The sequence below is a fragment of the Peromyscus leucopus genome, chromosome 10 (genome assembly GCF_004664715.2).
Source record: "Peromyscus leucopus breed LL Stock chromosome 10, UCI_PerLeu_2.1, whole genome shotgun sequence".
Lineage (NCBI taxonomy): Eukaryota > Metazoa > Chordata > Mammalia > Rodentia > Cricetidae > Peromyscus > Peromyscus leucopus.
Window position 1 is genome coordinate 56,563,080 of NC_051071.1, and position 72,089 is coordinate 56,635,168.

The window sequence follows — 72,089 nt, forward strand, 5'->3', positions numbered from 1 at the left end:
CATCCACGTATATTCACACAAACCCACCTTTCTTAAAAAATTTAACATTGTTTATTTTTATCTTAAATATGTAAAAATTTCAAGAATTTTTCAGAAATCTTGAAATGCTCTGCATTCTTTCTAAATTATCAACAAAACAGGAAGCTCCATGATCTATAAGAGGAAAAAAAAAAGCCTCCTAGAAATCTCTTCCAGTTGCAGTTCAAAATTTCAAGTTTTAGATTTAAGCTGTAGTTAAAGAAATCTAAAATTTAGAAACAGAATGTATTCTTTGGGATAGTTTATTTTCTTTGCACAAACATGTAGTTTAAAGGCTGTTTCAGAGGTAGAATGGTGGCTTTTGAACTGCCAAGCTGAAAAGGTCAAAGTCTGTCCAAATGTCTTCACACTCCTTCCTGGCCCTTCTATTCATCTGTTGTGTTACCCCTTGCTGGGATAGAACACATTGTGAGCTGGTGGTCAGTAGGGATGGAACAGCGTTAATATTCAACTTTCTTCACCAGAATTTTATGAGTTATACCTGCTGTCTTTCCCTTGTTCTCTCCCCATAAAGATTACAAGATTGAAGTATCATCCACCTTAAAACCATCTGGGTTCTTGTCATTCACAGAATTCATTGGTGTGAGATAGTCTCTGTACATTTTCTGTTATTGCTTCCCTGTTCTGTTTTAATCTATAAACAAAGGTTGGACTAGAGCATACAACTATTCAAAAAATGAGAGCATTGTTTCTAATGTAATATGCAAGGCTATTTATTTATTTATTAACTCTCTGAATGTAAGTGTCCTTTTGTGTCGAAAATTAGTGTTTTTTATAATTGTTATAAATTTGAGTTTCGTGTGTGTGTGTGTGTGTGTGTGTGAATTGTGTCCCAAGAATTTATCATGACCTTTAAAAGTCCTCTTCAAGTTTTTCAGTGTTGACACATCTCTTCACAACACACATATTTCTTCTTCAGTTAGGACAAAATGCTCTCTTCACTTATGAACAGAAAAGAGTTCATTTTCATGTCTTTTTCTTCATTGTCTTCATAGCATTTATGACCAAATAATGAGATGTATATGTAGCTTGAATGCTCCTTCCTACTAAGTGCACTTTTTTCCTGCTTTAAACATTACCAAGAGATTTCCTTCTTCTGTCATGGTAAGAAGCTCTTCCTCTCTATTGTTATATAATTAGTTATCTAAAATCATTGTATGGTTAGATATTGAGTAGGAATATCACCTCAAAATTAACTATACCTTGTAAGTAAATGAGCAATCATTTCCAGTGGGTGAGTTGAAACCTTGAGCACATATTAATGAAGCAAGACAAGATGAACCTGTGATGGCAGTATGTCTAGTTATAAACTTCCCTGGATCTCTACAGGAAAGTATAATTAGAAAATAAAATCTTTCAATAAAGCATGGATATTATTCAAAGACAAAAAAGAGAGAAAATAAAGCAAAAAAAAAATGATCATTTTGCAGCTAGAAGATAAGTCAAATACTACAAACAAAACAAAACAATAAGCCCAGAAATGAAGTGTTGATGGCCTTGGGCCCAGGACTGTTTTTGAATCTTTATGAAATCTGCCATTAAAAAAAATGCAGCAATTGGGATAATAAAATAAAAATATAACAACATTTAAAAAGAAGAAATTGATCTGTCAGCTACAATGTAAAGCAACTAATTAAGGTTGAAATTTTGTTTTCCATTTTAAGAATGTGCTGCAGGGAGCATGCCTTCAATTCCAGCACTTGGGAGGCAGAAGGAGGAGGATCTCAGTAAGTTTGAAGCCAGCCTGGTGTATAAAGTGAGTTCCAGAATAACCAGGGCTGTTACACACAGAAATCCTGTCTCAAAACAAAAACAAAAACAAACAATCAAAACGAATACCCTACATTATTGTTATGGGACACAGTTTTAAAGGATACATTATTTGGGGGCTGTAAAGACGACTTAGTAGTTAAGAGCACTGGTTGCTTTACAAGAAGACTCTGGTTCAATTTCCAACAGATGCTGCCAACCAAAAGCAGAACCATGGAAACTGAGCAGGCTTTCTACATTCTCCATTGCTTACTGAGTGAAGGAGTTTGCAGTGAGATCTATGTCATCTTACTGATATGGACTTTGTCACCAACTCTAGGTCCCTTAAGAGTGAAAGGAAAATCCAATGAGTCCATAGAAAAAATAAAGATGAGCATGAAAAAGAAGAGGCAAACAAAAGAAAATTAGGTTAGGGGATCTCTACCTTACTATCTTATTTTAATGCCAGGAAGATTTATCCTAATGCATTTCTCCTTTCCAAGTATCCATTATCTGGGGAGTTGTTGAACAAACTACAGCACATTAGTGCAATAGATTATGATGTTCCCCTACAAAGGAGGAAGATAATCTCCATGTTAAATAACTACACTGAGATTCTTCCAGGATACATTATCCCATGGGGAAAAAATGTCTGTAATACAATAAACCAGGTTAAGAAATGTTTATGTTCATATTAAAATGTAAAAATTGCAATAGAATAAAAGAATCCAATGGAGTTTTTGTTTGTTTGTTTGTTTGGTTTGGTTTTTGGTTTTGGTTTAGTTTTTTTGTTTTTTGTTTTTTGTTTTTTGTTTTGCTTTCTCCTACTGTGGGAATAAAATGGTAGAACCAGCACAATGAAGAACTCTTTAGCACTGTAATCTTTTGCTTATAAAGAAGAAGCTGCACGGTAATGATAAGTTAATAATAGCTTTGAATCTAAGAATAATTTTGAATCTGACAAGTTTCAGAGAGAAGTGAAATGAAAAGGGAGTGTAAGTTCACTTTTCAGCAGTGTCTCCAGAAACTGTTTGCAGAGGTATTCTTCACAGACAAGCATACCATAAATACTGCCACAGTACACTTTAAAAGGCAATCACAAATTAGAAAGTGAAGGAAAGCACAATAATGGGATTTGTTCTGGTTTTAATTTGCTGACTTTGGTATGTAAGATGCAAATTTTAAAACACAAAGCCAGCAACATTGAATGACACCACTGTGAAAATGTGACTAATGAAAGCTTCAGAAAAGCAACTATACGACGCATTTTTCATGATAGTATGTTGAAACTATTGAGAAAACCCCTAAATTTGTTTTAGGCTATCAGTTCATGTTCTTCAACTGAGCCCACCATAGTATTCTTAAAGTTTAGAAGTATTTGTGGAAATTAAATGAGTTATCATAATCATTAAAATTAGCATTGCTCTTTCAATATCTAGACTAAAAGCAAATAGTTTTTTTTTTTCTATATTCATCTGTGTCAGGTATAAGTATAAAGTTTGGCTGGTTTGTGTCCTTTTACTGAGGTCTTCCTATGGGATATTTTTACCCTTAGGGAATGAGAGGAGCTTACCCTTCAGTCTACAGAACACCAACAGATTATGTTCTGCGGGTTTTGTTTTTTTTTTTAAATTTTACTTTTTGTTGATTCTTTGTGGATTTCACATCCTGCATCTCAATTGCAGTATTCTCCTTTTCCTTTCCCATCCTCCTTTTACCCTTGCAACCTCCTGCCACCCCAGGATAAAGCAATATAAATTTTAAAAGAAAAAAATCTTGTTATGGAAGCTGTGTGTGAGAGTCACACAGTCCTTTAGTCCATATATTATTACTTGCAAAAGTTCATTTCAATGAGTCATTGGCCTGCTTTGAATTCTCTTGTTTTTGCTATATCATCAATACTGAGCCCTCATTGGGGATCCTCATGGAGAGCCTGTAACTTGTGACTACGAGACCAGTCCCTTCACATGCTCAGCAGATCATAGATAGGATGTATGATGGGCTGGACAAACTCATAGCTCTTTCGGTCTGGGTGATTGCTGGGTTGGTTATTCTGCCAACCCTCCCTCATCCTCAACACCAGAGTGAGCTCTCTAGCACTACCCTAGTTAGCTCACCCTATGTAGTAAGCAGCAAGGAGCAGGGCCAGTTTTCCTGGTCTCATGTCCTGGGGGCTGACTCATCCATGCGTACACCACCAGAATCAGCTCTACTGTATTGCCCAGGCAAGGTATAGGGGCCACTCTGCCCAGTGCTGCAGTGTGAGAGGCAGGGCCAGTTCTCTTGCTCTAGTGGCCTACAGGGACAGTTCTCCCACCTGCCACAGGCCGAGAAGGGTTTGGAGGTGGAGGGACTTTTCTCCCTTGTCCACACCACCATATGGTAGATGAGGGGCAGGGTGGGCCCAATCTCGAACACTCACTTTCTCAGGTGGCTTATCTATGCCTCTGTCAATGGGGTCAGCACTACTGTGTTGCCCAGGGTAGTCGTAGGGCCCATTCTCCCTAGTGTTGCATCTGGTGAGGCGCAGAAAGATCAGACTCAAACCAGTTGCCAAGGCATGCACATAACATACTTCCTTATGAGCCAACCTGGAGTCTACCTGAGGGACTAGCAACAGGCACTGTCTGATCCTGATCCTGCCCAACCAACGAATGGTGACCACACAATGTCACCAGATCACTGTCAGAGGTCCTGACTGTACCCAACCAATGAGAGTTGACCACAGTGTCACTGCAATGGGACACAGTCTGGGGGCTGGAAGAAGGGTATATAATGCTTTCTCCATTACTGAATAAATGAGTCTGCTCTTTGCCTTTCACCTGACTCCCAGTGTCTGTGTCATTGATGCCATGCCTTCTCACTCCCTCCCCTGAGGAAGCTGTTTGGACCCAGCGACATCTGGCACCTGAAGATGGGACTTCTGGCATAGGTTTTGAGCTCGTTTGGGTCAGGGTCCCCTTTTTTCATTGCAGCTATACTTTTCGGGTTTTGATTCTTGTCTGTTTTTGTCATGGCTGCTTATGGTGCAAATAGTTACTCTCACTTTCCTGGCGCCAGTTCTGATTGTCTCCCTCCCTTCTCTCGCAGCACTGGACAGCGCCCCCCAAGACAGATTGTTTCGGTGAGAAGGCCCCAACAATGATGTGTGCTTTTGGTCCCGTTGGCAGGTAAGTGTGTTGGGACCCCCTTTCTTTTTGTCTTTTGTGTTGTGTGTCACGTTTGTCTGCCTGTACAGTTAGGAAGACAAACTCTTTCAGTTCACCCAGCACCTCCACATAAGGGCTGACCCCCCAGGAAGCAGAACCAAGGTTCAGCTCCCAAACGTCATCTCTCATCTGGAGGCACCAATGGGCATATGGATGTGTCCTAAAAATCGTCCTTATTCAACAGTCAGGAGAACTTTTTACTGATTTTCTCGTACATATCAACGAGGCAACGGAGCACAGAGTAAACTAAGGCCCCACTAGGGAAATATTAGTCAAATTTTTGGTATGGGAAAGGCTTAATGCTCCTACCTACTATGTGGTGGTAGCGGTCTGCAATGAGGACATTTACAAGTGGGTACTGGCCACAAGAGATTTTGACCCCAGTAATGGTCCCATTGCTGCCCTCATCACTTCCCTGGATGCCCTACTTGTAGACAGGCAGCATTCCAACTATACACCCAAGGGCTCCCATGTAGACAGATTTTGCTAGGGATGTAGCAAACCAGGCCATCTGCTACACGACTGCTCCAGACAAAACCTATGACCCGATGCCCCAGCTTCAATAAGGAATTTCACTGTGCCAAAGATTGCCGATCACAGCCTGCCAAAGCATCAGCCCCTTTAAACTACAGGTGGGGCACTCCTCAGCCCTGCCAGTAAGAAGAGGCTCTGGTAATCCAAAAATCTACTGACAATGCCCATTTTTCTGTACTCCCCAATGTTGACTGTCTATCTTGATGGACAGGCTGTTAAAAGCTTGGTGGACATGGGTGTGGATATTACATATGTTATCCCTAACCCTGGTTCCATTCAACTGGGTGAGCTATTGGCTCTCCTCAAGGTTCTGGTGGAGTGCCAGACCAAGCCTGTTAATATTTTTTCTGACAGACAGTATGATGGGCTGGCAGCTCATGTGCTGGCCTTTTCTTGAGTCAAAGACTCACTGACCTCCATTGCTAGTTCTATGCTGCTCATACAAGATATCCTAAATCAGAGGACTGAGCCCTTGTACCTGTCACATATTAGATCTCATTCCAAATTATCCAGAATATTGGCTCAAGGAAATGAGGTCACAGATACCATCATATTAATGGTGAGTATGGATTTCCTAGAGCAAGTCAGGGCTCTTCACCAGTAGTTCCATCGGTGGCCACACAATTTGAATAGACTTCTTCCAGAATGACCAGTTTCCCAGTGTAAACATTTGTCCTGGGCATGTGTTATTTGCACTCCTATTGCCCCCTTAGGACCACTTCAGCATGCAGGGGTTAATCCCCAGGACTTGTTGCCTAATGCCATATATTGTTGCATAATATCACATATTATATCCCCTTTTGCAATCTTAAATATGTTCATGTGATAATAGATATATGTTCCTCCTTTGTTTATGCCCTTGTCCTTTCTGGAGAGAAGGCTATCAATGCTTTCAAGGCCCTTAAATCGGCCATGGTAGTCATGGGGATACCTTGGGCACTTAAGACTGACAATGGCCCTGCCTATGCCTCTCAACAATTCAATGACTTTCTGGGGTTCTGGAAGACTTTCCATGCCACTGGCATTCCCTAAAATCTGTAAGGACAAGCCATTATGGAGAGGACCAACAGAGCTCTTAAGGAGCTCTTGGCCAGGACTATCTTGCCAGAGGCTAGGAGAAATCCTCATTTGGCCTTAACAGAGGTCCTTTTCTATATGAACTTTCTCAGTTTTGATGACAAAGGGCACAGCCCAGCCTACAAGCAGTGGGCATCTCTGCCAAGGAACATGCCATTCCCCCTGGTGAGATGGAAAGATCCTATCTCCCTCCAATGGCAGCCACCAGCCCCCTTGCTGACCTGTGGGAGAGGGTATGCTTGTGTTTTCCTTAGAATACCACTATGCCAATATGGGCATCCAGCCATGGACCATCCTGCCTCCACAAAAAAAGAATTGTCCATAGATGGCATATTTAACAGCAGTGGGCAGCAACTTAAGGTGACTCTTCAGATGTTATTGGCTCTTAGGTATCCTGCCCATAGCCCTCCACAGCAGGTTATGTGTGCCTGGTCCTCTGAAATTCAAAAGGCTACTGCCTGATCCTCTCCATCTGGGCTGCTCTCCAGGAATGGATGTTCTTTGAGGGCTGGTAGTCAGTGACCAGTAAGAGCTTGTTAGACAAGCCAACCTAATAGAGGTACATTCCAGTTGCTGAGCCCTCCTGAGGTGGGGTCAATAAAGTCAGGCCAAAGAATCTGATTCCCACTGAGCACCCACACAATAAATAAAAAAGGGTGGCTATGTAGGAAGATACAGGTCAAATCAGTTGCTAAGACATGCACATAAAGTACTTCTTTATGAGTCAATCAGGAGTCTGCCTGAGGGCCTAGCAACAGATGCTGTCTGAGGTACTGATCATGCCCAACTAATGAGGGGCAACCATGTAAGGTTACCAGATCACTCTCAGAGGTCCTGATCACACCTAGCCAATGAGAGGTGATCATGCAATGTCATTGGATTGGGATGTAGCCTGGGTACTGGGAGGAGGGTATATAGGACTTTCCCCATTACTGAATTATCCAGTATGCTATTCACCTTTTACCTGACTCCTGGTGTCTATGTCATTGAAGCTGTGCATTCTCACCCCTCCCCCGAGGGAGCCATTAGGACCCAGCAACAATGAGGTGCACAGTCAGCTCTCTAGCCTGCCCCAGGTGGCAAAGGGTGAAGGGGTGAGTACATTCTGCATTTTGAAGTCTTCTAATTTATATTTGCCTTTTGTAGTCATTTTCTATCCTTGTTTGCTGTGGGATGATTTGTATGTCCTGTGGGAGCCCTTCTTGGGTTCTTTGTGGCGTTGCCCAGCAGGTCCGTATAGAGGATGATTGGGACCATGGGCCTGAGTGCAGGTGTTTGAGATGGTCTGCACTTGGCTGTGCTGGGGGATGGTCTGTATGTCAAGTTGTTCTGATTGGTCAATAAATAAAACCTGATCGGCCGTGGCTAGGCAGAAAAGATAGGCGGGACTAACAGAGAGGAGAAATAAAAGGACAGAAAGGCAGAAGGAGACGCTGCAGCCGCCGCAATGACCAGAGACGCTGCAGCCGCCGCCATGACCAGCAGCATGTGAAGATGCCGGTATGCCACCAGCCACGTGGCAAGGTATAGATTTATGGAAATGGATTAATTTAAGCTATAAGCACAGTTAGCAAGAAGCCTGCCACGGCCATACAGTTTGTAAGCTATATAAGTCTCTGTGTTTACTTGGTTGGGTCTGAGCGGCTGTGGGACTGGCGGGTGACAGAGATTTGTCCTGACTGTGGGCAAGGCAGGAAAACTCAGGCGACACTTGTTTATTTCACACCTTGAGTGGCACCATTTGTTTTTACTGTACATTCTTAGATCATTCTGTATACATAAAATTGCCATTGCTTTATACTTGTATTTTAGCACTATATAAATGGCATGGTCATATGAACTTCATCCTAATTTTTACTTTCTCATTAAGTTTATCTTGGTGTGTATAACACATTGCTATTCACACACAGTAGGGTTGTTTTCATCTATGTACATTGTCAGGGACCAGCCTGACGTGATAAACAGTCCTTGAAGGGAGGAGTGAGTATTAACAAATAATAGATATGAAAACTATAGATGTGGATGAAGAAAAAGACATAGAAACAGGATAGCTTTGGGAGGGCTCTGGGTCAATACCACAGTTGCCTCAAGTTTATTCCTGATGGACTTTTGATGATATACCAGCAAGGAGAGAGGCAAAAGACCTCCCCCTTTCAAGGTCTAGGTACAAAGTACAAGCAAGTGTAGACCTTTCCTTAGTTTCTAAAACACATGGTAATCACGCCTTATGGAAAAGCATCTTGTAATTGGTCTTTGAAATATAAGATACCTGGTAACCACACCTTTGCCCAAAACATTCTATTATTCAGCCTTGTAAACTCAGACTCTCTGACTCTGAGTCAAGATGGAATAAGGCCTCGCTATGGAGTCTCTGTGGGCCCCCATAGCATATGTATATTGTATATATAATAAGCATGGCAATTGTCTTCAAGTTTGCTTACTTATATACTACTAAAAAATCTTAGTAAATATCTGTGTAACTACTTGAATGAGAACTCTTGGTTAAATATATCCAAAGTCCATTGGCACTCCCTCAATTATACTGAAATACTTTTAGCTTGTACTAAAAAAATGATTCTAGCAATTCATAATTAAAAATAAGGCAAAAGATTTTTATATTTTGAAGTTACTATTTGCAAATTATTTATTAATTGTTCTCATGTCTGTCAATTATATATCATATGAGTATAAAATGTCAATGTACATATTTTATAATATAACTTGTAATGAATTAATATGCAATATTTGCAGTATTATTTGCATTATCCTTTTTAAATGCTTATTTAAAAATATTTACCTGCTTTGTATAATGGAATCCATTCTAATATCTTAATTATTATTGATATTTAAATTGCAAGGATGAAAAAACTTAAGGATTTCTAAAAAAAACAAAATAATCTGTGTATGTAGAGGAGTACTGGTATCAACCTAAAGTGCTTCTGTGGTCCAGAGTAAGACACATATGTGCACAAGTAGTTACTGATGAAAGCAAATGACTGAATATAAATAAATAGGGAAAATGCACAAATCTGTGCAGAATAAAAATTACTTATTTATATGTCACTACCTACTCAACAAGGTGAAATAGTATTTCTCAACCCTTACATTTGGTTGCTCATAACTGATTGCTTAAAATAAAAAGTTGTACTATGAGAAAGAGGAACTTTACAGTGGGAAAATGTGAGTCCTATATAAAGAAAAAGGTCAACCTCAAGTATGATGAGCATTGGTGGTAAATACATTTTTCATATATGCTGAGGATTACACCATGTCTCTCTGAAGTTCCCTTCTCTAAAACACATGACCCAAACTCATCACAAGAAAAGCAACAGCCCACTACAAACTGAAGGACAGTCTCTGCCTTTATCAATGTTCTGTTTCTATGAAGAGGCACCATGACCATGGCAACTCTTGTAAAAGAAAGCGTTTAATTGGGCCTTGCTTACAGTTTCAGAGATTTAGTCCATTGCTATAATGGTGGGGAGCATGGTGACACACAGGCAGACATAGTACTGGAGAAGTTTAGCGTTCTACATCTGGATCTTCAGGCAACAGGAAGAGAGAGACACTGGGCCTGGCTTGAGCTTCTGAAACCTCAAAGTCCACCCCCAGTGACACACTTTCCCCAACAAGGTCACTCCTCCTTTTTCTTTACAAGGAGCATTAAATTAAATTAAATAAGCATTCGAACATATGAGCCTATGGGGCCCATTCTTACTCAAACCACTACAAACCCCCAAACAACTAATACTTTCCAAAATTGTTCAAGTCCCCCCAAACAAGAAAAGCCTCCAAAACTGTGACATTACATAATCCTAAAGACATACAATGACTTAATTTCACCTGCATTCATAGATGCAATCCTGAAACATAAAAAATGAGGTAGATTAAAAACTAACAAAATTTCAGATAAAAGTACACTTTACTTAATAAGCCCATAGCAGTTCAGATTCAAACGTAGTTGACAATGAGCCACACCAACATATGATGTTAACAAATAGTGGGCACTGAGACCAGCACATCTTAGAGACTAGCATTTAGTGGGTGACACCAAATAAAGAAAAGACAGACACGCACAGTTGAGGTCAGGTGGGCTATGTGTTCTGGAGGAACTGCAACAACAGCCTGAGAACAGTGCAGTTATTATATATCACAGAATGAGATGAGTTTATGGTATACAGCTGATTGTGGAGGAGGCAGGGGAGATATCTCCACAGACAGGAGGTCTCCTTAGGGGAGCAGCCTCAGGCTCCAATCACCTAGGAGAGAAAGTTGCTGATAACATGTTCTGTTCATGCTGTCAGCATTCAGACTCAGACCAGGAGAAGAAGGCTTTGCCATTTCCATGTACCGGAGGCACTGGGATCTCATGGCCCTGCCCATGTCTTCTCATATATGTTCTATCAGGATTTCATCCACACTCCACAAGTGAAACTTTCTATGGCATGCATAGAAATTCTCTGCATTCGTTTCACAACCTTCATGTAAACACAATGTGTGACAGAATTAAGTTTAGTTTTGCAATTCTGCCAATATTTTCCCTGAGCTCACTAACTATCTTTCAGTTCTGTCTGTGCTGACTTCACTGAAAAGATATTTAGTTAATTTAACTAGATGGTTAATTCAACAAACTTAGTAGTAGTGACAGTAAAGGGACAAGCTTGGGAAATTTCATAGAAGATGGAATTTTAGAAATTGAACAAAAGAAAATAGGATGTTGAGGATGGAATAATTTCTAGAAATGAGCCTTTGTTATGATAATAAATAGAATCCTATTTTCTACTTTGATTTATAAATGACAAAAATTCTATTAATTTATACATATTTGTCTTTCTGCAATATTTTTTAGATAACATATAACATCCAATTTCTCTCTGTGTACATGAAGATAATCACATGATGATTTTGTTATTGTCCCTTAAAGTGATAAAGTGTATCATCAGAATTTCTGATGTCCACTCTCCTTATGTTCCTAAGATAAATCCTCTTCAGCTCACACTACAATGCTAAAAATGCATTGCTGAATTGTGTCCATTAACTAATATTTGGAAACATTTATCCTATGCTCAAAAATAAAGGAATTTATCATTTCTTTTTCCCATTGTGTCTTCATCTAGGTTTGATACTCTGCAGGGTGGTTTTTCATTTGCCCTTCAGGAGTTATCCTTTCTTATTCTTCTGCCCACTCAGTTGTGGGGTGTGATTGAATCACTCCCATCAATGGTCCTTCAGCCTGTGATTTCTGGTAGAGTTCAGTCAATGCTCTTCTGGCAGTAGTTGAGTAAAGTTTATCTACTATCCTAGAGCCATTTCTGTTCAGTTACAAAGTTCAGTGACTCCCTCCACAATAGACACATTCCAGATTTTACTGAAAGTTTTCTCAAATTGCCCTTTTGGACAAAAGAGTGTCTCTGGCTCCTTCCTTTGTTAAATCTGGGTCCAAAATTAATAGTGTCAGCCTTATTAAACATGGCCCACAAAGCAAGCATGCCTGGCCCTTCTTGTAGGAATACAGGCTGGTATAGATATCAAACATTTACTTTGTTAATTAGTTACACACTTGTTCTCTTTTCTTTTAAAAATGTTTGTGCCTGATATGGTAACACATGCCTGTAATTCCAGCACTCAGAAGGCAGAGGCTTGAGGATCACAGCAAATCTGTATTAGCCTAATCTGCATAGTGAATTCCAGGCCACAGATGGCTACACAGCAAGGTCTCAAAACACACACACACAAAAAAAAAATGAAGAAATTGTATAAAATAAAAATGTATTCATTACCAATCCACTAGAACATATTAAGTCATATCTGTAAAGTAAAATGTTGGTTACTAGTCATCATAAATTATTATAGATTTTCTGGCTTTGCATCAATTTTGAAATATTACACTGCAAAAACATCTATTTTTCTGATTTCAACTTAATGGCATTTACCAGCTCACGACAGTCTAATATAACATTTTTTTTCACCTATCACTGTTTTCCCTTTTATTGAATATTTAGGTTATTATTAAATAAATTCTTGGTAAATTACAAAGTTTATATCTTGCTATGTCATTCAAAGAATATGCTTCTGCTTCTAAAACCAAATTCTAATTATATTTGTTAGCTTTCACTATCATCTGTCTCATCTATTACCTTTACAATCTCATTCTTCATTTCTATGTGACAAAATAAATCACTGGGTTTAGATGGCATGAGTTTGGAATTCGAAGTATGAAAATAAACTTTATGTATTGGTTGGGGAAATAGTCTTGTACTTTCTAAAATGATCGAAGCATCTAACACATTATTTCTACCAGAAATATTGCAGAGAGACAAATTTTATTCTTTGTATTTCATAATCCTTGATTTTGGAATGTTTGAGTCATCTGATAACAAGCAAATGAGTAAAACTGTTTAATTAGGCTAGAAAATCCATTAAGAATACTACCAAGGCAACCTGGGAAGCCCAGATTTAATCACTAATTCTGCTGTAGTGCCTGATTATTTACCTCTTCAGATTCACCGCCTAGTCTGTCTTGCTCACTTTGTTCCACAACATTCTCCATCATAACAACGGGTTCTGAATAGTCAGTACTCCCTGAGTCTGGGGATGCAACACCTCTGCATGTTTCAAGACTTATATGAAAGACCCTAGGGCAAGTCTTCTCAGCAGGCTACTAAAGCCACCATTCAAAAAAACCTAGTGACTGGGCAGAGTTAACATCTTATGGTATGACATAAAGAGTCACATGTATATTGACAGCATAAGGAAGAATGAAGACAAGTTCCTCTCATGTCTTTCTTCCAGTTAGATGCATAAGGCAGAAGTTTCTTCATACAGTGTTCACAGAGTCCTCTTAGGAGAGGCCTATGGGTTGAGCTGCTGCCTCAGGGCTGTTTGCAGGCATAGCACAACTCATCTGTCTTCAGAGGTCCAGCCCACTCTGCCGCTTGTCCTCTCCCTCAGTCTCGTTGGCCAGAGACTGCACTTCTCATGGAAGCTTGGCATTTCAATCACTGTTTAGGCTTTTCCCCAGGAAACCCTAGGAATATAAGTTGTATACCAGTCACTCAGCGTCTAACGAGAATGACCCTATCCTAATTAGAAAAGAAAGTAGTCGGAATTTTAATTTTGAGGTTTTTTCCGCTTTTGTAACTTTAACAGAGGGGAAAAAGAAATAGGAACTTTGGGATAATATGGGCCCCATGGTTCTTTTAGCTACCTCATAAGAAATTGTGTCTTTATATTGGAAGGATTAGACCCATGTCTGTAGTCAAGTCTCGTATTTCAAAACAGTTCAGCCACGATTGCCTTACGCTCTTTTCTACTTTTCAACCATTTGACCCAAGTACACTATTCTAGGCATAATCAGTTTTCTAAGAGTAACTCTTAGAATTCTTTTCATCCTGAAGAAATTCCTAAAATGTAGACTTTGTTCTAAGCTATGCAAGCCTTAGAAAGAAAAGGTTAGTCTCAAGAGGATTTACTAAAATGCTAAGTCAGAACAACTATAAACTACAGTATCTTTTCACACTTTCAAGAATAGAAATGATAATAATTAGAAAGAAAACAAACCACCAAGAGGGACAATAAGAAATATAGATAAGAACATGAAGAAATTGAGATCCACGTACATTGTAGGTGGATCCAAGTCGATATGGTCACCTTGTAAAAGTTCTGTGACACTTCAATAAGCTAAACAGAGCCACACAGGTAGCACATGCAGTCTTGAATGTATAATCAGATTTATTTGAAAACAGTTCTTAGATCAAACCCTTGTATACAGATTTTGCAGTCTCTCTATTCCCAGTAACCAAAGGGTAGAGACAACTCAAATGTTCATTAAATAATAAACAAAAGAAAAGTGGCATAACCATGCAAGACAAATTTCTTCCACCAGACAAAGAAATAAAATCAACATATGCTAGAACATGAATAAATCTTGAAATGTTACACTAGGTGAAAGAAACCAGGCATGAGACATCCTATGTGATTCTTCTTATATCAAATCTCCCAAATAGGTGGGTTCATTAGAGGATGATTCATGTTTGCCACAAGTAATTAAGAGGGTGTCTTAGTTACTTTTCTATTGCTGTGAAGAAACATCATGACCAACACAACTTAGAGAAAGAAAGTATTTAATTGAGAGCTTGCTTAGAGTTTCAGAGAGTTTGTCTGTATGGCAGCAGGTAGACAAGCAAGGCCACAGAGCAGTAGCTGAGAGCTTACATCCAAATCCACAGGCAGGAGGAAGAAAGAGAGAAAGAGAATGGGTCAGGGAAGAGCTTTTTATTATTATTATTTTATTTTACAATACCATTCAGTTCTACATAACAGCCACAGATTCCCTTGATCTCCCCCTTCCTGCCCCCCTTCCCTTCCCCCAGCCCACCCCCCATTCCCACCTCCTCCAGAGCAGGGCCTCCCCTGAGGACTGAGATCAATCTGATAGACTCAGTCCAGGCAGGTCCAGTCCCCTCCTCTCAGATTGAGCCAAGCGTCCCTGCATAAGTCCCAGGTTTCAAACAGCTAACTCATGCAATGAGCCAAGGACCTGGTACCACTGCCTAGATGCCTCCCAAACAAATCAAGCCAATCAACTGTCTTACCTATTCAGAGGGCCTGATCCAGTTGGGGGCCCCTCAGCCATTGGTTCATAGTTCATGTGTTTCCATTCGTTTGGCTATTTGTCTCTGTGCTTTATCCAACTTTGGTTTCAACAATTCTCGCTCATATAAACCCTCTTCTTTCTCTCTAATTAGACTCCTGGTGCTCCACCCGGGGCCTAGCCGTGGATGTCTGCATCCAGATTCCTCAGTCCTTTAAACCTGGGAAGAGCTTTTGAAACTTCAAAGCCCACACCCAGTGACACTCCTTATCAAACAAGGGCACACCTCCTAATCATTCCCAGAGACAGTTGTACCAGCTAAGGACCAAGCATTCCAATATATGCGCCTATGAGGGCCAGTTTCTTTCAAACCACCACAGAGTGGAACAAGAAATGAGTGCTTGAAGGTACAGGATTCCCTTTTGGGGTGTAATTATGTAATAATGACAGGTAGGAAACACTGTGAGTAAACAAAATATTATTATGAATTTCTATTTGGTATATTTCATTATAATGCAAATTTTAAAGTATATATGTACATATGTATGTATGTATCACACACACATGACTTCACTCCTTTGTCCTTAAAAACACTTGACTTTTTCCTAAAATGCTTCTCAACTTGCTATTGAAAGTCGCTAGAATAGGGGATTGCAGGAAGAAATTTCTTAAGTGAGGCCTTAAATTAATAATTATCAACAATTACCAATCATTAACATTGTGTTCACTTTCAGCACTGACTGTCTGTGATGATACTTCTTACAGTGACTAGCAGCCACAATTTTCAATGAATTTCTGTCCAACACACTGATATCACTTCTGCCCACACTGGGGCACCGAGGCCACCTTTTAAGATATGTTTATTAATTCATTTATAATCTGCCCCATTTCAGACATTACTGAATATTTTTATTCTATTATCATATCATTAAATAAACTATGGTAGTGTGTCTCTCTTACAATTACAGATATACATGGGAGCAGCATGCCATCTATTTGTTCAAGGCAACTAGAATTTATGAAAAGAATGACAACTTGTTTGGCATTTTAGAAGACACTTTTCTTTGAGAATTAAATACTTAGGAAAAGATGAAAAAAAGGATAGCTCAGAACAAAGGAGTTGCTATAAAAAATTAAATAGGAATTTATTAACATTAAAATGAAGGAATCAAAGATCAGTAATGGGAGGATATGAAAATAATCTAGCCAGAATTAGAAGGTTATTCAGTTAAGGCAAAGAATTATGCTATAATTATAATTATAACCTGTGGCTGAAAGCATAATAAATACCCCAGGTATAATGAAAGATGTAAATCACTGAGAATCCTATCAGAAAACAAAAAGAGTCTATGAATTCAAAAGTTTGGTAGGTATTAAGAAATTGACAATCTAAAACATGAATTCACCATATTAACCACACCACAACCATTAATAGGGAATTAAAGATTGATTTTAAATTTGAGAGATTTTTGCACCCAGTTTTATTACATAAGGAAAAATAATGGCCTGTCTGTAGCACACTACAGACTAGAATATTGGGAAGGAAGAATTACTACTACTTCTAACTATCTTCCTCTTAAGTTCTAGTAATGCAAAAGTTTGCAAGATTTTTGTTTGTTTGTTTCTTCAAGACAGGGTTTCTCTGTGTAACAGGCCTGGTTGTCCTGGAACTCACTTTGTAGCCCAGGCTGGCCTCAGACTCACGGAGATCCATCTGCCTCCTGCCTCTGCCTCTCCAGCATTGGGATTAAAAGCATGAACTACCACCCCTGTCTTAAAGATGACATTTTAGAGACAGATAAGGATACATATGAAAAAAAAAAAAACATTATCAACACATTAGTAGAAGCAGAACACAGAACTATTGATTCTGTGAGGGAGTGCCAAAAATATCACTGAGAAATGGTGTGTACATCATTCTAATAACCAGAGGCAGGAGAAATGACCAGGGGAAGGGAAGTACAGGCAGCCTGAGTGTGATAGGGGTTACTACAAGAAAAACGTTGTGAACAGGGTAGAAAAAAAGAATGGAAACAAGCACCAAGTGTTTTAAAGCCAGCTTCTCACCATTGTGAGGAATAACCCAGCAGTCAGAGTTAGCAATTGTCTGCAAAGGGAAGGGCAGGCAAGGGCACATTCCTGTGGGCACTTTCATCTCCATTGTTTCCTTAGCATCACATCCAAACTTGTACAAAGCATCTCTTCATGTCATGACACTTACATTCTCTGCTCTGGCTTAATTACAAAGTTGACTGTATTTTCTTTAATGTGTCACTGCTTAGCTCTTTCCATTTTCCACTATGTTGTATGTGTGTGTGTTGTTTGTGTGTGTGTGTGTGTATGTATGTTGTATATTTGTATATGTAGGTGTGTGTGTATGTGTAGGTGTGTGTTGTCTGTGTATGTGTAGGCGTGTGTGTTGTCTGTGTGTGTGCTTCTGTATGAGTGTCTCTGTTGGTTGTTTAGTTTCTGATCAGTAAATTACCAAGTTTTCATATGTCACTTTGAAAATCATCTCTACAAGCATTGAGGAATTCTCTATTTGCCTGGACATCACCTGGCATAAAGTCATATTTATAATGATGTATGCTCAGAGCTGTCTTCCCCCTAACTGGCATTTATTTTTAAAGGAAATTAGAGTAAAATTGCCCCTAAATATGAGGCTTCTAAATCTTTAGCACATGACAGAAAGCCAGCTGGGAGAAAGGACTGGTCTCCCCCTACTCTACTCTGTACCCTGCTGCAGGTGAATGCTGAGTTTTCCCTAGATACTAAAACTTTGGGTGCAAAGTCTTTTCAATTTAATATCAGTCTTTAATTTGCTTAACTTACTATATTACTACTGAAAAGAGATGCCCATGTTAGTCAAGAATTTTACTCTTATAAAAAAAAAAGTATTTTTACATGGCACATTTTCCTGAAGCCTAAGCACAGCTCAGAGAGATAAAAATTGAGGTTGTGAGGAACTCAGAAGCTTGCTCTAGATTATACAATTAGTAAGCTTGCCACGAATCCTGCACGTGTGTCAAGCATTCAGGCTCTAAGTTAACTGTTTTCACTGTTTTTATACTCTCTGCTTCTTGTTTTCCCTACAGGGGTCTCACCTACAGTTACAAGAGCCCATTCACTGAGCGGTGATTCCATGCAGAAGTGCTTTGAATCATGGATGATTCTGATGCAGGTAGTTTCGTATCAGGAGGAACCCTCTAGGGGCTCTCTTATCACATATGCAGGGCAGAGCAAAAGAGGGTCAGTTCTCCAGTTAATTAGGATTGAACAGAGGTGAAAACATATTTTAAGTTCTTTGACCTGAAGGCCCTCTGTTTACAGCACCCCAGCCTTGAGGCCCTGACAGGGATAGGCAGTGGCTGTCTACAGCTCCCAGCCCAGCTCTGCCCTGCAGTCCAGTGTATTGAGTACAGGACACATTTTTACAGATTGAAAGAAAGGCAAACGGAATCAACCAGAAGAAAGGCTTTTACCTCCCACAACAAATGTCATAGCAGGAACTTGAAAGTGAACAAGAAGATAGTAGCATTAAAGCTATGAAGAAGGAAAGGGACCTTTAAGCTATCCTGGTAGCTCCAAAGTCCTGAAAACATATCAGCATATTGTGTTATTCATTTTGCATTTTACAGCAGCTATTATTAAAAAGGGGTTTTATTTTGTTCTGTTGTATATTTTTATAAGGATAGAAGTAGATGATGATGTTTTAATATAAAAAACTGAGTATGTTTTTTCTGAAAATCTCTTAAAGGAACAAGTAAGGACCACACCCTTTGTCAAAGTAGTAAGAGATCTCACTTTCTAACCCAGTGTCACGGGGTTAGAACTTGAACTATTCCTCTGCAAACAAGGATAGAATGTTTTGGCTGGTGTCAAAATGCAACTAAATAGTTAGTGAACACAACTAAGCCTATAATAAATGATTTTATTTTATTATCATCGACAGTAGATTAGTTTAATTGAGTTGCAGCAAATGACTTTAGAGAACAAAAGTGAACTGACCTGTGCAGAACAGACTGGGGTTCTGTTCATCACAAGAACTTCCAACAGATGACTTTTTTGTCTGCTTGACACCCCACATTTAATATATATTGTTGATTTACCAACTTTGAACTCATTGCCAAGAGTACCATAACATCACTTACACCATCTTAAGTTCACACTGTTTCTGTGACATCCAAACCTTTTGCATTTGGGGCATGTAACAGCACTTCCGTGCCTTTTTTGGTTTCTCAAGACAGGGTTTCCGGGTGTAGCCCACCTGCCTCTGACCCCCGAGTGATGGGCTACCACCACCAGGAGCACTAGAATACATTGTTGTTGAGAGTCATTTTCAAGATAGCCCAAAAGTTACAATGAGCTTGGCATCACACAGACCTTGAAGTAAGCATATGCAACAGCCTGAGAGCCGAAGAGACAAAAGACAGTGAACCCTGTTCTTCTGCCCCAGCTGGGAGCATGGGATTAGCTGACTTTTGAAATCTTCTGCCACTTTATATCTGCCAATTAGTACACTGGTGCCATAAATACTGATTTGCTGTCTGTTTGTTAAAAAAAAAAAAAAAGTTTAATGAGCAGGCAAATTTGTGAATACAGAATTTTCTGGAACCAATCGAATCAGTTAACTGTATAATCTTATGAGTGAAAACTTCATTCTGTCAGCAGATGGACTGGTGTTGGTCACTCACACCCTGCGTGTTCTGAGGCAAGGGGTCCATTCTTTTCAGATAGCTGTACCCTCTTCTATTTAACAATAAATGTGAAGCTGCATGCGCAGTGCTTGCCAAGTATATCTGGCATGCTAATAAACAGAAGTTACTAGCACAGGAAAAGTAAAAAAATTATAAAACGGGGCTAAAAGAAGTAGAAGTTTCTTACTAAGACCTCCAAAAATGCTGGAGGAGGAAGGAGTGTTTGACAGAACAATTTGCTGTTTCTTTTTATTTCCTGTGTATGGGCGGAACACATTTTCATGACAGATACAGTGTTGTATTGTAATATAAAATGATTTGGGTGAAGTTTTCTAAATCAATAGTGTCATTTTGAGGGTCTTGACTAAAACATGCATGTGATGAGTTTTAAATGGGGCCTCATGTTAGAATTTCAATGAATGTGTAAGGAACTAAAGTTGAAACTGTTAGTCCTAATTGTATTTGACTAGATCAAGGCAGGAACAAATGTGATCCTGTCTTTAAGTCCGGTCTCAATGTTGAATGGGTAAATGCACTGAAATATAGTACTATGGCCTAAAGTTTCATCCATTTATTCATTTTTAACTGTACTTTCCTAGTACCAAAAAGGAAAATAAAATTAGAAAAAAAGCACTGTTAGCACTGTTAGTTATTAACCCTAGAATTGCTGCTGAAGACCAGTTTGTGATGAACTTGTAGAGATAAAAATGAAAGTTTGCCTTACTGTATTTCAGTTAGGTACATTCAAATTTCAGCTTCCAAAGAATAATACAAAAATGAAATAAAGCCATAAAGAGAGCAAGTAAGTCTGATGTCTTTTTCTTACAGGCTACACGATGAGTATAAAGTGTTAGATAGGAGTGAGATGAGACGACTCAACCATTCATCAACAAAAAATACACTACAAACAACAAAGAAAGACATACTCAATAGCTGCTCATAAACATTGCAAGTTGAGAGTATTCAAAAGAAAAACAAATAAAAACTAGAGAACTTTTTCCCTTGGAGAAATATCTAAGGCACTTAATTTTCTCCTTCACCCATGTAAGTGGACTTAGGAGTGCCCTGTACATCCATGGGCTAGTTCATCTCTTTCCTAAAGAGTATATACATCTCTTTCCTAAAGAGGATATACTAAGATAAAAAGGGAGATTATGGAATCTACTTTTAAAAAGGAACTACTTGACCGGGTGTTGGTGGCGCATGCCTTTAATCCCAGCACTCGGAAGGCAGAGCCAGGCGGATCTCTGTGAGTTCGAGGCCAGCCTGGGCTACCAAGTGAACTCCAGGAAAGGCGCAAAGCTACACAGAGAAACCCTGTCTCGAAAAACCAAAAAAAAAAAAGGAACTACTTGTTTTAAATAAGATAAGTAATGAAAATTTTTTGGTCTGAGTTTATCAGATGTTACTGGAGTGGACATTGTTAATATATATAATGGAGTTTTTATCTGAATCTGTCAAATGTTAATGGACTAGACATCATTAATGTAATTTTTGGCTGTATATATTGTATATACTTATTGGAGAGTTTTTCTTATATTAGTTATAAGCTTTCTTTAATTTTAGACAAAAAGAGAGGAAATGTGGTGGTATTGTGTTCCCAAAAATATTGTGTACCTTAATAAACTTAGGAAACAAACAAACGGTAAGTTAAAGAACTATCAGAGAAGTTAAGCATATAAGCATATATTTTGCTTGTATTATATTCATGTGGATTTTTGGAGGCCCCTGACCTTGCTGTCTTCCATACATGCTACCTGGAGATGTTGTTTAGAAAGGGTAAACTTTATTTATGTTGTTGTCTTTTTATACTGACGGAGAACCAGAACACACACTGCAGGGATCTTTTTTTTTTCCAGTGAAAGTTTGCACGACCTATTGATTTCAAAAGGGAGAGCAAAGAGACAGTGAACTGCAAGTAAAGTAGTCTCTAACAGAAAAAAAAAATAGGAAGATATCATTCCATTCTGTATGTTTGATGGGTGCTGTTTGGGGACATGACCCACATCTTCCTTAAACCTATGGTCCGAAGCAAAAGGAAATCATCATTTTCGTCAACAAGTGTCCTATATAACCACAACCTCTATCCCTGAATATTTCACAGTTCATTATGTTCTGTAGACATGTCATGGGGATTCATCTCAATCACATTACAAAAACATCCAAAGGCTGGACGTGATTGACTTTGCACAGAGCCATTGGTCACATCACTTGGCTTTAATAGGAATATACGATTATGACTGCTGGTGTCATGCAACACACCATGATCTGGAGTTTCAATCTGACGCCCTTTGGTGCTTATCTCTGGCATCATCCAGAAGCTGCATCTGATGCCAAGCTTGGTCATGCAGAGAATGTAAATTTAAAGAGCCATTTTCCTTTATAACAAACAGACCCAGCTGGGAACACAGCTGTTAAATGGTAAAGGGAAGCAGCATTTCCTGCTACCTGGGAAGGTCTAATTATAAAACCACCCAGACAAGGTTTCAAAATTCATAAAGGAACTAGTTCACTGCCGCATGGGTTTGACTTAGAGTGATAAAGGGGAAATCATCTCAAACACAGATTACAGAAGAAGTGGAAAACCTGTATATTTTAATTGAAGCTTTGATTTTTAACATAGTTTCTTAGCTTATCTGTATGCCTCCATGTAACAAAATTTTGCATAACTCAGATTAAAACTTTTTAAACTATTTTTTTGCACTCTTTTTCCCAGTATTCTTCATTAAGGGACACACAAGAAAATATTAGCAAGTAAACCATATGAAAACAATATTCTGAAAATTTAAGTACAGTAGTTCATTTTAATAATCAGAGGAGATAGATGTATTTCCATGTACAACCTCTGTAGCTTCACCTAATGTTTTGGAAAGATGACATAAGATTTTCATTAAGATATTTTGTTCATAGATGTCCTTTCTTAAAAGCATATGACCTTGTGAGATGAAGTAATCTTGATGTACATGATTTGATCTAACTGCTTAGCTGCCCAATTACTATTCATCATGCATCACAGTCTTCCCTATATGCCAGTCCTGGATCCTACAGACTGCTTCAGATTCAAAAGAAGACCTGCATAGCATTTCCTTCCTCTGACCCACTGGCTCCTTTGAGGTTTAGTCTTTTAATGTTTTGAAACACATCTTGGACTCTTACAAGAGACATATATTTTAAGTATTTTCTTATATTCTAAAGCTCTCAGTGTCTCCAAGTCTGAGCACAGAATCACCACATCATAGAGGAGGTATTTCACAGACACTAATTAGATTTGACTTTGTAATCATTTCATTTTATATTTTACCTCATTCCAAGTCATCCATGAAGATTCTCTAACCTACCTCATAGCCCTTGGAGCAATTACGATGAGTAAACTTGAAAAGCTTTAGTTTTTCAGATCGTAAATTGAATTTGGAGTTTTAAATTTTAATTCCATAACTTCCTTTCAACTTATCCAATTCTTTACTTCTTCGCAGTAGAAAAAAAAAATGTATTCTAACTAAACTCTCACAGCTTTATTTAATGGAAATGTACTTTATATAATGAAACTGTGTTTGGGTTTTACCTAAGAAAAATCTGGGGAAATGAGTTAATTCAAAGTAAAAATATTTCAGAACTCAGTCTCAAAGAACTGTTCATCCTGCTGTACAGTTTTTTCATGATGTCATGCACAAGTTATTGGCACTTCCCTGTGTGTATAATCTGAAAGCTCTAAAGCTGAGGTTTTACCTGTGAAAAACACCTCTACCTACTTTGTATCAGGAATTTGTATTCAAATTCTAGTCCTCAAAATGTATTCCTTAGCTAAATATGTATTTCCAAGAGATACCTAAAGAATAAATACAAATGTACTGTCCTTAAAATGAATTTTCCAAAGAAAAGAATGATTAGGCATCATTAAAAAGGCAGTGTTGTCACTAGTTGGAAGTGTTTATTATCCGGAACTGATCTTGTCATACTATATTTTTCTCCCCTTCGTGCTCAAAAGAACTTTATGAAGAACAATTTTCAGAGTACAGTAATTGGTGGGTAATTGAGTGTACCCATTAAATTTGTCTCCAAAATTTATTATTAGATTATCTCTCTAAAATAATGCCATATTAGGTTATCTGCAGTAGGGAGGACTCAACATGTATTCAAAATAAGGAGCCACTAAGGCAAGGGTTGTTAGGCTAAGAATTTTATGGTGAGTAAAGTACTTTAGAGCATTGCTCTCAACATTATAGGTGAGTACGCAGGTTTCGCTCAGAATTAACCCCATTGGATTTATGAGATTGACAAAAATATTCCAGGAAACTAAAGCAAACTAGTGATGAAACGTTTTAGAATCTGTTTTAGAGGTGACAAAGAAGAAAACGGTGGAGTGAGAAGTTTCCTTTCTGTGGAACCAACCAACTTAACTGCAAAGAGAAAACATTCTCACATTCAGCTATTTAGAACCCTGGATATCTATTCAAGTTACATTCTAGTTCATTGAACTGACATGTAGTTTGTCAAGAGCCTCTTGAACTTGAACGTGCTCAATTTCAATTTTTAAGTAGCGTTGAGCCTGGATAGTGCTTGGATAGGAGAACAAGCATGTAGCTAAGAAAAACAACTGATTCTTGAGGAGTGGACTAACTTGACAGAATTTTCCCTTAACTCTAGACTGACCTTGACCCTACCCCTCCAACATTGTGGAAGCCCTGAAATAACAGCATCCATTATCTTGCAATTGACAAAAATCTAAACTTCTTTTTGTCTGAAATAAGTTTTCACTGTGCTTAACAACCCTGTCTTTATCCATTCCCCCTATGATGGACACATAGGTTGGCTCCATAGCTACTTGACTGTGGATAGTACTGAAATAAATAGTAATATGCTAGGGTCTCTGTGCTATACTATCTTGGAGCCCTGTGTGTACACATTCAGGAGTGGTATAGCTTGGCCATGTGGCAGATCTGCTTTTAATATTTTGAGAACTCTGTATTGATATTCATACTTGCTTCATAACTTAATTATTATATAAATCAAGCTAGTCTTAGAAAAACAAATATTATACGTACTTTCTCATTTGTTGTTCTTAGAGTTTACATACATATACAAGGTCATGCACATATATGACGTAAAAATCAAAGCAAGATCATGTAGGGGACAAAGCCGCTAATGAGAGGGGTGAGAAAGGGAAGATTACTGGGGCATGGGAATGGTTGTGCTCACTCTTCAATGCATAATTGTTCATGTGTGTTCATATATAACATTGTGCATATGCAATGATTGTATGTGATGGATTTTTTAAGTGAGCTTTCACAGCACCAGATGGAGCAGAACAGGGAAGAAGCTCTCTAAGATTTCATCTCCGTAAAGGAGATATTGTTTATTCCATCTGGTGGTTCCATGGAAGACTAATGGAAAGATTTATCATCCATTGATCTCGGTTGAATGTTGCCTGTACTTACAGTTTCTCTGTGGAGCTGTTTACCATTTCTTTTCTTGAAGCAAGGTTTCGCTATGTGACTCAGGCTGCCCATAACCCTGCTTCACCCTCCTCCCAAGTGCTACCAAGTGTGCAAACCATGTCTGGCCTATTTATCAGGTTTGCTTATCTACTCTTAAGTATCACTGCTGCTAGAAGCAGCAAATAACAATTGAAACAACAGATTAAATGATATGAAAGGTAAGTGGCAATGTTCATTATGAGTATATTTCAGGACTGACATAAAATTTTAAAGGTCATGAATTTGAGAGAAAGCAATGGGGGTGCAGGGGAGAGTTTGGAAGGAGAAAGGGAACAAGGGAAACTTTGTAATTATATTTTAATTTCAAAGAATTTTAAACTTTAAAATTTTGAGCTAAAAATGAAGCAGCTAAAGGGCAATAAATGTCTCAAAAATATTAAAAGGAAGCCGGGCGGTGGTGGCGCATGCCTTTAATCCCAGCACTCAGGAGACAGAGCCAGGCGGATCTCTGTGAGTTCGAGGCCAGCCTGGGCTACCAAGTGAGTCCCAGGAAAGGCACAAAGCTACACAAAGAAACCCTGTCTCGAAAAAAACAAACAAAAAAAAATTAAAAGGAATCTAGAAGATAATGTGGATTTCTAGCACATATGTATTCAGAAAAGATGAGAAAATCCAAAGCATTCACCCCTGATTGGACTTCATGCCCTATAAACTGGAGATACAGGATAAGGAAAGTAGAAATTTTAATGTAGAAGATAGGTACAATATGTACAAGGAACTCCTATGTAGAAATGAATGGTTCATTACTTGTAGATTCTGTTAGTCTTGTGTAACCATCAATAAAACCACCTGATGGAACAGCTTGAAAGGAGAAAAATATCAATTTTGGTTCCTGGTTCAAGGGGTTCATTATACAATTACTTGATCAGAAGAACAATTGTGGGAGAATCATGGGAAGGAGGAGGTTGCCGGATACAGGAGAGATGGGTTACACTATTCCAAGTCATGGCTGCAGTGACCTGCTTCCTCCAACCAGGCTATACCTCACAACATTTTCCCACCACCCAAAAGAGTGTCACCAACTAGGAGACCAAGCATTCTATGAATGAGCCTATGGGAAAAATTTCAGATTCAAACCACTTTGTCTTTTTTATCATCAAAGGCTCATGATTATCTCATAATACATACATTCATCTTCAAAAGTTCCCAAAGTCCCAATAATTCAAAGATTGTTCAAATTTAAACTCTCTTCTGAGACTCCAGGTAAACTCTCAACTGTGAGTTCCAGTTACACACTGCCAAGGTACAATGACACAGAGTAAAATTTCCTTTTAGAGATAAGAGGAAAAAGGAAACAACTTAAGAAAAAAAACTTTAGAAAAAGAAAACAACTTAAGAAAATCTAGAGTTCAGTTCTGTATATCTATGTCTGGCATTTAAAGCAGAATGTGTATGTTCACAGTTATATAAATATTTAAAATACTCAAATATTTAATGACTACTCAATGCATAAGCAAATGTATGACATACATAGATGGAATATTATTCCACCATAAAGATAAACGGAATAGCGATATATGCTATACCATGGATAGATCTTAAAAACTGTAGGCTAAGTCAAGGAAGTCAAATATAGCAAATGATTCTGTTTATGTGGACTTACTCAATGAGCAAATCCACAGACATACAATAGATTATTAGTCCAGAAGGAGCAGGGACATGAGAAATGACTAAAGGTTTAAAGGTTATTTATAGGTTTAAGATTTCTTTAGGGGTTGATGAATGTGCTCTGGAATCAGATTTCAGTTATGATTGTACAACTGAAATACACCAACAGCCACTGAACTGAATTACATGTTTTACAGAGGTGAATCGGATCCCACATGGATGATCTCTTTTCTGTTTGAGAGAGAAAATGAAAACCTAATAATGTAAAACAAATTTTTATCTGGAATTTGACTCAAAACCACCACAGTCAACATGTGCCAAGTAATGCTTATGGTCTTTGCAGATCCTGGCTGTCTATCATCTAGCTGGCCAGAGGTTACCATGGCAACACATTAGATGTTTCAGGATGTCTACCATCTATAATAAAGCAATACTGTTTAAAAGAATTCCAAAAAGAATATAAAACCATAGCTCAACACAGCCATATAATACTGGAAAGGTGGATCAGAATCATCAGAATGGTACTGCAGGCTTCCACTCTATAGAACTGGGTTTCTTCCATATTGAATTCATTCATGAAAATTGTCCAGGTCAGACTTATAAAGAAGGCTACATTATCCAACATCCCTTATTTTCTTCTACTTGCAAAGTTTGTTTATTTGTTTGTGTGAAGACAAGATCTCCCTATGTACCATTCAGGCTAAGCTGTGTAGTCCAGGCTGGCTTCTAACTCGTAATCCTCCTACCTTGGCCTCCCAAGTTCGGGGATTGTAGGCATCACACCTAATGGGCTTTTCCAGAGAATGGAAGATGGAGGCAGTGTGGTGCACAGAACAAGCTATGAAAAACCAGAGTGCTGATGAAACAGTGTCTGGAGTCTCAGGTGAGTGATTTCACTGCTTACCATCACAGTCTGATAATAGTTCTGTTTTCACTGTTTCTGTGCTGTAGAATGAGATGCGTTACGTGAAATGGCTTCATACACGAGATGCCTGTGTTTCACACATCATTTTATCATACTGACAAGCTATTGATGAGTTAAAACTTACATCATCTTCATTGATGGTTCAGTACAATGCATATCTCCTTTCCTTTGATTCTTATAAATAAATCACAAAACATGATTCCAGGACCTTATGTGCATTTTATATGACAAAGAAGTGTTATTCTCTTTGCTTACCGAGGTGACTATTTGATTTCAGACCTTTATTAGCTTTGTTTGTTGGAATTAAGGAGGAATAATTGCTTCTCTGACTCCTGTTGTCATGGATGAGAAACAACTAGTACACATAATGATTTTGTGAATTCTGAGCTCCAAAATGATTCCTAAATATCCGTAATTGGAGATTCAGATAAACACAAAATGCCCATGTAATTTTGGCTTCAGCTGCAGAAAAAAATCATTGAGGCAAAGTAAGAATAAATTGGATGGTAAGAGTTCAGGCAGAGAAAATAATCTATGGTTGAAAAAAAATCTAAATCATTTTCTAATTATTTCCATTGACTCCTTTCTCTGTAGCATAAATAAAGAATCAGAATAATAGGAAAAGGAAGAAAAATTTTAGTTGGCTTAATAAAACTGTTAGATTATAGAAAAACTAAGAGCACAGTATAGGACTGCAGATATGAATCATTTGCCAAGCATGCAAAAGGCCCTGGGATTAATCTCCAGCACTAAAATAGTAAAGCAGCACAGTTATTTCAACTACCTGAAAATACTCCAACATAGCTGAGAAATGATCTCCACTGGCCACAAAATACCCAGTAAAAAATTTCTCTTTTGGAATTACTGTTGATTTCTCTTGCATCCCACATAGTGCAGGCAGCATCATTGCTCACTAGAGTCTTCCTATAGAGGACTCATATATGTTCACACCCTGTAGTAAAGCCTAGAAGAATTAAAGAATCTCTGCGGTGATTAGGACTGGGCCCAAGAGTCAGACCTGTTAACAAATCCTGACTTTGTTGCTTCTTAGTAGCTTTTGTCCTTGAAGAAGTTACTTAATCTAAGCCTCAAATTCTTCATCTACAAAATATGTACTGCCTGAACCTAATAGGATTTTAGGAAGGGCTATACATCCCAATGCATGCCAACTGCTAGGCCTAGATCTTCTGCATTCCTCTAAGTGTTCCAAGGTTGTTTTGTAGTGTTTGTTCCTGCAGATGTAGGAAAGGGTAGTAAATGGAAAGTAGAGCACATCAACGATGGCAGCCATTTCAGTAACTGGTACTAATTTGCTCATATTTAAATTGTTTGTCCAAAATAAAGCTAAACATCATTAGAAAATTATTGATGGTTTTCGGTTTGAACTACTTACAGATTGATCTTCCAATCTTTAAAGTTTGTGCAAATCTCTAATCATGGCATGCCTGTAAGATCCAGGTGGCCGAACACACAAAGGGCTCTCAGGTAGACTGCCAGTGGGACTTGGTCCTCGGCAAGATTGGAGGTTGGCTCACACTTGTAATGGAATTTTCTGTGACATTTTCCAGGACATGTGTGAGACCTAATCTACTTGATTAATTTAGACCTTATCTAAAATTAATACATACCTGTGGTCAACAAATACACACAGAGGGGAAACCTGCCAGTAGTTTGTAGCAGAGTTTGGAGAGATTGGCTGGGATATTTGTGAAATGAAATGAAAAGAAGTCAAATTGTGAGTATGCTACAAGTTTAATGCTTGATAATTCACTATGCACCAAGGCAGCCAGGGAAAAGAGTGACTCCATTATCTAGAGGGGCCTAAAAGAGTCTAGAATGTTTCTCAGGATGATATATCTGCCTCCATAGTAAAGATTCAGATTAAAGGGAGAAAATTTCAAATGGATAAATTGCAATTTGTGAGATTAGAGAAATTACTGAAAATGTAAATATCCTTGTCCAAAATGTAACAGAAAGGGGCTGTGATGTAGCTTACTGGTAGAAGGCTAGCCTGGCACATATAAGGGTTTGTGTTTGTCCCTAAACCCTACAGAAAATAATAGAATACCTAGTAATTTTGGACAGTAGGCTTCTGTGATTAAAAAAAAAAACTTCAAAACAGAGTTATCATAGTAAGAAGTACTGATTATCCATTCTCTTGCATCTCATAATCATCCAGCCCCCTGGGATTGCCGGGGTGCTTATCATGTTAGATTTAGTAGCCCAATAGCTCTCCAGGTGTGGTCATCAGACACTAGTCTAAATAGCACTTGAAAACTTGTTACAGATGCAAATTCCCTAGCCCTATCTCACAGCCACTGAGCTCTTTCTGTCTTAACCAGTTCTCTATGTGATTCCAGAGAGGTCTTAGTTTGAGAACCCCTGGCATAACATGTGGTTACAGTGACAGATACACAAAGGATGATCAGGAAGACCCCCAGAGAAGGTTCAAAAGACTTTCACTAGCAAGATGTGTAAGAGAGTGGTAATATTTGCAGGGTAATTTAGTGACAAAATTAGAAGAAACTATACAGCCATGCTCTGCATAGTGACATTTTGATGAAAGGCAGACCTCATGTATAATGCAGATTCCACAAGATAAAAGTCACCTGGTAAGTGCTTGGCAGTCATTTGGGTTTGTTTAGTATACTATGATGTTCCTACTGTGGCCAAAACACCCAGTGTTGCATTGCTAGACTCATGCCTTAAAATAATCCCAGAAACATGCATCCTGTTGCTGAGCAATGGAGGACTATAACTTTCATTTTTACATTTATTTGCTATGGTATAGTGCTTTTGTACACTGGTTTAATAAAATGCTGATTGGCCAGTAGCCAGGCAGAAAGTATAGGTGGGATAAGCAAACAAGGAGAATTCTTGGAAGAGGAAGGCTGAGTCAGGAGACGCCAACCTGCCATCCAGGGAGCAGCATGTAATGTCACACAGGTAAAGCCACAGAAAACATGGTGACATATAGATTAACAAAAATGGGCTGAGTTTAAGTATAAGAACCAGTCAGTAGGAAGCCTGAGCTAATGGCTGAGCAGTTTTAATTCATATAAGCCTCTGTGTATTTACTTGGATCTGAGTGGCTGTGAGACCGTGGGGTTGCAGGGCTCAGGCAGGACTGGAGAAACTTCTAGCTACATTTATTCAATTATTTATTTTGTATTTGTCCATCTGTGTTGATGTTGGTATGTGAGGGGGAGGAGGTATATGTGTATGTGAACATGTCCAGGTGCATGCCTGTATGCAAAGTATACATGTAGAAGAAGTCAGAAGACAATTTGTGGAAGTAAGTTCTTTCCTTCCATTGTGAGGGTCCCAGCCAGGCATGACAGCAAGCACCTTTGCCCACTGAGCTACCTCACCAGCCCATGGCTATCGTCTAAACTGAGAGACAAGTGACCTCTTTCATTTAGAATCTTTTTGAAATTTTCTTATAACCCTTTTGAAGTAGTATGCTCCATTTGTTAAGTGAAGAAGTTACTGGTTATGTTTGTTATTATTGCAAGCGGATGTCTGCGGTAGAGAAAACACATGCTAGACTGATTCTTGCCTCAGTTCTGCCTTTAAAAAAAAACAGTGGAAAACATTCAAGCCAAATAAGATCCAGTTAGGAAGTCAAAGGCAATGGAGGAAAATTAAGCATTGTCAAATGACTGTAAAATAGCAAAACAATATAATAAAGAGACCAAAAAGTAGAGACCACACTACCTCAATAGAAGCTGTGACTTCTTACTGAACAGTATGAAGTAAGAACTTCTCATTCTACAGCTTAAAATTTAGTAAGGCAGATAACACACATGGCCAATTGTAGGGACTATTTTAAACATTTCTGAAAGACTTGAGAAGCTAAGAGGTATGCAACAGTGTATGGTGCAATGGAAGGGATTCTTGTTATTGTCTGCTTCTGTGATGTGCTGGGAACAGCACTAGAGCTTGGCACATGCCAGGCAAGTATTCTCCAACTGAGCTACACTTCCAAACACAGGACGCTTAGGATGCCTCTTCTCACTAAGACAGGAACTATGTAGAAACACTAGCCCAAATTCAATTATTCTGTCCAATCTGTGATGCCTCTACTTTAGATGATCAAGACTAATGAAGTGCATCTCCATTGGTGCTGAGGTGAAGGATGAACAGAAAGTTCTCCAAACAAAAAGGCTATAATAAAAGCAGTTTTAAAATACAGAAAAAATATCAATAAGTGTGATGATCAAAAAAATCCTGAAAACATAACAGGAAACAAATTAGAGCTTTATTTAGGATGAATCTGAACAAATTAAGTCTACAGACAGGACCAACAGCAGCTATCAGGTGGTGGGACACATTATTGGGCTAAGGAAATCAAAATATACATGTATTTAAAACCATGAAATGCGGAACACAATTAGATACCAAGGATAATGTATAAAAATGCACAAAGCTGAGAGTGTTCTATGTGAAAGGCAGCAGGTGGGTGAGGGTGGAGGGATACCACATGGCATCTCTACAGCAGCACAGTCAGGACTATCTAATCAAAGTCAGTCTGGGATGACGGTTACTTGCCTGATATAGACAGCAAAAGTGAAGCAGAGATTATTAGTGGTTGGGGACTTCAATTATCTAGACATCTGCTGGCTGTTCCATTCAGCTAAGAGCAAAACAGCTGATTAAACATTGTGGAAAATGTCATTTCAGAGCAGACAGAATTATACAGTTTTTAAGTGTAGGAAAGATTTTCATGAAAGTTATGTTCGATCCTTCCCCTAAATTAGGAAGACCGAGGAATTGCATGATTGTTACCACATTTGTATGTGAGACAGAAATCAAACCGAGGTTCCATTTAAGTCATCAACATTTTTTTTGCTAAGGCTTGTTTGTTTAGCTTTAAATTAATATTGCCGAGGCTGGGCTTCCGTTCAATCTGCATCCTCAGCTGTGCAGACACTTGGACGAATCTCAGAGGTAGCAGTGAGCTGCCGCTGCTGTAGACAAGTCACAAGGTGGGCCCAGGGAGGCATTCCTATGCCAGGCTGCTCTAAGAAAGCAACTTGTAGCAGCAATCAGCAAGTATTTCATTCACCCAGTCATTGCCTCTAAGCCTTAAGGAAAGAAAAGAGCCTGCTAAATGATCCATGCTTTCTGTCACTAATATCACCTACAGTAGGAATTTTTTTTTTTTTAAGTACAACGGTGAAAACACAATGCTTCTTCCTTTCCCAGGAGAGAAGATAGAAAGTCAGCAAATAAATTAGGACACGGCGTGATAGCTAGGAAAAAAAAAGAGTGCCCTTACAAAAAGTAAAACTGGAATATTTCAAAGAGTAATGTGAGTGAGAGGTGAGAGGTGTGTCTTCAGATTGGGTGATGCTATTAGTTTGGAGAAATATGAAACAATGGCTAAGCAAGTTGTAGTAGAATTATAGGGCAAACTGATAAGAATATGTTGCCCACCCAGGTGAAAGAAATCCCAAGCCAAATGCAGTCACTAAGGCTGAGTCATATTTCTCGAAGAGTAAGAAATTCAACTAAATTTGAACCTTATTCATATTCACAGTGTTCCTGTGTGAAAGCAAATGTCACATATGAAACAATGAATAAGCCATGACATTTGGCACAGTGACCATTGTGTACTTATGGACTTATCTGAAACATAAATCTGCTAACATTTTTATGCAGTTGAAAAGCATATGTTATAGCTGAGTAGCTTGGTGTTCTTGTGGGATTCCTAACAGTGGAAGTTTCTGATTCTTTTGCCTGCTTGTGGAACCCTTTTTTTCCTATTGGATTGCCTGGTCCAGCCTTGATGTGATGGTATATGACTGGTTTTATTGTAGCATCTTTTGCTCTGTTTGGTTGATGTCCTTGGGAGGCCTGCTCTTTTCTGAGGGGAGATGGAGGGGTTTGGGCTCGGGGGATAAGGGAGAGATACTGGAGAGAGAAGAGGGAGGGGAAACTGCAGGCAGGATGTAATGTATGAGAGAATAATAATAATTTTAAAAATGCATAATACCATTATGATTTGGAAAGTAAATCACTGTGTTCATAAAGGTCTTGTTGACTATCCCTGGAAGTTCTTTATGGTAAACTGATTAAGTCTGTGCCCCTTGGTGCATGACTAAGAACCACAGCTAAATAAAAGCTTCCCCTCCTCTCTTCCAGAATAAAGTTTCTCTATGTACTGGTAACTTACCTATTAAAGAAAGGAACCTCCTTTTATTTTCTCATTTACCAGATATATCTTAAGTAACTTCTCAAAATTAAGAAACATATTAAAAGATGTATAATTAATTATATCCAGTCCAAATGTTCATCTACTAGTCATCAGGTTACATGTCAATAAAATCATCACATGTTGAAATGATTCTAGTTGAACATTTTATTGAACCCACCTCATCTACAAACATTACAACTGAATAACAGAGCACACTGAGAGCATTGATCGCTAATTGGATGACTGTAGATGTGACTGGACACTATGGTGCTCTTTCACTTCCCAGAATCACAGGCAAGTATCCTATCATATATCACTAGTCCAGGAGATCAAAATTTAAAATCTGAAGTATGATTTCCACTGAATATATATCATTTTTTGCATCATCACAAAATTAAGGATCACAAATTGAACTATCATATCTGAGACCATCTGCAGATTATATTTATCAAATGAGTCATTCCAAAGAGTTATTCAAGGAGTATCTGCATTGTTACTATTGAAGGTTAAGAATCTTGTCACAGCTCATACAATACCTCCTCTCTCTCTCTCTCACCAATTAATTGAGACCATGATTGGAAAAAGCACAGGGACAAATAGCTAAACTAATGGGAACTCATGAACTGTGAACTAGTGGCTGAGGAGCCCCCATGGAACTGGACCAGGCTCTTTGGATAAGTGAGACAGTTGATTAGCTTGAACTGTATGGGAGGCCCCTAGGCAGTAGAGCCAGGACCTGTCCTTGGTGCATGGGCTGGCTTTTTGGAGCCTGGGGCCTATCCTGGAACACTTTGCTCAGTCTTGGTGTGGGGAGGAGGGGACTGGACCTGTCTCTGCTGAATCTACTAGGCTGGGCTGACTCCCCAGGGGAGACCTTGCCTTGGAGGAGGCGGGAGTGGGGGTGGATTGGGGGGGGAGGGCTGGGAGGTAGGAGGAGAGAGGACGGGGAATCCATGACTGATATGTGAAATTAAGTTAATTATAAAATAAAAATATTTTTTAAAAAAGAATCTTGTCACAGGCCAGCTAGGTGGTAGAAGAAAAGAACAACAACAACAACAAACAAACAACAGGCCGGGCGGTGGTGGCGCACGCCTTTAATGCCAGCACTCGGGAGGCAGAGCCAGGCGGATCTCTGTGAGTTCAAGGCCAGCCTGGGCTACCAAGTGAGTTCCAGGAAAGGTGCAAAGCTACACAGAGAAACCCTGTCTCGAAAACCACCCCCCCCCCAAAAAAAAAAAAACAGCTTTTACGAATTATTTCTGACCACCACATGGATGTGCTACATGGATGCCTCTGTACCTCCACACAAAATAAACAAACACTTTTCAAATTGTTTCAAAATAATCAAGATCCTTCTCACAGTCACAGAACTATGACTTAAAAAGCAAACAGGAGCTCACATTCCCAGTCTAACTCATTTTAATCTGTTTCATGATAGAATGTATTTAATCTTACGGTATTTTAGGTTATCTGTCTTCTTCAACAGTGGAAGGGGTCATCCACACTGACTTCAAACTTATATGTGGCAGAAGTTACAACTAGATCCAACAAAGAAGTGACACTCAAGTCCATCCCACTGCGTGCTTCTGCACGCCGGCTTCACTTCTTCAGTTCTATCACCAACCTTCTTTGGCATTGTACAATTTAGTTACCTAACATCAATGTTTAGTACTTGCTTTAGAACTGAGTCGTTTGACTACTTTTATAGTTTACATGAGTCAAATAAATGGCATACCCCTTATAATTTACAAGGTAAGGAATTCAAGCCATAGTTAAATCCTTTGTAGATTTCCCAAGACCCAGGAAGGCGCTGAGGGTGCAGTCCGTGGCCTATTGCTTACTTAGCATGTATAAGGCCCTGCTTTTGATCTCTAGCAAAAAACAAGTTTTCTCATCCTTGTTCCATATCTAGTATCCTCCTATGAGTGAGTACATACCATATTTGTCTTTCTGAGTCTGGGTTACCTCACTCAGGATGATTTTTTTCTAGATCCATCCATTTGCCTGCAAACCTCATGGTGTCATTGTTTTTCTCTGCTGAGTAGTATTCCATTGTGTATATGTGCCACAATTTATTTATCCATTCTTCAGTTGAAGGGCATCTAGGTTGTTTCCAGGTTTTGGCTATTACAAACAATGCTGATATGAACATAGCTGAGCAAGTGCTCTTGTGGTATGATTGAGCATTTCTTGGGTATATGCCCAAGAGTGGTATAGCTTGATCTTGGGCGAGATTGATTCCCAGTCTTCTAAGAAAGTACCATATTGATTTCCAAAGTGGTTGTACAAGCTTGCATTCCCACCAGCAGTGAAGGAGAGTTCCCCTAGTTCCACATCCTCTCTGGCATAAAGTGTCTTCAGTGTTTTTGATCTTAGCCATTCTGACAGGCTTAAGGTGGTATCTCAGAGTTGGGAATGGGGGGTGGGCTGGGGGGAAGGGGAGGGGGGCTGGAGGGGGGAGAGCAAGGGAATCCATGGCTGATATGTGAATAGTATTGTAAAATAAAATAAAAGGAAAAAAAAGTTTTCTCTCCCTATAGCTCATGTATCCTAGCCCGAACCTCCTTTGCACACTTCTCACATGGTAGAAAGGAGTATACGAAGCAAGGTTTCCAAGGTTGCATATTTATTCACTGAATCTGTAAAGCTAAAAAGAGGATGCACACCACTGTTATTCGGTTTTCTGCTGCTGCCAGAGAGAGAAAATGTCCAGTGAAAACAGCACATATTTTGTTCTTTTAATGCAAACACAAGAAAAATGAAGGGGAAAAGTAAATGAAAACAATTACTAAGAACAAAATCTTGTTTGTGTGTTTTAAATTTCTTTCAGTACTATAATGAAATGACTGACACTTGAAATTTGTGGAATCTATCATGAAACGGATTTTAATCTGGTGCTGTATTATAGATTACTAGACTCTTTTAAATATATATTTGATCTTTTAATAGTAAACATGGGACTGATCATATCACAGACAAAGCATAGTTTCAAGGGTTACAGAATATGCATAGGAAAGCCAAGATCACAGGAGGGTAGTAATCAGCTCATTGTTATTATAATTCAAGGTGAATATGTGCATCTCACCTCTAACATCTGCAGTTAAAAACAGTTGCTAAGAACTTGATTTAGACAGACTGTACAGTTCAAGGGTGACTTCTGATTATTAACCCCAAACTCACACGAACCCAACCATCTGTTTTCATTACACTTGAACCTATAAATTTCAGCACAGCTAGAAAGCAAAATCACATAATGGAGCAAATCTCACTATAAATTTTGATTGCTGAGTTAACATAGACCCCCAAGCACTACCTAGCAACCCTGCAGTAGTTTTCTATAATGTTTTTCTTTTTGTTTTCTGAAGAGATTATCTCATAATTTTTTACTTTGCAAAATGCTTACCCTTGTTTCCTCCTTGCTTACAGCTGATGTTTGTGTTTTACGCTTCGTTGATGAGAGACAATTAGTGTGCCAGAATCTGCTCACATTTCCCTCAATAAATCTGCAGGACAAACAACTTTCCACCTCGCTCTGGTTCCAGTGAAGGAGATGTCACTGCCCCTATCACAACCATCAGGTTGCATCCTCTGATGAACATCCTCAAGGACACTCTCCTCTCATCCTTAATTGCTCTCAACTAGTGTTACCTTTGTGAAAACAAATACTGTTCATCTTTGTTTTTACTATTGTGTTTTGTTTTGTTTTTAAGACAAGGTCTTATGTAATCCAAGCTGACTTTACACAGATACTCCTGCCTCTGCTTCCAAAGTGTTAGGGCTACAGTGGTGCTCCATCAAGCCAGCTTAATAACATCATTTAACTTGGCTTAAGTCTTTTGCTTTGTTCGTTTGTTTGAGACAGGACCTGTCACATAATGTAGAATGGCTTTGATATCATTAAGGATCACTTTGAACTCCTGATGGGTGTTTACACATCCCAAGTGGTGAGAACACATTCATTTTTCACTTTCTGTTCCCTTTTGGCAACATGTTATTCACATTTGAAGTTTTCACTCCTTATAACCTAGTTATTCAACTCTTTCCAAACTGGCTTCCATTTTATTCAACTGTATTGGTGAAATTATTAAGGCCACTCCACTTAGTTAAAAGGAAGATTTATTTAGTGGGCAACTTACCAAAAGGGAAAGGTAGGTCTCAGGGTCTGGGGAAGGTGTTTATCAGTCCAGCGGTGTTCTCTGCTTGGTCCACCTCCACTGTTCCGGTCCCGGCACCTGAGAGAGCGCTCACCCATCCAGATCTCAAGTCTCCAGGCGCCTCCCCTGGCCCCGCCTCGTAGGCGTGACAGTTGCCAGAGTCTCAATGGGGGTTGGAACTTCAAGCTGGAATGGCTACCCACTACACAACTGGAATAGATTTTGCTTCTGTAACCAAAGATCTACATATGGCTCCGTTGATAATTAAGTCTATTTATCATATTTACTATGCATGTGATCCACTGGGGCATTAAAAAATTGAAGATTCAGTTTGGGACCTACGATGGTGTTCAAGATTCTGCATTGTTCATAGGAACTTATCTCAAATTAATAAAAGTTTTGTGATGGTTAGCTTTAATTTGCTAACTGCACATAACCCTGAATCATCTGAGAAGAAAACCTCAATGATGATTGTCTGCATTGGGTACCTGGGGACGTGTCTCTGGGGAATTGTGTTAATTGAGTTAATTGATGGGGAAGACCCATCCTACTGTGAGTGGCACCATCTTCTAGACAGGGGTTTGTTCCTAAACTATACAAAAGTGCAAAGCAGAGAAATGAATGCAAACATTCATTTGTACCTGCTGTTGACTGTGGATGTGAAGAACTAGCTTCTAAATTGGCTTCCCCATAATGATGGACTGTAAGCTGCATTGTAAGCCTTTCTCCCCTACATTATTTTTACCAGGATATTTTTCCACAGCCACAGAAGTGAAAGCAGAATATTTCTTCTTTGTGCTTTTTTTTGTGTGTGAGGTCCTTCTTTACAGTCTCTATTAAAGCTTGACCTCCCCAAATAGCTCCAACTCATCTAAAGTAGATGCTTTCTACGTTTCTTTAATAGCATTCTATACACCTCACAGTACGTAGAATGTTCTTGCTTTCTTGGTGGTGGTATACTTTCACACTAGACTGTAAACTCCAAAGAATGGAGACCCCATCTTTACTAATCACTATGAAAGCATAAAGCTTGGCCTTTGCTGGTTATTTATTAAATTTTTTTAAATAATACCTAAGTAGGTAATCATGTAAGATCATGTTCTTCAAGCATAAATTGCAAAGCTCTTAAGAGTGCCTTTGCTGACTTTGGAGTATTTTTTGTTTTGTTTGTTTTTTCACCTAAACTTGGTGCCATAATGAATTTTCTGCTCGAGCGTTCAGTCTTTCCCTTCCACTCCTTCTTTCTATGCTTCCTTCTCCACTGGTGATAGTTCAAAAAGTGGAGCAAAGCTCAACTTGTTCAAGAAGCCTTTTTAAGTCAACAACCACTAATTTCTATGCATCAAATCACCCATGGTATTTATGAAGACTTTTCAGTGAACAACCCAGTAGTTTCAGTTCACCATATCCTCCATAGTATTTGTGATACATTGAACAAGTCGGGTTTTCTCTTCAAAATAATAGCAGCTCTCTGGAATTTAAGAATTGTTTCATAATAATGGCAACAACTCAATTAATATCAAACATATCCTGTACTCTATTAAAATCATTTGAGAGGGTGCTTGAGCTGACCTACTCTGGTGATCAGATGGCCAAACACTCTGTCATGATAGAATCCTCATCCAGCAACTGATGGAAGCAGATGCAGAGATCCATGGCCAAGCCCCAGGTGAAGCTCCAGGAGCCCAGTCGATGAGGGAGAGGAGGGATCACATGAGCAAGAGATATCGAGTACAGAGACAACTAGCCAAACTAGTGGAAACACATGAACTGTAATCCAATAGCTGAGGAACCACCATGAATTGGACTAGGCCCTCTGGGTAAGTGAGACAGTTATTTAGCTTGAAATGTTTAGGGCAGTGAGACTGGGACCTGTCCTTAGTGCATGAGCTGGCTTTTTGGAACCTAGTGCCTATGCTGAGACCCTTTGCTCAGCCTGGGGACAGGAAGGAGGGGATTGTACCTGCCTCAACTGAATGTACCAGGCTCTGCTGACTCCCCAGGAGAGAACTTTCCTTGGAGGAGGTGGGAATGGGGGCTGGTTTGGGGAGAGGAAGGCTGGGGGCGGGGGAGAGTGGGAGCAGGAAGGACAGGTGTTGATATGTAAAAAGAATAGAAAATCTCTTAATTAAAAAATTGAAGAAACTAAAAAAATAAATTCATTTGTAATTCAGAACAGTTCTCTTTGTCATTTTCATTGTGCTGATTTTAATAATAGGGAAATTATGATGGATGATGCTACTTGTCCAAGGTCACCTGAAAAAAACTGGGAAACTGTGAATGTATAACTACTGCTCCTACTACTGAGGTATTTTTTTCCACTTGTCCCCATCACCCTTCTCCAACATAGTCATTTCTAACATGTAGTATGACTCTCTCTTATGCAACAAGAGTGCAGCAACTGCTGGTATAAAGGTCCACCCATCTCCTCCCCAGAGTATGAAACAGAAAATAGCCAAAGTCACTAGTACTTCTATATCTCATTTATCTTACCAGGAGTATCTATTCCAATTATTGTTTAACAAAAGCCCACTAATATTCTATTTTTTTTATTATAACTTTGTATCTTATACAGTGAAAAGAAACTCATAATGTCTCTCTTTTGGAATAACATAGTCAAGTGCTCATAGATTTTCTTATCTTTATGGTGGTATTTGGAAAGTGTTTATCCTGCATATTATGACAATAAAATCTTAGAGGAATGTAGGAACTAATATGCAAGTTTTTTTCTAAAATTTTCATAGCTTTCGCTTTAGAAAATAAAAAGAAATGGTGAAATAATTACCAAAATGAGAAAAAAAAATTATATTCCACTTCAGCTTGTTCAAGAAATCAATTCAATCCTCAAAATTGAGGAAGAGGTTGGAGACAGAATACACTGTTCTTGTTATATAGGGGAAGCTAGACCCACAAACTTCTCAATAAACTCTAAAAATAATTACACAGTTGGGAAATATATTCTACCTAGCCATAAAAAAAAGGAGAACAGGCCTGTCATAAAAATCTACTATTGCAAACACCCTGGAAGAGAAATGGGAATTACCTGCTAAAATCATGCTGGATCAAGAGATGAAAAATAAAAAAATATACTCTTGAAAACTTCAAAGCAATAAATCAGCACTAAGGCAGTTCCCAAGCTGGAAGCTGTCTGAACAACTAAAACTAAAGACACATCAATTCCTGGTAAACGGGCCTTCCTTCCCAAGGTGGATGTAGCTTGTACAGAAAGGTCTCATAGGGGGGCCAAGAAAAAACAGCACCATGTCTTTCAGAAGCTCCATTGACTTTACAGGAGAATTTACCCTGACATGAATAAATCACATTTGATGCTCATGGGACATCTATGCACAGTTCTGTTTTGCTTCCTTTGTGTTTATTTTTCCTTCTTCCTGAATTCTCCAGGCCATTTTCCTTGATATGAAATGGCTCATGATGTAAAGTTGGGTTCTGACCACCACAGTGCCTGAACCTAGAAGACAATGATGATTTGCTATTGTGTTAGGACACTCCATAATAGCAAAATATATTTTTAAAAAGAAAAAGGGAAATTGAATATACCTGTTGATGATAAATTATATCTGCTCAAGATGATGGTTTTAGAGTTTATAAATTTTATTTTATAATTGTTATTATTAGTGTCTGTATATTTGGGGGGGTATGATCTGAGGTAGGGGCACATTGTGCCACAGTTCAATGCAGAAGTCAGAAGACAACCTGAGATATCAGTTTTCTCTTTCAATCTTTACATGAGTTTGGGGATGGAGCTGAGGCCAGCAGACTTGTGCTTCAAGTCCCTTTCCCATTGCATTGTCCATCTCAGCAGCCCATTTTTAGAAGATTGTGTGGTTGAATGTTTGAGAATTTTATACATTGTATTAAATATTTTATCCCCTCCCTCATCTCTCACAACCACCCTCATTCCACACCTATCACACTTTATGTTTTCATTTCTTTTTCAAACCATGGAGTCCAATCAGTGCTGTCCTGGGTGTGTGGGCATTCATGGGAGCTTGTTTGACTTACAAGAGGCCACATCCTGAAAGAATACTAACTCTCCCTTTCCTGGTAGCCATCAGCTAGGGGTTGCACTTCACGCTGTCCTCCACCCTCCATGCTGGGATTTGATTTTCTAATTTAAGCATGTCTTCTGCATGAACATGCTGCCACTACCTCTGTGAGTTCATATGTACAGCTGGCTAGCTGTGTCAGAACACTCTTTCCTTATTGCCATCCACCAACTGTGGCCCCTACAATCTTTGCTCTTCTATATTGATCCCGGAGCAGGGGTGTGCTATAGGTGTCGCTATATAGATACTGAGCACTCTGAAATCATTCATTCTCTACACCTTGACCAGTTTCAGGGTTTTAATGTAAATGATACAGTAGTCGATGCTCCTTCCCACTCCTAGTTTTTGTTTTTCTCTCATGCCCTGACTATACCTCATTTTTTTTTCCCAAAAAAAGTCTCCTCTCCCTTTAACGGCCAATATTCTTTCAGAGGTAATGAAAATAGGAGGAACTTTTGAAGCAAATGACAGTAGAAAAGTAATACGCAAAATAATATGGAATTGAAGGGTTTATTATTTAATAAATTCTCTTTTACTTATTAAAAAGTAGTGATATAAACAACCAGTTCTAAATGAGCACATAACCACTTCAGCTGGAAATTGTCTTCTTGCTTCATTTCAACTAGTCAAGGACTCAGAATTCTAACAGTAGTAGTTTATATTCAGTTAATGAGAGGATTTTCATTTTAGAAGGAGACCAACTGTAATATGGAGGAAGCAGAGAGAGGGAAAAGATGTGGACAGCAGGCCAGGGGATTTGGGGAAAGCCAACCTGTGACTTAGCAAGATATTTGTTGGCCACTTGTGGGATAGGTGAAACAATATTTTGAGAATAGCTTGGTAGCAAAGACATGTTCTCTCAGATGCTCAGGAAGATGAGGTAGAATGATTTCAAGTTCACAGTCTGCCTAGCAACAAAGGTCATGGCTAATTTGAGAAATTTAAGAAAACACTATATCATAACAAAAAAGTAAATAAAATGGCTTGATATATAGTTTAATATGCTTGCCTAGCCTATGCTAGGTACTAGGTTGAATTTCTAGTACTTCAAAAATATAGAGAGTGAGGAAGGAAGAGAAGAATGAAGGAAGGAAGGAAAGAAGGAAGGAGGAAAGGAAGGAAAGAAGGAAGGAAGGAAGGAAGGAAGGAAGGAAGGAATGAAGGAAGGAAGGAAGGAAGGAAATTTTATACAGAAAGAGTGCTTGGTCCACTGGCTGACTGAGTTCTTGGTAAAGACCACAGTAGTTAACTTAGTCATCAAAACAGCCAATGAGAGCATTCCATTTCCCATTATGTCATTCTGTGTTAAATTTACCCAGCATCTCTATATCCTTTTGGAATAAAATGGTACATGACCCTTTTGCCTCTGAATAAGAAGTGTTTCTATTAAATGAGTAATTGTCACTCGCTTGAAAAGATACTAAATTTTTAACTACATAAAAACTATCTCATAGGTATTTCTAGTTGCTACTATGGATAGTTGCTGATAATTTATATAAAGTTTAAGGAACTATATTCACCTTACTTTCATACATTTTCAGTTCCCTTGGTCTTCAACAGTTAAAATATGATGATTTCTCTTTATGTACTACTAAATATAACTAGTAATTAAATTCCCCTTGAATAAGTATAAATGACTAGATATTATCTTTTCTTTATAAATGTTATTTTCCATGAACATTCATAGTCATACATTTTACCACTTATTATTAAAGTTTCTATCATTTAGAGTAACTCCTTAAACTTGAATAGTGTTTAATTTTAGTTTTTAAATACTTTATCTTAGTTCTTTGACTATCATGACTAAAGAGCTTTAGTTCTTGAGACAGAATTAAGGCTATAACTTCTGAAATCATTGTCATCATTTTGAGGTCCCATTTTTATTGGCATGAAGCATTGACACGCAGAATAGACAATATAACTTTAGACAATACTGTAAAAATCATTCCTGCTTACAAACTGAACTGCATAAACCTTAAAGTAGCTTGGTTTCAGAATGCCTCCAATGACTAGATAATAGCTTACACATGATCATTAGAAACTTAAAAGAAAAATTGGGAGGTTAAGCCTGTCTTGTCTGGCAGAGTGGCTTAATTGTGATAATTCATCTCCAAAGATCTTGGGTCAGGAATATTACATGTGTCAGCGAAGCAGGAGAAAGTGCCCCTGTGTCTCTAGCAGGGGTTCAGCCCTTCACAGAGTTCTGCCTCTGTAAGAAGGTCACATCACAGCTGGAGAGGCAGAAGCAGCAGAGGATTTCACAGAATGACTAATGCATTTTCAGAAGGAGTACTGCTCCCTGAAATTAGCAGGTAGTGAGTGGTCTTTCATATTTTATGCTTCCTTGTTTGTCTATGTACGAGAAGAAAAACCATGCACAAGCTCATCAATAAAAAGAGTGGAGGATAGTGGACCTCTCTTTCCACTAGTTGATGCCATTTTGTCCTGATCCAAATCACAGAGCATGAAGCAAATAATAAATAATACAATACAGCCAGCACTGTTAATTATAATGCACATGTCAATTGAGGTCACCTTATTTTTGGAGGTTAAATAATATTTAATAGAGTTCCTGTCTCTCACCTAGGATAGTCTAATGGCCTCTCACAGACTTCTGTAAATTTGGCAGAGGGATTGATGTGTATTTATAGTCATCTTTAGCTAAAAGTTCCAAGATCAACAGAAATCATGAACAAAGTCAGCGTCCTGGTGATATGCAATGCTATCCCTGGAGAAGTCAGAGCAGTAAGGTAGACATAAGCATTAGACCAGGACAAACTTGGCTTAGTAAAGAAACATGCTGGAAGCCACTGAGTCTCTCTATATTGGCATGGCCAAGGAAAGAGAAAAATTCAAGCAGACATGTCACCATGACAATAGGTTAGAGCTCTGGGACAGGGTGAATTGTGAAGAAGGATCTTCAAAGCTGAGCATTTGGGGAATGTTTTCGAATGAGGAAAGCCACCCAAGCATCTCTGGCAGTCAGTCTTTCATTAAAATGGTGTCTGAGCACCATGCTGCCCTTTTTCTTCCATCTTTGGTGTGGCTCTCTTTGTTCCTCAGTCTTCTATTGTGGGGCCCACTTGAATGTCTGACCAGGCTCTTCCAGTGCAGAGGGATGGCCAGGCTTCTTCCCACTCACCACTGACCAATGAAAGAGACCTGTGCAAACCGGCATTTGTCTTAAGGAAGCTACACATGCTTTAGTGGACTTGGCACACAGAGAAAACTATAGATCAGCTTTAGTACTAGGGAGTTCCCAAATGCGTGCCCATGCCTTTTGTAAACAGCGTTGTGCTTTACTGGAGAGGCTTGCCTGTTTTCCCTAGAGATGATGGGTCTGTGCACTAGGATCACAAAAAGCCAGTCTGAGGCAATCAGAAACACATTCCTTTATCTAGCTAACAGTGTGCTGCCAATCACTTCCTGTGGGACAGAGCAGCAAAATGTTAGTACGTACCACATAGACTTTAATGTGAAATGCATCTCACATTATTTTCATGTTTCAGTTCCAACTTTGCAGCATTGCCCTTCAGGATTCTTCAAGTGACTGTTATGATATTTTTCTTTCTTTGTTGTTTGCTCTTTTGATTAAATTTATTTTTTAATGTCATACATGACTACAATATTTTCATGATTTAAACTTACCCCTCTCTCCCTTCCAATACCTCTGGTGTCCACCCACTTTCCCACAAACTCATAACCTCTTCTATAACTATGCATTGATATAAAAGTTAATGAGTCTGTTTAGTATTATTCATAGGTACACGTGACACTTGGGATTAGATAGTACATTGGGAAGTTCATCCCTAGAGAAGACCAATTCTCTGCCTCTCAGCAGCTATGGTTAGTCTCCAGCTCTTTATTTATGAACTAGGCTTTATAAAATTTCTCCTGTCCACACTGGCATGTTGATTGGCGGTATCATTATGTATGACTTATTTTTAGGTAACTACATTGTTTTATTTCATGGGTATAGCGTCTCTGTCATGTCTAGAAGACACTCTAGAGGCACACCCTAATCTCTGGTTCTTGCAATATTTCCACCCTGGTCTGAAATATTCCCTGAATCTTATATTTAGATTGAGTGAGTGAGTGAGTGAGTGAGTGAGTGAGTGAGTGAATGAGTGTGTGTGTGTGTGTGTGTGTGTGTGTGTGTGTGTGTAAGTTTGTAGCATTGTGTGGAGGTTAGAAAACAACTTACAGGAGATGGTTGTGTGTTCTCTCATGTGGGTCCCAGGAATCAAACTCAGGATGTCATGCTTGAGAGCAAGTACCTTTACCCATCAAATCAAATGATGGCCCTGAAAGCTACTGCAGCTTGTAAAACTCAACATACTCATTGAAAACTTAAAATAAAGTGCTATTCTATCTATGATGATCCAAATTCATGTGAGTTTGGAGTTTTGCTTCATTGTAATTCATAAAGTACCATAGTTTAAGGAGTCTCAGAAAAAGTATCTGGAAGAAAGTTAACTTGAGCTTTTATATGAATGGCAGAGATAGAAACAAACAAACAAAAAGCAAATGGATTAACCATCTTGAAAGCTGTCAAAAAAAGATCAAAAGAGTGGGCATATATGTGAAGCCAATAGGAACAGTGACTGAGATGGGAATAGAAGGTCTGGTAAATACATGCAAAGTTCCCCATGAAAAGTAGGGATACCAGATGAGAATGAAATAAGAGCATATAGTTAGCATGTAAGAACCTGATGTGATGACTGTACAAATACCACTACTACAGTGAAAAGAATCTTCAGGGTATAATAAGAATACTGACAGGGAAAGATCATCTCTACTTAGGGCAACTAAGTAAGGAAAACTCTGAAGTCTAGTATCTAAAGTCACATGACAAATCACTGGGAAGATAAAAATAAGATATATTCAATTCTTCTGCCAAAAAAATAGCAGCTGTGTGCAGAATGTTAGGGGCAGAGACAGTCAGATCTCTGAGTTTGAGGCCAGCCTGGTCTACAGAGAGTTCCTGGACAGCCAGAGGTACATAGAGAAAACTTATCAGGAGAAACAACAACAACAAGAAAAGACTATTAAGTATATCTTGGAGGAACTAACTTCTTCAAAGTAAAAAAAACACAGGTTCAGAGAGTATTATGGCCTGTCTGTGGATGACATAGCAGATGGTGTCACTGCATTCAGAAAAAGTTATTGCCCTTCTTCCAAATTGTTCAGAAATGGGAGTATTGGTTTTTACACCATTATAGTCTATTGATAATCTATTTGTGTGTGCAGATGTAGATATAGGGAAAATTGATCACAAATGAGAAACAGTAGTTTCTATAACATGCAGTAAAGAACTCATTTAGTTGCGTACAATATCTACCGATCTAGGAATAGCAAAGAAGGTTCTTTATTACTTTAAGAATATTTTGAAGAGAAGACTGGATTTTGCAGAATGTACTTTACAAATCAATATGTGCATTAGTTCTGTTACTGTAATAGCTAAACATTAATGTCTAGTCCAAAGTTTTATTGGAAGGCCAAATGCAAAAACTAATCATATGGTTTCCCAATGAAAACCATTCTGCCTACCACTGTAATGGTTTCTATTGTATGTAACATTTTTCAAAGAAATGTGACTGTACCCTAATGAGGAATAAGTAATATTGGAAACTCTTATCCTCTGATAATAAACATTTCATAGAGTAAATGGCTCCAATGTAGGGAATAAAGGATCTCTCCAGGTAAAACACAGCAGTTACATGAATCTTCTCCCAGTGCTTCAGCATGCTCCTTTGAATTAAAGCCAGACCCTGATAACCTGAAGCCATTGTGTTTCCATAAAAGGGCAGTTTCTCATACCAGATGGAGAATGAAGCTATTGAAAATGATCTTTAATCATATTTATTGAGACTTTAGTAGGGATCAGAAAATTTACAGTATGGTCGTTTCAATGGTAAGAATGGTAGATGTCATATTCCAAAACATGATACCCAAATATTCATTTTACATGTTCCTTTTAAATTGTGACCTGAATATTCTTTTTGAAGAAAGGTGGTAAAGTGGTGTTATTCTTGTAGCTATGGTAAAATGAAATTGTGACATTTATGAGGTTTGATCATGAAAGGCAGATAGCTTCTGCTTGTGTTTCTTAGAAAACTTTCTCTTAAAATTAAGTAACCTCATGCGTAAACTATAACAGAAAGGAACTGACAGTACGCCCCATCAGACCATCCCCATGCATGAGGCATCTCAAAGTAAATCCTTGAGTCTAGCCCAAGTCAAGTCACCCCAGCTGACAACACAGAGAGATCTAGACTTTCCCCGCCAGCTTCCTCTCCTATAATGTCATGAGAAAGATAAGTTATGATTATACTAAGACTCTGTGTTTGGGGATATGGATATAGCTCAGTTGAAAGTGATGACCTAGCATCTAAGAAAGCCTGGATTTTGCTGAAAGACCCAACTCTCAGCAGATAAGAGAAACAGGAGTTGAATTCCTAGACAGATGAACAAACACGCTGGAACTTTTCCTGAGGAGCAGAGCTCAGATCTTCATTTTATTTTTCTCTGTCTGCTCCTACTCTGTTCTTTCTCAGTTATCTTTTTTGGTGTTGTTTGCTGCCGCCGCCTCCTTCTCCTTCTCTTCCTCCTCCTCCTCCTCCCCCCTCCTCCTCCTTCCCTTCCTCCTCCTCCTTCTTCCCTGATGTTCTCCTTCTTCTTCTCTAATTTTTTCTCTTATCCCTTTATACTTCCTAATACAAAGATTTCTGTACAAGCAAAGATTACCTCACAGGCAAAAGTGATGTGTTTTCCAAAGCAAGTTAGAATCTTTACACAGGAAGAAGTCACATTATGATCACAAGTTAGATGTTTTTCTTAGAAGCCTACAAGTAGTTAAATATTTTCCTCTGTTTTAACTTTCCTATCATAACATTTTCACCCAAAAAGCAATTATTATTTTATTGCTGATTAACAAAGTTTTAAGCAAGCCAAGTATATTTCAGCCAATTTCTTTTGGACTGGCAGGCAACTGTTTGTGGTTTCAGTGTAGTGGTTTCTGTTTTTTGTTTTCTTTTCTTTTCTTTTCTTTTCTTTTCTTTTGTTTTAGGGGGGTTGTATCAAATCACACCTGTTTAAAATTACATTTAGTTGACTTTCCATGGACACCATTCTACTATGTATCTCCAGACATGTAAAATGCCCCATCACATACTGTCTCAGGTTCTTTTTCTGTTACTCTGACAAAATACTTTGATAGAAACACCTTCAGCTAGAAGAGGTTTGTTTTAGGTCTCTGTTCAGGGCGTAGTATGTTGTGGCAGGGAAGTCAAAGCATTGGGAGCTGGAAACATCTGGTTACCTCCCATGTATAATCAGGAATCAAGTAAAGTGAACGCATCCTAGTTCTCAGCTCAACTTCTCCATTTGTACAGCCCAGGATCCCAGGAAGGGAATGGTTCCACTTACACTGTCTAGATCATCCCACCTCAATATAATCCCCCACAGGCATCTGCCCTTCTCTCAGGAGATTCTGGATTCTGAAAAGCTAAAAATTAACAGAAACCACTACACATGTCACCTAAATATCATGAAACTACTTTTTCATTTCTAGCTTCCCTTATACTTGCATCTATTCCATTCAAATGTAACGAGGATGTGACAGGAATTCATTGGTCACTGATGAAGTTTCTTGAAAAATTGCCTAGCATATGGCAGGCATTCAAGCCATTGTCGTGTGAATTAATTGCTAAATATTGACAGAGATAGTGGGTTTCCCCTGTTCTTTTGTTCATATGCTTCATAATTTAACATAACATTTGGCTGTCCTTTTCTCTATTGAATTTCAGCCATGGAGTTGTTTGCATTCTCTCTCCCTCCTTTCTACTTTGACTGAGATTGGAATTTAATCAACTTTCAATGTTATGTTGGCTTTTTGGCCAGACCAAATACCAGATAGGATATTTCAAATATTAAAACTCATGTCATTCCAGTATGGAAAATAGGAGGTGGCCTTATGTAAGACATTGAAAATTTAAGTGGCTCATTCAGGGTCACTTTTTCAATCACTATGGAGAATAACCAGTACTTTAAAGGGCATGGCTTAAATTCAATATATATTGGGAAATGGGTAGGATGGTGAAGAGCACACTGAATTCAAAAAAAGAACATGTTTAGTGTTTGACATAAAGTACCTCCATACATAGGGTGTACAGACAGGTCCTCTCCTCTGTTTTGCAACAGCTCTGTTAGAATGCCATCATCCTGTATCCATATGACACTGTAGACTTTTCTAATTGAACTTCCTCCAGTATCTGGCAATCAAGAATAGCTCCCCTGGCTTTCTTCAGCATCACATGGCAGTTCTTAATCATGATGTGATATAGTTTATGTGCTCAAAGTTTAATCTTCAGTGTGCTGGCATAGAAATAGAAGAACAGGTCCCATTATTGAGTGAGGCCTAGAGAAAAATAGTTTTGACCTGAGGGTGTCATGGAAGAGATTAACGCTGGCATCATTAAGAAGATAGTTCTCATGAGAGTAAGTTTTTGTAGGAGTAAGAGCAGCCCCTCCCTACTCTGGCTCCTACCTTTCCAACTCATGACTTCCCATGAATATGCTCCTACCATGTCTCATGACAAGTACATGAGAAGATGGTTAACACACTTGTTACCTACACTTCAAATTAAACTCACAAGCTATTGCATTGTTATTGAAGTGTCTGAGATTTAAAAAAAAAAAAGAGTGGACATAGCAAATGAAGAGAGGCAGTGGGACTACAACTCCCATTCATTACTTGTGAAAAAATAAAACTGTACAATTGACTGTGTAAAAAGTGTCTGTAGTTTCATAGAATGCCAAACACATATCTACTATAGTACCCAATGATTACACACAAGAAAATGTGAAAGCTTATCACATATGCAGACTTGTTTGCAAGCGTTTATAGCAGTGTTATTTGTGTCTGCATTTAGTTGGAAAGTACTTAGCAATAAAACAGAATGAACAATTGATACGCATAGGAGCATGAATAAGCCAATGTAATTATGCCGACAAAAGGAATGCATGCTATATTCTATTTAATAAAAAATACTAACAAATGCAAACTAATTAATGGATAGAAACAGTAAACTTCTGGGGAAAACAGATGTATTCTTTCTTGTGACAGTAGTGGCAATGCCAGAAGTATATTCATGTGGCATAACATCATATTATTTATGTACATTTTATTCTATGTGAATTTGACCTCTGTTGTGCAGTTTTAAGGATGGATATAGTTTAATTTGTCATAAGTCATTTTGAACCTGTACTTTTCTGTATTGTTCCATGTGCTTCATACACATGAACTTAAGCTTCATACCATCTTAATGGATGGACAGTTACCGTCTTATATTTCAGATGATAAGCCTAAGGCAGGGAAATTAAAAGAGTTTTACCCTAATAATGATTCAAGTGAGTGTAACAACATTGCCGAGCTGTGACACCAGGCTGTCTGCTATCTTGCCAGCCCCTTTTTCTAGCAAACAGACCTACATTTTGAGGACTCGTCACTTGTGTTGTTTGTCACATCCACATTTTTTTTTTCAGAGAGAATGTGACACGATGAAGCAGGACTACAGATAGAAAGAAGCCTTTGCCTCTTTTATGTTTTAATACTTCATTTTAAAGTAAGAAAAAGTTATTCTATTGCTGTGGGATGGTCTGTATGTCAAATTGCCAAAATGTGTATTTTAAAAGTACCTTGACTTCAAAATTTGGATATAAGGATATGTTGCTTTGGAAAAGAGGCTCTGTTTTTGTTTCTACAGAAAGCCAGAGGCTATGGATTTGTTCCAGATTAAGATACATCAGGTTTGACCAGCCAAGACCACCTGAAAGGTCTCTGATGACACCATGGCCCAGATGATCCAACATCCAGAATCGTTTCAAGGCAACTGGCTCAGACGATACAGCCTCACGGACTACTCCATGATCTTAAAATTTTCTTTGTGTCCCCATAAGATACAGTGCCCCCCTCCAGCAGGAAGTAGTAAGAGTAGCTACGCCCAAATTCCCAAATATACCAAGCTGGCTTTGGAGATGTGTAAAAGTTAAAACCTTCCTTTTTTAAAAAAAAGAAACGGGGAAGTGCTGTGGGATGGTCTGTATGTCAAATTGCTCTGATTGGTCAATAAATAAAACACTGATTGTCCAATGGCCAGGAAGGAAGTAGATGGGACAAGGAGAGAGGAGAGTTCTGGGAAACAGAAGGCTGAGGTGGAGAGACACTGCCAACCGCCGCCATGACAAGCTGCATGTGAAGACACCAGTAAGCCACAAGCCACATGGCAAGGTATAGATTTATGGAAATGGATTAATTTAAGATATAAGAACAGTTAGCAAGAAGCCTGCCACGGCCATACAGTTTGTAAGCAATATAAGTCTCTGTGTTTACTTGGTTGGGTCTGAGCGGCTCTGGGACTGGCAGGTGACAAAGATTTGTCCTGACTATTGGCAAGGCAGGAAAACTCTAGCTACATTCTATCCCTATTTAAAAATCACCTTCTTTACTCATAAGGAACATAGATTTAACTTCCCCATGAATAAATATATTCCTGAAAATAATTAAAAAAAATAGTTAAGCTGTGTTCCTGCTCAAATGAAGATAATATTTTACAGGAGAATTATACAGAAAATTTATTAAAATTTAAGGTCACTTGAACTAAAAGCATATTTTTCTGATGTAATTAATATTCTTAACATAATAATTAATACCTTAACCATTTTTAAGTATACATGCCAGTGGCACTAAATGTATTTATATTGCAATGCAACCACACCATCATTCACCTCCAGAACCCTTTTCATGTTACAAAACTAAAATGATATTCCCATTAATCAATAACTTCCAGTTCCTCTAATACCTGTTCTCTGGAAACCACCATTCTATTTCCTATTTGACATTTTCATGTGGTACTTCATGGTAAATATAATTGTATGGTATTTGTCTCTCAAAACAAATTTATTTCATTTGACATTGTCTCCAATGTTTATTCATGTCATATAATATGTCAAAAATTCCTTTCTTTTGAAGAACAAGTAATATTTTATTGTATATGTACAACACATTTTGTTTATTCACTCATCTGTTGATGGACAACTGAGTGATGCCCAGGTTTTAGCTTTTGTGAATAATGCTACTAGACACATGAGTGAACAACTGTCTTTCTGGAGAACTTTTTTCAGTTCTTTTGAATCTTCATAGCAGTACAGTTGCACTCGGGATCTGCAGTGGTATCTTTTTTATATCCCACAAATAGTGTACACTGCTTTAGTTTCTCCATCTTTTTAGCTCTTCTTGTTTTTTGGTAGTTTTAGCCAGATGCCATAAATGAAATAAAAATGGTTATTTTCTTGTGGTTTTAATCTTATTGGTACTCACCACCTTTCCAAGTAGTTGTTGGTCTGAGAATTCATATATCTTCTTTTAGAGAATGATTTATTGGGTCCATTGTTCATTTTTTTTTAATTGGGTTGCTTATTGTTTTGAGACTTAATTGTTGTCTGTATATCCACTCTACTCCATATGTCTCTTTTTATAAAGAATTATATTTTTATTTATTTGGATTTTTTGTGCATCTATATGTATAAATGAATACAACAGCACAGTGTGCAAGAGAGAGGAAAACTTCCTAGGGTCCTATCCTTCCTTCCAGCATGTGGATCCTGCAGTTAAACCCAGGTCATTAAACTAGGCAGCACACACCCTCTTGCTGGTTTCCCATCTTTCTGTCTTTTATAAGTACTTATTGTTTGCTTCATGCTTAGTCTGGTATTCTTCTAGGTGTGGTCCACACAGTATGTAATCATAGTTACTTGGAATATATGCTTGGAATGCAGTCTGAACTCACCACCATGCTTATTGAATCAGGAGCATTGAAATTAAAGGAGGGACCTTTGACAGTGTAATTTAACATGCTTTTTCAGTGGAACTTACAAGCATTACATTTTCCAGCTTTCTCCCTCAGCCCAATGTTGTCATCTGCATGATTGATACACCACCTGCCAGTATGCTGACATAATTTGGGCATATTAGTTTATTTGCTTCTATTTCCTTATGTCCAGTAAATATAGACACCCCATAGTCAACACAGACACAAGTCAGCTTATCATCTTTTCCCATGTACAGTTGATTCAGCTTTCAACAGTACCTCTATCAACCACCTAGTCACTGAAATTAAAACTGGGAAGTTAAAAGTTTTAACTTCAAAAAAAACCTAACCAGTTAATTTAACACATTTAACTGATTCTGCCTCAGAACCTTTCTCCAATTATTGTCAATTATTACATGCCTTTTTAATTCTCTCTCTCTCTGTCTCTCTCTCTCTCTCTCTCTCTCTCTCTCTCTCTCTGTCTCTCTCAGTTTAGTTTATCAAAATGCAAAATATATTCACTGAGTCTCTAGCATTAAACAATGGGTAATTTCAGAAGAGGACAATTCAAATAAGGCTTATTCACAAAAGGCAAGTCTTACAGGTTTGAGTGACAGCACATGATGTAATAATCTGACCAAGATGCCATGCTCCTTGAGGAAATGAGTCTTGGAATGAGAAAAGAAAAAAAAACATAGGTAGAAGCAGAGCTCTTAGGTTAAACAAGGGACACAGTTGTTCAAGGTATCCTTGCAGAAAAGAAACTAGATACACAATCCACTCTCACTTCTGCACTCCTGGTTTCCTCCCGGCAGCAGGTGGAAGAGACAGAGGACACAGTAATATGGTCTGAGCATGTCAGTCTTCTCAGCAGATCACAGAATGAGGAAGGTAAAGAATGGATTAGAAAGAGCCCTAGTAGAAGAGGCCAGTGCACAAAGCATGTAGTGGGGGCACCAATACTTTTGAATTCTCCTACATCCTGTTAGACAAACTTATTTTCCTTAAAAAAAAAAAAAAAAAAAAAAGAAGAAGAGTAAGTAGGAAGAATAAGGAGAGAAGAAGGGGAAGAGAAGAGAAGAAAAAGGAGGAGGGGAGCAGGAGGAGGAATAGGAGAAGAAGGAGAAGACAAAAAGAAAGAGGAGGAGGAGGAGCAGGGAGAAAGAGAATAGCTTTTCTTGCTGTTCTGTTGGAGGCTCCAGCTTGCCCCTGCAAGATCCAGAAAGCCACATTCCTACATTCCCCTCTCCCTCTCTCCTCTCTCCTCTCTCCTCTCTCCTCTCTCCTCTCTCCTCTCTCCTCTCTCCTCTCTCCTCTCTCCTCTCTCCTCTCTCCTCTCTCCTCCCTCTCCTCCCTCTCTCCCTCCTCCTCCCCTCCCCCTCCCCCCTCTCCAAATCCTGGCTCCTCAGATGCTCAGAGGGTCTCCAAACAAAGGAAAGGCCCCAAACAGTCCAGTTCCACATTCTTGGCAACTTTTGCAACCTCCCCTCCTGCTGCTGCCAGCACCCCAAGTCCCTGCCTAAGTGGTCATCTTTTGATCATACTTGGGCAAGAACCCAGCTTGTGGCAGACACTTCATTACCCCTTGCCTACAATCTATAAAATCTTTCTTGCCCTAGCCTGGGTGTGTAACTTCTGATCTCGATCTCTGGGACTGGAGAACCCACCTGGAAGTTGCATTGCTCAATATACCTGTTGTTATATTTTTTTTTTCAGTTCAGATTTACCTGGCTTAATGCATTGGCAGAGAAACTCACTACGGAGAGCAGAAAACCTATTACTTGCCTCATTACCTTGCCCAGCACTGTTTGCAGGTTTGGCATGTTACAGTTACAGAATGTAAGCTGCTTGTGGTTCCCTCCTCATCTCCTGTTATTTCTCACTTAGTGTTACTCAAGACTTCCATGAGAATAACTGCCATTCTTCTTCCTTCAAGTGTACCCAAGAAACAGCTTAACTGTGCCTATGAATGCAATCACTTTCCCTATCTTCTCCAAATAGTTTGCCTTGACTAGTTGTGCTCCCTCCACACCGTGTGGATCTGCTCATCCTTGTTTCTACCACACTGTCTCTCTATTGGCTATGCATGTGTCTGGGTCCACATCTCTTGTTGCTCTAGTTGGTATTATGAACCTGGAAAAGTAGAGCCTAAAAATCAGGCAGGCAAAAGTCTCATGCAATAGCCAAATTCATTCATGGCATCAAACAATTTATATTCTGAGAGTATTCTGAGGATTAAGAAAGTTCATGTAAGCAAAGGTCACATGAGTTCAGGCTATATACAGTCCCAAGGACAACTGGTTTTTGGAGACACCATTCTAAATAATAATGGATAAGATGGTAGATAATCTAAAGTAAACCCATTCATATTTACTACACCTGGGAGGGGCACAAAACACATTCAAGAACAAGCTATGTGATGGAGGAACAGAAGTTACAATACTTTTGTCTTGTTTACTTGGAGTTTTCTCACAAGGTCTCAGAAATCTCCTCACATAGCTTGTTCCCAACACTCATCCAGTCTCTGAATTCGTGGAATTAAGAAACAAAATCTGTAGCAATTTGAATGTATTTGGCCTCCATAATCTCATAGAGCATGGCACTATTAGGAGATGTGGCTTTGTTAGAGTGGGTATGGAATTGTTGGAGGAAGTGTGTCACTGTGGGGTAGGCTTTGAGGTTTCCTATGCTCAGGCTATTGACCAGTATCTCAGTCGACTTCCTGCTGCCTGCAAGGTGTAGGACTCTCAGCTATCTCTTCAGTATCATGTCTGCCTGCATGCCCACATGCTCCCCACCATGATGATAATGGACTGAAACTCTGAAACTGTGATAGAACCACCCAATTAAATGTTGTCTTTATAAGAGGTGCCATGGTCATGGTGTCTCTTCCCAGCAATAGAAGCCCTAATTAAGACAACATCTTATATACTTTTATAGCCACAGAGTGAAGTCCAATGACTATTTGCTGAAGGAAAAATAAATGAGCTATTACTCTCTGCCTCTTGATTCTTGCTATGCATGCACTAATAGTCAAAAGAATCACTTTCTGCCTGCTAACAAATGCTGTGCATCTATGCACCTCTCCATGAGGCTGCAGCCAACATTAATATTGAAGGGGGAAGCAATGACCATTTTTCCCCTCTGTAATGGAAACTAATGGAAGGAACTTCACCATGGATAATTAGATTGATTTTAGTTTTATCACTTTAATATCACAACAGATCTCAAAAGCGATTGTTTTACTTACAGAATGACAAGCTGATATAGAAAGCCATTTTTACTTTTTCTCTCTCTAATACAGATTCACTGTAAGGTGAAAATAAAACTGCCTCCAGCTCTCCCTTCTCCTTACTTTCTGCCTACCTTCCTAAAATGGTGTGTGCTTTCATGTAAATTAACAACTTATCAGTGTAGATTGGAACACAGAAGATTGAGGCCAGCATAAGGGCACACAGAATCAATCTCCACACCAGGCAATTTTCATTTCATGACTATAGGGTATATACTTTGATTATAATGTGACGTACCATGTAACAAAAGATAAAATTCTAGCCTGCATTCTAGAAACTTACCTTGAAGTTGCATCTGCAAAAGGTAAGTGGACATGTCTGGGGAGAGGCCTTTCCCTATATCCTGTTACCTGCATGGAATGTTTCCTATTGCTCTCAGCTCTACTGATTTATATTTCTGACTGTTCCCTCCTCCCCCTGAGGAGCAGGTGGAACATAATGCTTTTTAAACACTGCTGCAACATGTAACTACATATCTCAAAAAGATTTTAGAACATTGCTTGTCAGCCATTGTGATATTTAGGTGGGTTGAGTCTCCCACGCAATATAATACTCTTCTGTCAAGTCAATTGCCAAGCAAATAAATGCTGGCATTGACATCATAATCAATGACTTTTTTTTATTACAATGTTCTAGATGTGGTTAAATTTTTACTTAGAAACAGTTTTTGTTCACCTGCCTTTTTCTTTTCCATAATGCAAAGCCATAAGAATGTGGTTTATAAAGAGGCCTTTCTCATTTATATTTAGTAACCAAATTAATGGGGAGGGGGGAGGAAACTCACTTAAAATAATAAAATTTCTTCTGTGAATATAAATGAGAAAAAGAAATCACAATGAAGACATTGAAATATCCTTGAAGATAGAATTTATATTCACTATTGTTCCTGGAATAATAATTTGCATATCAGTATGGCTTAACCAGTTTTTTTTTTTTCACAGCAAAAATCTATGAATTTCCTCACATGTACTTCTGTGTTTTGAAACAGTTCATTAGAGAGTCAAAAGGGAGTAAGTTTATTTAGACATCATAGTTATGCAGGCATGTGGTAGGCATATTTCCCGTATCACATGTCTCCTTATTTAAAATAATTCTGGGCTTCTGGCATAGCTCAGTGGGTAAAGGCACCTGCTGCCAAGCCTAGTGACCTGAGTTAGAGCTCCAGGTCCCACATGGTTTAAGGAGAAAATTGACCTCTGCACGTTGTCCTCTGACCTCCACATATGCACCATGGCTCATGCATGTATACATACACACTAAGTAATTGGATGTAAACAGTAAGGCAGACGATAATTGTTAAGAGTGTGGACACTTCAGTATTGGAATCGTTTCACCAGCACTCTGATCATCAGTAGCTATACGACTTTGAGACATGTCGCTTGCCCTTTGAATCCTTAAATTTTTTGATCTGAATATGGAGACACTTGTCAAACTATTATGGTTTTATAAATATCAAAAGAGATAATGCATACAAATAATTTTCATGGTCCTCATAGATAGTAAGTACTATATAATTAGCAGTTATTTCTAATTTTAATAAATGATGGAAAAACAACTTGAAAGGGCTCAGTAATTTGAATGTGTTATGCTGTGGGATGTTCTGTATGGCAAATGTGTTGCTCTGATTGGTCAATAAATAAAACACTCATTGGCCAGTGGCTAGGCAGGAAGTATAGGTGGGACTAACAGAGAGGAGAAAAGAAAGAACAGAAGGAGTCACTGCCAGCCACAGACAGGACAAGCAGCATGTGAAGATGCCGGTAAGCCACGAGCCACATGGCAAGGTATAGAATTATGAAAATGGATTAATTTAAGCTATAAGAACAGTTAGCAGAAGCCTGCCACGGCCATACAGTTTGTAAGCGATATAAGTCTCTGTGTTTACTTGGTTGGGTCTGAGTGGCTGTGGGACTGGCAGGTGACAAAGATTTGTCCTGACTGTGGGCAAGGCAGGAAAACTCTAGCTATAGTGTTATTGTCGGGTTTTCATTAACAAAAACTGAGAATGTAACTGAAGATCAAGACCACTTTCACACAGCAAATGACCTTCAAAGGTAAGCATGCAATAAGTACATCTAAGAGAAATTCATTAAAATGGCTGATGGACAGTAGAAATAGCTGTAAGCAACTCTTTCCCTAAATAAAAGGAGGAAGGGACTCATCCACTATGTCCTTCTCTGACTGATCATGAGGATCTAATGATCACTTCCTTCAGCAAGGCACTTTTGAGTGGCAGATTAGATTTACTCCTTTTTATATATGAATCCCCCCATATCATAGCTACCTCTGATTCAACTTATTCAACAAATAATTCTTTCTTACTTGAGTTCTGAATCAAATGCAAATTTGACAGAGATTATGACAAACAGAGGCACAATTACTTACAGAATTAACACTGAAAATGTGCTTTATACTTGTCAGTCAGTGGACATTCTGTCCTGAACTATGAACTTGAGACTGTCTATACAACTCTCAGCACTGATCCTTGAGCATAGGCCCATGCCATAATAACAGTCACCAAATCTTATGATTATTAATAACATTCCTCTCACAGTGTAAACTCCTACAAAGGAAAACATTAGTTTGATTGTATGACCATTACATAACCAAGACTAAGCATGGTATTATAGGTATTAACATTGTCAGTATCTTAGTCAAGGTTGTTGTTGCTGTGAAGAAACACCATGACCACAGAAACTCTTATAAGGGAAAAACATTTTATTAGAGTGGCTCATGTTTTCAGAGGTTTATTCCATTATCATCATGGTGTGACATGATGGCTTGAAGGTAGACTTGGTGCTAGAGAAGTAGCTGAGAGTCTTACATCTTGACCCACAGGCAACAGGAATTGGTCTGTTTTTCTGTCTCTCAAGCATGGCTTGAGACTATATGAGACTTCAAAGCCTGATGCCACAGTGACACACTTCCTCCAACAATGCCACACATACTCCAACAAGACCACACCTCCTAATAGTGCCCTTTAGGGGTCATTTTCTTTCAAACCACCATAGTCATTATATGTCAGGTATAGCATTGTCAACTGAGACATAAAGTAATTACATTTCCAAGGTCACATGCTAATGCTTATGGAGTTAAATAGTCTAATTCAATGTTCCCCACAAACCTTATCACAGAATGAGTGGATCACAAATCAAGCTATATACTCATCTTAGTTTTAATTATTAATTAGTGTCCAATTCTATAGAAGTCCTTAGTGAAAAAAATGGATAACAAATATTCTGTATTCTTTTTTAAATAAATTATCCAGGCACATTTTCTTTGCCAGAAATATAAGACCCTTTATGTGTCTGTTTTGCAAAGCTGATACTTAGCTGTAAGACATCTAGAAGTCCAAATATGCAACATTTCCCTGGTCACATGTCTGTATCCTTCCAAGTTATTATAAAATGTAAAAGTCACTGGATCTTTTAACTCACTATCTGTACAAGTCTACTTAGTTACTACATTCATTCAACTAGAGGACGACTGTGATTACCTTTGGAGTAGCTGTGATTACCTTTGGAATCTCATTGTCTTTTGCTGAACCCAAGATTGAGGTATTATTTGAGTTGTTTCCGCTGTATTCAAAGAAGCACCATTTTTCTGTTCAAAATGAGTGCCTCGAGTTTGGGACTATTCTTCAGAGTTCAAATAGAGTTCAGTTTTGTGTAAAATATATAGGTTTAGTAGGAAGAGCTGTGTTCCATTGATTCTTTGCTTCAACAAATGGACCAATTACTGTATACATAATTTAAAAGCCATATTTGATTTGACAATTCATTAAACAACCAACTGACTTGACTTTGGAAAATTTCCTGTGTGCAGAAAGCTGCTTTTTGTAGAGGGACTAAAGCTGATCACAATTCAAACAAGTGAAAAAAGAAAATGACCACCCAATTGATTATGAAGCACAAAGCTCTGCATGTAGATCAAGCATATAATGGTATCATTTGGCAAAAAAAAAATTGTATGTGTATGGATGTTATTTTGTATGTATGTCTAGGTTTCACTCTCTATGTAGTCCCCTAGAAGATCAGAAGAAGGTGTCAAATACGCTGGAACTGGAGTTATAGACAGTTGTGAACTGCCATGTGGGTACTGGGAATCAAACCCCTGCCCTCTGGAGGAAGAGCCAATGCTCTTAATCACTGAGACATCTTCCCAAGCCCATTCAATTGTTTCTTAAGGAATTAGTAGAACTAGGTGAGTTAAAGAAAAAAATAATAATCCAAATAAATGAAAAATAATAGAAAAGGAATAGAATATGGGAAGAGGTTAGTTTTAAAAAAGCATCATTATGATTCTTGCATCAGCTATTCATAGAAAGTCATATTTGCCAAGGACTGGCAGTTTGTGGTATACACTGTCACAGTTTCTATGTGAGTTTCTTCTCTCCACATACTATTGAAAGAAAAATCCGTTTACTTACTCCTTTATATTATTTCAGAATATACAGCATTCTCTTAGCTGAGAGTAACTACATATGCTTAGTTTTTCTTGAGCAAGAGAGAGGGAAGCATAGTATTAAGGGACATGCAGGGAGCCAGAAAAGAATCAGGTTTGAATGCTAACCTGGGTACCAACCTACATATTTATGAATGAACCCTGAGAACCATACTACCTTCTTTGAGCTTCAGTTCCCTTATTGGTTAAGGGAAGAAAGTTTTAGTATATACACAACTATTTCAAGTATTTATTTTCTTCAACTGTTAGGTTACACACACATACACACCCCAGTAAGCAAACATTTGAAATTCTGAAATTAAGGACAGGTCCCGGTCCCAGTGCCTGGATGCCTCCCAAACAGATCAAGCTAATCAACTGTCTCACTTATCCAGAGGGCCTGATCCAGTTGGGGGCTCCTCAGCTATTTGTTCATAGTGCATCTGCCTGTATTGAATCTACCAGGTTGAACGCAATCCTCAGGGGAGTCTTTGCCTGGAGGAGATGGAAATGGGGGGTGGGCTGGGGGGGGCAGGAGGGAGGGAGAACAAGGAAATCCATGGCTGATATGTAAAATTAAATTGAATTATAAAATTAAAAAATAAAGTCTCCATTGAGAGACTAATTCTAATAGGTATACCTTTATATGTTACTTGGTCTTTTTCCTTTGTAGCTTTTAATATTCTTTCTTTTTTTCTTATACCTGTCAGAATGGCTAAGGTCAAAAACACTGAAGACAGCTTATGATGGAGAGGATGTGAAGCTAGGGGAACTCTCCTCCACTGCTGGTGGGAATGCAAGCTTGTACAACCACTTTGGAAATCAATATGGCACTTTCTTAGGAAATTGGGAATCAATCTCCCCCAAGACCCAGCCATACCACTCTTGAGCATATACCCAAGAAATGCTCAATCATACCACAAGGGCATTTGCTCAGCTAGCCAGAACCTGGAAACAACCTAGATGCCTTCTTCAATCTTCAACTGAAGAATGAATAAATAAAATGTGGTACATATACACAATGGAATACTACTCAGCAGAGAAAAACAATGACATCATGAGGTTTGCAGGCAAATGGATGAATCTAGACAATGGAGACTTTAAAAGCAAGAAGGGCCTAGACAGATGTCTTGTAGACTCTAAGAGACCATGGATGCCAGCCCAGACTACCATACCCAGAAAAAACTTTTGATCACCATAGATGGAAAAAATAAGATAATTCATGACAAAGTCAAATTTAAACAATATCCATCCACAAATCCAGCCCTACAGAAGGTACTAGGAGGAAAACTCCAACCCAAGGAGGTTAACTACACTAAGACACAGACAACAAATAACCTCATACCAGATAAAAAACAAAGAAGCAACACACACACACACACACACACACACACACAAACACACCCTGCCACCACCATCACCACCACCACCACCAACAACAACAAAATAACAGAAATTAACAATCAGTGGTCATTAACATCTCTCAATATCAATGGACTCAATTTCCTATTAAAAAGACACAGGCTAAGAGAATGGATACAAAAATAGGATCCATCCTACAGCTGCATACAAGAAACACAGCTCAACACAAAAGACAAACATTACCTCAGAGTAAAGGGTGGGGAAAAGATTTTTGAAGCAAATGGACCTAAGAAACATGCTGATATCGCTATTCTAATACCTAACAAAATAGACTTCCATCAAAATGTGGCTCCATACAAAATTAACTCAAAAAAAAAGATAGCCCTCTTACATGTAAGTGATAAATGGGCTGAGAAAGAAATCAGGAAAATTATATCCTTCACAATAGCCACAAATAATATAAAATATCTTGGAGTAACTCTAACCAAGCAAGTGAAGGACCTGCATGGTAAGGACTTCAAAGTCTTTGAAGAAAGAAATTGAAGAAGATATCAGAAGATGGAAAGATCTCCCATGCTCATGAATTGTTAGGACTGATATAGTAAAAACTGCCATCTTACCAAAAGCAATATACAGATTCAATCAAATTCCCATCAAAATTCCAACAAAATTCTTTCTAGACCTTGAAAGAGTAACACCCAATTTCATATGGAAAAACAAAAATCCAAGACAACTAAAACAATCCTGTTCAATAGGAGAATTTCTGGAGGTATCACCATCCCTGATTTCTAGCTGTACTACAGAGCTGTAATAATAAAAACCACATGGTATTATCATAAAAACAGATAGGCTGATCAATGGAACTGAATCAAAGACACCGATGTAAATCCATATACATATGGACACGCTATTTTTTTTTTTATAAAGAAGCCAGAAATATACAATGGACAAAAGAAAGCATCATCAACAATGTTGCTAGTTTGTCAGCATATAGAAGAATGCAAATAAATTTATATTTATCACCTTGCACAAAACTCAAGTCCAAGTGGATCAAAGACCTTAACATAAATCCAGAGACACTGAACCTGATTGAAGAGAAAGCAGGAAATAATCTCGAATGCATAGGCACAGGAGACAGCTTCCTGAACATAACACCAACTGCACAGATACTAATATCGACAATAAATGGGACCTCAAGAAACTGAAAGGTTTCAGTAAGGCAAAGGATACTGTCGAAAGGACAAAATGGTAGCCTACAGAATGGGAAAAGATCTTCACCAACCCCACATCTGATTTTAAAAGTATATAAAGAACTCAAGAAACTGGATACCAACAAACTAAATAATCAAATTAAAAGTTGGGGTACAGATTTAAACAGAGAACTCTCAACAGAGGAATCTCAAGTGGCCGAGAAGCATTTAAAGAAATGTCCAATATCCTTAGCCATCATGGAAATGCAAGTCAAAATGACTCTGGATTCCATCTTATACCTGTCAGAATGGCTAAGATCAAAAACATGTGACAGATCATGCTACAGACAATGTTCAGAGCAATGGGAACACTTCTCCATTACTGATGTGAATACAAACTTGTACGGCCACTTTGGAAATCAGTATGGCAGTTTCTCAGAAAATTGAGAATCGACTTACCTCAAGACCTAGCTATAGTACTCGAGGGCATATACCCAAAGGATGCTCTACCACATCACAAGGACACTTGCCCAACGATGTTCATAACAGCTTTATTCATAATATTCAGAACCTGAAAGTAACCTAGATGTCCCTCAACCAAAGAATGGATAAAGAAAATGTGGCACATTTACACAATGGAGTATTACTCATCTCTTAAAAACAGTGACATCTCGAAAGGGTCCCTGAGCTGACCTACTTTGGTGATCAGATGGCTGAATACCCTAACTGTCATCACAGAACCCTCATGCAGTGACTGATGGAAGCAGATGCAGAGATCCACAGCCAGGTCTCAGGCAGAGTTCCAGGAGTCCAATCAATGAGAGAGAGGAGGGATTCTATGAGCAAGAGATATCAAGACCATGGTTGGAAAAAGTACAGAGATAATTAGCCAAACTAGTGGAAACACATGAACTGTGGACCAATAGCTGAGGAGCCTCCATGGTACTGGACTAGGCCCTCTGGATAAGTGAGACAGTTCTTTAGCTTGGACTGTTTAGAGGGCCCCCAGGCAGTGGGATATGGACCTGTTCCTAGTGCATGAGCCGGCTTTTTGGAGCCTAGTGCCTATGGTGAGACACTTTGTGCAGCCTTGGTGCAGGGAGGAGGGGCTTGGAGCTACCTCAACTGAATGTACCAGGTTCTGCTGACTACCCATGGGAGACCTTGCCTTGGAGGAGGTGGGAATGGGGGGGGGCGTTGGAGGGGAAGGCTGGGGGGTGGGAGGAGGGAGAACAGGGGAATCCATGGTTCAATTGTAAAATGAATTTAAAAAAAAATCTCTTAATAAAAAAAAGAAAAGAAAAAAAAAAACAATGGCATCATGAAATTTACAGGAAAAAGGAGACAACTAGAAATGATCATCCTGAGCATGGTAACTCAGACCCAGAAAGACAAACATGGTATGTACTTACTTATAGGTGGATATCGAGTATAAAGTAAAGAATAACCAGGCTACTATCTACAGGCTCAAAGAAGCTAAGAAACAAGGAGGGCTCAAGGGGTGACACATGAATATCACTATGAAGGGGAAGTCGAATAGACATCACAAGCGGAGGGTGTTCTAGAGTTGGGGCATGGGAATAGGAGGGATCAAGTGGGTGGAGGATAGAGGGATAGAACACTGGGTGAGACAATTGGAATCAGGGAGTATCTCAGGGACGATCTAGAAACCTAGTGCAATGGAAACTCCCAGAAATCTATGAAGGCCACCCTAGCTAAGACTCCTAGTGATGAGGGATATGGAACCTGAACTGGTCACCTCCTGCAACCAGGCAAGTGGAGGGACTGGGGCCCCAACCCAGCCACACAACCTGGGACCTACAATATGCCCTGCCTACAAGATGTGTTAGGGTAAAGATGGCACAAAAAATATGGGAGAAACCAACCAATGACTGGTCCAACTTGAGAGCCATACCACGAGAGGGAGCTCACCCCTGACACTGCCTAGAGGACCAGGACCCAGAGGCTGGACAGCCCAGTGATCTAGGACCAAACATGACTGGCAATAAAAGAAAAAAGACCAATGAAATGATTCCTAATGATATTCTGTTATACTCATAGATTGCTTCATATCCCAGTTGTCATCAGAGAGACTTCACCCAGCAACTGATGGAAACAGAGGCAGAGACCCACAGTCAAACATTAGGTGGAGCTTGGGGAATCTTTTGGAAGAGGGGAAGGATTATCGAGCCAGAGGAGTCAAGGACACCATAGGAAAATCCACAGAATCAACTAACTTGGGCTCATAGGAGCTCACAGAGACTGAATCAACAACCAGAGAGCTTGCATGGGACTGACCTAGGCCTTCTGCACATGTTACAGTTGTGTAACTTGGCCTTCATGTGGGGCTCCTAACAGTGGGAGCAGACATAACAGTGTCTCTGATTCTGTTATCTGCTTTTGGGGCTCTTCCCTCCTACTGGTTGCTTTGTCCAGCATTGTTAGAAGAGGAGGTGCCTAGTCTTTCTTATTCCATGGCTGGCTGATACACAAGGGAGGCCTGCCCTTTTCTGAAGAGAAAGGAGAACTGGATAGCGAGTGGAGGGGGATGCCACAGGTTAGGGGAAGGGACTAGGAGGAGAGAAAGGAGGGAGGGGAAACTGCGATCATGCTGGGGAAAAATTAATTATTTAATAAAAAAGATTATGTATTTAAAACAAAGTTACACAAATATACTCAAAAGTAAAGAGAAAGTCTAAAATAAAAAAAATCTCTTTACAATAGCCCCTTTAAGATTATAATCCAAAATAATGATTTTTTTCTTTATTCCAAGAAATGTAAATACCTTTATTCTGTTAAAAATAAAAATAGTGTTCCCAGAGGAGAGTAGGAAGAATTTGATAAGCTATGAGCTACTATGCTTTATTAATTGCTCTTGGGTGTACACCATAACAACCATGAATCTGACCATAAATTAAATGTCCATGAGTATAATTGCTACGTGGCATAAGTTTATGTTAATGTTGCTATCTAGAGCCAGTACATGACTAAAACACAGTACCTGTCTTCCTAATTATACACAATAATAATTATTATAACTTCAATTTGACATCACATTATCTTTTCAGGAATTCACTGCATAGTGTTTACACTATCTTTACTGGCGTTTAGAGAAGACATTGAAATGCCTCACAAGACCAGTTTGTTTTCAAGGTTTGGTCTGTCTGATTTTGAAGGTAAGGACAAGATAGCCCTCCCCACAATGTCTAGGAGAAAAATGCCAACTATTCAGGGTGGGTTTTCCTCATGTTTCTTCATTATGTGTTTTGTTCTGAATGAGAATAGCATTGCTGACCCTCTCAGGAACAGCATTAGAGGCAATCCCTGTGAGTGGGACAGATGTGATCAGCAAATGATAATTTTCATTCAGCTTTAGAATTATACCATAAACATATTGGGCTCCTAATAATTACTTGCATGTTGGGACCTTCAGATCTGCAACCCCAACGCCCACTAAGCTTACTCCATTATTAAAGAGTTTAGGAGTCATTGGTTAATGAATTCTGGGATGAGAAATCACAGATGATTACATTTGTTCTTCATTCTTTCTCTTTGGATTTCATTTTTGATGTTGCAAATGCCTCTGGCTCCTTTGTATACTTGATGTCAAATCATTTCTAAGAAAAGCTAAAATTCCCTATGAAAATTCAGGCTGCCCAGGTATTTAAAGAGCATAATATGGAAATCAGAACACAGAAGAAATTGTCCCTGGATCTGGAATGCCAGTAATCTGTGGATCTTTAAGGACAGCCTGATGACAGCCAGGAACTGAAGATAACTGATCACCTGCTGTTATTTGAATGCCCTGATGTTTTCTTCCCAGTTCTCTCACTGTTAGGATTCTCTGTTCAGATTCAGCTCCAGTCTCAAACCCAAGCTGGTTTTCTGAACATATAAAAAGGGTACAGGGATGCGTGTTAAGGAAAGGAAACACAGTAAAGCCATCCTAAAGGCACACAGAATAAGGCAGCAGTTGATGTTGTTTGAATGTGTATCCATAGAAAAGAAAGAAAGAAAGAAAGAAAGAAAGGAAGGAAGGAAGGAAGGAAGGAAGGAAGGAAGGGAAAGAGAGAGAGAGAGAAAGAAAGAAAGAAAGAAAGAAAGAGAAGAGAAGAAAAGAAAAGAAATAGAACATGCAATTGCAAAGATTCAAGCTAGCAAAATACTTTTATAACAGGATAATAACTGGAGTGGCTTATAGAAAACTTTGGCAGAAAAACTTTGGGTCTTGAATATAGGTGTGAAAGCTTTGGTCTGGCCTGTTGCCTCAAATATAGTCTATATATAGCATAATTTCTCCCAGATTATTCATTTTCTAACAACAAGGGTGTAGACATGGATTGCCATTATATTGTTCAGCCTTTTATTATGGTGAAATCAATAACTCATAGGATTTGTTTTTTTGGGTTGTTTTTTGTTTTATTTTATTTTATGAGACAAGCCTCAAGTAGTAGAGGCTATCTCAAGCTCACAAGATGACCTTAGCCTTCTGATCTTCCTGCTTCCACTTCCCAAGAACTGAGGCTCCAGACCTGAACCATTTCGCTCAGGTTTGCAGGGCATAGAAAGCGGGACTTTGAGCATGCTGGGTAAGTACTCTGTTAACTGAATTACTGTCCTAACCTTCCAATATGAACTTTACAAAGCTGAACATCACTAGATTAAAAAAAGAAGAAGAGAAAAGAAAAGTGAGAAAAGAGGCTAAAAGTGGCCTAAATCTAGAATAATGTTTCAATTTTCCAATCTGTGGTTTCTAATTCCTTATTAAAGGGAAAAATTTAAGAATATTTATTAAAATTTTTCTATCAAAAAGCAGATAGGTAAATATTTTAGATTTTTTTGCAGGGGGTGGTGGCTTCCTATGCATCTACTAATTTCTACTATTATAGTGCAAAAGCAGTCATTAATGTGTACATAGCACTCCATAAATAAGTTTGGTGTCTTTTTTAGCTAATCTTAATAGTAAATATGTGAAGTAACTATGTACCGTGGCTGTTCACTTCTCCTATGTAGCCTCTTGTGTTTTTGGAAAACCCAGCTAAACAGCTACAATAAAGTCATTCTTTTTAGAAAGGCTATTCTAACAAGTCTGGGGTTTATATTTATCTTTATATTCTTTCTATTTATATTCTCTGCAATAATCATATTTCATAAGACAATTAAGCAAGATGCATTAATTCATTGACATTCAATATTTTGTAAAAAATATTTTTATTTTATTAAAAACATCCTTGATTATGCAGTCATGTGTATAATTTCTGTGTTTTTTTTTTCTATTTAGACACTTAAGAAGACTGGATGATAAATAAGCAGTCAGGCATTTGTTGATTGAATGTTTGGATGAAGTTCTGGAGAAGAGACTAGCTTAATTTTTGTACATGATCTAAGATGTTAATACATGTCTCATATGTCATCAGTATTTCATGTGAAATAGAGCACATAAGTAAAATATCATGCACTTCTGTGTAAACATATATATTATATATAAATATATATAATACATAAAGTATGCTACCTTAATTACTAATGCTCATCAGTTTACAGTATGGTCTTGATACAGTTGAATTAACATGTCAGGAATACATAAAATCTTCTAAACTACAGAACAACCCAGCTTTGCACACAGTTGCACAGTAGAGCAATAGCTGTTTTCTTTTCTGGACAACTGGAGCTATAGGTCCCTGTCCTACCAACATCTAGAGAGAGGAATGACACAGGGAAAGGTTAACTCCCTAAAGTCATTATGTTTTCAGCCGAATTCCTCTGACTTTTATCTGATTGTCATGCTGAAAAGCCAACCCATCTTAAATCAATACCATATAAGTATTTTAAATAGATAAGTATATGTTACCATCACATATATTGAAATATGTTTCAGTTTGAATTCATGATGCTGATGTTTTTAAAAGAAATCAAAGAGTTCATTCACCTTGTTTCCAATATGCCTGATTTAGTTTCAGAGAGTAAACACTCAGTATGGTTAGATAACGGCTTAACAGCAAAACTTAACTTTTATTATATAGTTTTTTTATTAATAGAAAACTGTAAATACTGACAATTTTACTGATGCCTCTCCAAATTCCCACTCCTTCTCTACCTCCCTTCTTCACTCCAGCTCCTATATTCTGTATCATGGGAAGAAAATGGAGAGGGTGTGCTTCCTTTCAAACTCTGCTCTCAATTTTAGTGAGGAACCTGCCTAACTCCCATTTTGAAGGCAGGAGGAGCCATTATGCTGTATTGTAGCTAGAGTTTTCCTGCCTTGCCCACAGTCAGGACAAATGTTTGTCACCTGCCAGTCCCACAGCTGCTCAGACCCAACCAAGTAAACACAGAGACTCATCATATTGCTTACAAACTGTATGGCCGTGGCAGGCTTCTTGCTAACTGTTCTTACAGCTTAAATTAATCCATTTCCATAAATCTATACCTTGCCACGTAGCTCATGGCTCACCGGCATCTTCACATGCTGCTTGTCCTGTCTGTGGCTGGCAGTGACTCCTTCTGCCTTCCTGTTCTCTCTTTTCTCCTCTCTGTTAGTCCCGCCTATACTTCCTGCCTAGCCACTGGCCAATGAGTGTTTTATTTATTGACCAATCAGAGCAACACATTTGCCATACAGAACATCCCACAGCACTGTATTGTGAAAAATAAGTTTCCATTTACTGTAAGAGCTGAGTTGCTGTTTTTCAGCCCATTTCCTGAAGCCTGATCTGCACAAACCAATGACCTTGATTTGTTTTATTAGAACACCCTGACCTTCCTTAATCCTCCTCAAGCTGCCCTAATCACCCTCCCTAATCACAATCACATGGCAACCACATGGTGGGTTATGGTTTCTGTTTTTTGTGGGGTTTTTTTTTTTGAGATTTTTCTGCATTTTCTTATTGTCCCATTGTCTCTCTTCTATAAACCTGCTTTGCAACTATTTATGATTTTACTCCTTAAAGGTGGCCCAAGAGATGGACTCAGGGCTAATCTCTTAGCTATCTACCTATCTACCTACCTATCTATCTATGTATCTATCTATCTCTCTGTCTGTCTGTCTATCTTACATCCCAATGGAAGCCTTTCCTCCCTCCTCTCCTTCCACTTCTCTCACCTTCACCCCACCAATCCACCCCTCCTCTTTATTCACTCAGAAAAGGGCAGGCCTCTCATGGGCTTCAGCAAAGCATGGCATAAGGCCAAGCACCTTCCTCTGTATTCAGGCTGGGCAAAGCAATCCAGCATGAGGAATAGGTTTGCAAAAGCCAGGCAAAGCACCAGAGATAACCCCTGCTCCCATTGCCAAGAGTCCCACAAGTAGACCAAGCTACACAACTGTCACGTAAAGGCAGAGAGTCTAGTTTGGTCCCATGCATTCTCCCTGGTTGTTGGTTGAGACTCTATGAGTTCCCATGAGCCAGGGTAGCTGATTTACCCCAACTTAGGAGGCAGTCAACTTACCTTGCTTCATATTTGGCTCAAAATTGTGGTAGTTGTTTTATTCTCACCTGATGGGGTTAATATTAGCCACAAAGACAATTTTAACAATTGGCTCCATTTTTCCATGCTAAAGAAAAAAATAATAAATAAATTC